At 43.5% G+C, this 70,000-nt stretch overlaps 3 protein-coding genes across 3 annotated transcripts in view; all 3 read right to left on the bottom strand.

Annotated features, from left to right (window-relative positions):
* Positions 1-10,593: 10,593 nt before the first annotated feature.
* Positions 10,594-29,669, bottom strand: LOC134435827 (opsin-5-like). The gene is made up of 4 exons (XM_063184871.1): positions 29,620-29,669; positions 13,782-14,075; positions 12,179-12,510; positions 10,594-11,062 (listed from the first exon to the last, which is right to left on the bottom strand). The coding sequence occupies exons 1-4, from the start codon at positions 29,624-29,626 to the stop codon at positions 10,754-10,756; spliced, it is 942 nt and encodes a 313-aa protein (XP_063040941.1). The 5' UTR covers positions 29,627-29,669; the 3' UTR covers positions 10,594-10,753.
* A 2,484-nt stretch (positions 29,670-32,153) lies between these two features.
* LOC134435828 (uncharacterized) lies at positions 32,154-35,206 on the bottom strand. The gene is made up of 3 exons (XM_063184872.1): positions 35,061-35,206; positions 34,897-34,960; positions 32,154-34,691 (listed from the first exon to the last, which is right to left on the bottom strand). Exons 2-3 carry the CDS (start codon positions 34,904-34,906, stop codon positions 32,935-32,937), a joined length of 1,767 nt encoding a protein of 588 aa, XP_063040942.1. The 5' UTR covers positions 34,907-34,960; positions 35,061-35,206; the 3' UTR covers positions 32,154-32,934.
* A 13,979-nt stretch (positions 35,207-49,185) lies between these two features.
* The window catches only part of slc39a4 (solute carrier family 39 member 4), a 37,113-nt gene continuing 16,298 nt past the window's right edge, over positions 49,186-70,000 (bottom strand). Inside the window, exons 6-12 of the mRNA XM_063184873.1 lie at positions 68,622-68,794; positions 64,939-65,130; positions 61,448-61,531; positions 60,430-60,469; positions 58,964-59,116; positions 55,520-55,707; positions 49,186-49,589 (exon numbers count right to left, since the gene is read on the bottom strand). Coding sequence (XP_063040943.1) covers positions 49,458-49,589; positions 55,520-55,707; positions 58,964-59,116; positions 60,430-60,469; positions 61,448-61,531; positions 64,939-65,130; positions 68,622-68,794 — 962 coding nt within the window. The 3' untranslated portion in view covers positions 49,186-49,457. The remainder of the gene's footprint in view (positions 49,590-55,519; positions 55,708-58,963; positions 59,117-60,429; positions 60,470-61,447; positions 61,532-64,938; positions 65,131-68,621; positions 68,795-70,000) is intronic.

The raw sequence follows: 70,000 nt of genomic DNA on the forward strand, positions 1-70,000 counted from the left end.
GTGTGTGTGTGTGTGTGTGTGTGTGCGTACGCGCGTGCATGTTTGAGAGAGGGGGGGTGTCGTATTATGCACTTAATCTCTGCTGCACTTTAAGTGGGATGGGGGGGCTGGGGGGGTCAAGCACTGGTGTCACTTTTACCTCGTTTTGCACTTTACTTGGAAACCTGCTACTACTAAGTATTGTACCCCAAACACAATTTCGTTGCCTTTTTGACAATGACAATAAATTCTTGAATCCTTGAATCCTTAACTGCCATGTAGTATAGCCATGCTGTAAGCCTAAGGAATACACCAGGCCCGGGACAAAGTCATCTGAGAGGGCCCCCTACCCAATACATACAATGTAATGCAGATCCAATTCTGGGTCCCCTGTCTCCCAGGGCCCGGGGCAACATACCCCTTTGTCCCCCCCTGTCGGCGGCCCTGGTGGCTCTCATCACAAAGTGACATCCCCAGGGTGTTCCAGCAAGAACAGGATGCTCCTGACACTTACCTTTAAAGGGGTATGCCACTATTTTGGGGCTTAATACAGTTAAAATCGTTGGCCAGGGTTTATAAAGGTGGTAAAGTTGTACACGCTACACAGATCCATTGACTTTCACTAGCTTAGCTACATACTTCCTCTTTTAACTTGTCTTAAAGCAAGACAACGCTTAACATGAAAAATAAGACACTTTACCACCTTTATATACCCCGGCCAATTATTTGAACTGTATTAAGCCCCAAAATAGTGGCATACCCCTTTAACTTGGCAGGAAACCTATTTTCAACCTAGCACAAATCGACTTTCAACTTGGCAGATACCTACCTTAGTGGCAGTAACCTAGCTTTAACTTGGCAAGAACCCGCCTTAAGCCTGGCAGCGATTTGCCTTCAATGGTATCAACCTACATTCTATTTGGCAGAACAGGCTGTGCCTTCAAGAAATAGAAGCTAAACATAGTGAACTTATGCTGATGACTTAATCTAGTCAACTTGTTTAACTGAGTTAATTGGACAGAACCAGGTCTATATACAGTATGCACCAGGTTGGGTTGTGGCTACTCCAAGGTCTCTGTCATGTAAGATGTACCTCTTGCTCTGACTTATCATACCCAGACAAGTAACTACACTGCATTCTCATCTGAATACCAAACACACTGGTGGAATGGTGACATAATCACTCTATCCGCAAAACACATGCTGTAACTAAATCACACACCAATAAAAGAAATGAATGTATGACACTGACAACAACAATGAATTATATGATCATAAGCCAAAGGCAAGACCACAGCAAGATTACTGCAAAATAAGAGGATCCAGCCGAGATATAGTCTGGTCCTGACCATCCCATAATACTACCATTTCATTTTGTATTCATAGTGGAGCCAATCCTTTGACGGAAGTACGTAGCATGGCACGCGAGGCTAGGCGAGACAACCTGTGCCTATGATGCAGCTATCAGTCACTTTAGGCCATGCGTCGCCAGCAAAACACCCGTCTTGAGATCCGATCATTTGAACACATTTCTGCATCTTGTTGCTTCCGCTGCAACAGTCAAGATCTCTGGTGAGGTCAGCTGCCTGGCATATAGTACAGTACACTTTAATGCCCTTGTCTGGTTTCCTCAAAATCAGGTTATATTTTATGTCACTGCCTGCTTGATGGAGTTTCTAATTATAGTTATCCATAAATGTCAACTTGGGCCAGCAAGGGAAGACAAGACAAGATGAGACGAGACACGGCAGGTCAGGGTAATATTAAGCCAAAGATTACATAACACATTTAAGATCCAACCAGATACCAAAACCAAGGCCTGCTTCTGTTTCATTGCTTCTGTGTTGCATTCTCGAGTAATAGGCTATAGTTGTAAATTCGGCATCTATCAGCTCTGTGGGTATTTTTCATGCCTTATCTTGGACATAGTGATATTATGTTGGTGGGTAAGCTGTATATTTGGTGATCATGTTGGGACACATGTGTGTGTTTAAAAGTACTATCATTATCTTGAACAAATCCATTGATGTTCGCCCAGTGTTTCCAGCTGTATGATAATAATGGTTGTGCCATAATTTTGTCCTTTTTACGATCAATGATGTGAAAAAAACGGTGATGTATGATCATTTCAGAATTTTCATTCAGTTGCCTTGGTCCGTGCACTGTAGGTGTGGGTGCCGCTAATGGGCGAAAGGTGTTACAGATTCTAAGGGCCCAAGCACTGACAGGGGCCCATAAGGGGGCCCAAAATTCCAATATTTCATGGGGCCCAACATTTCTGGTAGCGCCCCTGACTGTAGGTTGTAGGATAGTTCAATATTTTCTATCTGATAACATGCCAGGCCTGAGCCTGTACCCCAACATGTTGCTACTGTGCTAGCGGGGCAGCCGAACTGTGCAACTCTAAAATCTCCCAACTGCCCAAAACACACACGGTGGCGATCTGAACCCAAACAGTGGAGAGTGTGTTGTGTTTTGAAGGGCAAAGGGCCACGACGAGGGCCACGCAAGGGACTTGCAGAGGCTGGTGGTGAGGGGTGGTGGCAGCGGACAACACAAAGCCCGTATTGAGGTCGGCGGGCCAGCGGAGGGAGGGACGGAGGGAGCAGGAGGCCACTTTGAGCTCTGTGCCGCCCTCTCATCCCTTGTTGAGTGCCGAGCTGTTGAGGTGAAAGAGATGGTGTGTTCACTGTTCACTGTTTACTGTGAGTGCGTGTGCGTGTGCATGTACGTGTGCGTGTGTTCACTGTTGACTGTTTGCAAGTGTGTGTGTGTGTGTGTGCATGTACGTGTGCGTGTGTTCACTGTTGACTGTTTGCAAGTGTGTGTGTGTGTGTGTGTGTGTGTGTGTGTGTGTGTGTGTGTGTGTGTGTGTGTGTGTGTGTGTGTGTGTGTGTGTGTGTGTGTGTGTGTGTGTGTGTGTGTGTGTGTGTGTGTGTGTGTGTGTGTGTGTGTGTAGGCCTACGTATGTACATGTATGTAGGCTACTATTTGCGTGTCTGTTTGTGAAAGAGATGGAAAGAGAGAACAAGACAAGAAGAATGAGAGAGGAGTCCTATGGGTCCGTCCAATAGATGGTGGGGGTTTGTTGACTGTGAGGAGGGCATTGTAGTCTGTTGATGGCAATCTGACTCAGTGAACATATGAGCTTTTCTCTCTCTGAATGAGTGAGAGAGAGAGAGAGAGAGAGAGAGAGAGAGAGAGAGAGAGAGAGAGAGAGAGAGAGAGAGAGAGAGAGAGATCTTACCATCTAAACACACACACACACACACGCACACGCACACACACATGCACACGCACGCACACACACACACACACATTGCATCTTCCAGACTACTATTCTTCTAAATGACTGATCCTCAACGTTTTTTAACAAGCGCCCCCCCTGACCACATCATAAGCCTGCTCACGGTCCACCTTCACCCACCCAACAACCTCATGATAAAGAGGATGAAAACAGCAGCCTGGTGCTTTCCTGTATGCTCTGCATATGTTTTGTATATTTAGGTGTTATGTTTAGGTACACCATGAAACCTTATTCGTCTACATCTTATTTTGTATTCAAATGAATGAAGTCTATTCTAATGCAGGTGCTTTGTCATTTAGTGTTCTTCTCAATGCCCCACAATAGCTCTCTATTGCCACCTAGGGGACTGTAGAGCAATGTTGAAACCTCCGTGCAGAGGACTGTTGCAATCCTATAGTATGCTGCCCCCTGGTGGAAATGACTGAACACCACAAATACTTTGAGACATGCAAATTTGAAGCTCTGTTCATCTATCTCTATGCCCAGGTGTGTGTGTGTGTGTGTGTGTGTGTGTGTGTGTGTGTGTGTGTGTGTGTGTGTGTGTGTGTGTGTGTGTGTGTGTGAGAGAGAGAGAGAGAGAGAGAGAGAGAGAGAGAGAGAGAGAGAGAGAGAGAGAGAGAGAGAGAGAGAGAGAGAGAGAGAGAGAGAGAGAGAGAGAGAGTATAACCTAACCATATCATTCGTAGACTACCTTTGTGCTCCTGTGAAATCCACTACCCACTGAATTGCCCTAATTTACCCTTCCTTGGCAATGCCCTCGCTTGGACAGTCTTTTGACCAAAGAGGCTTGAGACAAGAGGGCTTACTCACGTCATAACAGCGTAGTACGAAATGATGGCGAGGGGAGTACGGAAATGTTATTCACTGTGTCACAGGTCATAGGACAGCGTGAATGTCTGTCAGCTGTCCTTAATTACCCCCAGCAATTACTGCTGACCAACAGCTGCCGTTAATTGGCCACAAATTATCCATCATGGTGTTGCCCCCACTGACCATGTGCAAGGGAGTACGAAAATTGTATCCATCGCACCCACTGACCAATGACCATGCGCAAGGGAGTTAATTTTCCATCCACTCCTGTCCTCAGGCAACGCCCCCGTACTACACCATGGCCAATGCATTTCCCTCCGAGAGATTGTTCTTCTGTTGAGTTTCTTTGCTTTTGACACACACCAGCCAGTCACCCTGCAGGCACTAGACCTGATAAGAGGGTTACCTGTGGTGGAACCTAAATGGAGAACACCATGTTGTACAACCAGATCCCTGTTGTACAGACAGTCAGTCAGACAGACAGACACAAACACACTCACTCTCTTTCAGAGCCACTCAGCATGGTTGTGGACACATGCTCGGTGTGTCTGAGCTGTAAGCCCTTGGCCTGAATGCGCTCTTGAATTCTGCCCTGCAAAGCTGAACCCACCGATGGTACACACAAGTGGTTCATCTGCTGGTCACTGGAACAGTAACATTTTCGTTGCAGATAGGCCCTGCCGTGGCCAAACGGTAGGGCACTCGTCTACTATGTGGCTGACCCGTGTCCCCGTCTCTCTCTCTCCCCACTCGTTTCCTGTCACCACCTTCACTGTCTTATCTTAAATAAAGTCAAAAAGACCAAAAAATAAAGTGCAAAACAAAACAAACATTTTTTGCAGATAACTGGTATTTCAAAATAATGTATCCTACCCTCTATGGCAGAATGCACCATAAAGGATATGTACTGTACCCTTTTTGGCACCAATGACCTGAAAGGAGTATTGTGTAGATGTAGAATATTATAAACCCATTGAGTGTGTATTTATTGTTCTGTGTAGGCCTACAGATTTAGTTAAAATGTAATGTCTCATGTAAATGTAAAGTCCAAAGCACTTTTCTTGTCCAAAATGTTAAAAAAGCTTTTTCTAAGCATGGCAACATGGCTATTTTTTAAGTTAACAAGTCCGACAGGCCGACAAAGATGCATCCACTTGTTGCTTATTCAGGAGTAATGGAGGAAACGAGATACCCAATTTGTCCATTGTTTCCTAGGGATGTCACCATCCAGTAGTAGAAGAAAAGCACAAATATGAAGAGAGTAACACAAAAAATGGCAGCGAAGATCGTGTTTTGGCCGATTTAAAGAATGTGTTTCGGGAGAACAGACCTATAGACGGACATACCCTCTTATAGAGATGCAAGGACGCATCTAAAAACATGAGGGCAGAGACCCACGCCTAGCGGCGCAGAGCCTTCTTTCCTGAATTCCCATGTTTAAAGGGACACTGTGCAGGAAATGGTCAAAAAAGGTACTGCAACTATGCTGCTCATTGAAACTGGGCTGCCTATTGCCAAATTTGATCTTTACATGAACATTTACTAAATATTAAACAAATATTTTCTAGTATGGTCCAAGTACAGTCATTTTTGCAGCTAAAATGGCTATTTTTGGAAATTCAAAATGACGGACCATGAAGAAGATCCCTCTTCTCATGTATGAAAAATGCAATTTTTCCAGTCATAATGAATACTTAGAATTTGATGCTGGTTGTAAGTATTCATGAAAAAGGTAACATTAGTGAATGGGCAGCATGAGTTCTGGAAATAAACAACTAAAAATCTCACACAGTGTCCCTTTAAATAAAGGCTTTTTAACATTTTTGGACATGAAGAGTGCCTTGGACTCCCCTTTTTGATGAGACGTTGTGCCCCCCCCCCACACACACACACCAAAGAGCACCTTCAAAATATTTTTTCAACAGTTCCTGAGCACTTTGAGTTTGAGTTTTTCTCCATTACCTAAAATTTAGCAGAGATGGAAAGCGTACTAAAATATTGTAGGCCTACTCAAGTACAAGTACTTTTACTCTGTTGAAAATGTACTCAAGTACGAGTAAATTTACCAGTCAAAAAATCAAGTAAAAAGTAAATAATTTAAAATGTATTTGAGTAAAAGTAAAAAGTTACTTTTTAACAATCAGCGTCTTCTGCCTCTAGATGTGCAAGGGGTGCACTGGGTTAGAGGAAGAACAGCTGTGTTGATCTCCTCTGAGTTAAGTGAATCTCCATCGTCAGCCTCGATGTCAGCCATCAGCATTTGTCTTTATAATCTTTATCATCTTTATAAACTAGGCTAGAATTCTAGTTTTTTTTAACTCAGTAACGCTTGTGCTGTAAAATGTACCGAAGTACATTACTCGAAAGAAAATGTACTCAAGTAAAAGTAAAATTACAAATTTTAAAAAGTAGTTTAAAAAGTACAAGTACACAAAAAAGCTACTCAATTACAGTAGCGCGAGTAAAGTAATTAGTTACTTTCCACCTCTAAAATTTAGTATAGACTGCAAATTGGCTTCCAAACACATTCTACATGTGTGACTACATAGGCCTAGATATACTACTTGCTCTTCCTATTGAGAAAGTGAATAGTAGGCTAGCATCTCCATTGTAATCCTCAATGGGGATTAGCATAGCCTAGGCTGTGTATGGCCGTTTTCTCATCCTGGCATAGACACACACTACTGTGTCTGAGCCCATGAGCCCTTGGCCTCAATAGTGCTCCTGAGTTCAGGCAGTGCAGACAGAGTACAGACACCTTGCCCTGCCAAAGCTGTCTATTCCTCGTCTGGCTACTGAGCGGACCTTTGTGCAGCGTCAGAGGACGTACGGTATGGGCTGGCCCTGTCTATTACTGTATGCACCATCAGGGGTGTCGCTCAGGGGGGGTAAAGGGTGACTGAGTTATCAGGTCATCATGTATATAGTGTCTGACTCATAGGTAAGTGATTCTCGAGGGGTTCCAAGCGGGCATTGAAATCATTTTCGAAAAATCTAAATTGAATTTGTTGCTGCTGTTGTTTTTGTGGATTCATTTGAGTTGTGTTATGTTGTGGTGTTTGTGTTGTGTTGTGTTGTGTTGTGTGGAAAGGTTGTCGAGCGGAGAGTGTCCTGGTAGATTGACTGACGATAGGCAACGTTCTGGGGGGCTTTGATAACTGTAAAATAATTATATGACGCTGTACCCAGAGCGAAAGGACAGAGTCAAAGCTTTATTCAACACACACACACACACACACACACACAATGTTGTTAGAGAAACTTAATATGATATTCCTTTCTTCCTCTTTTGAAAGTCACTTTGGTTATAAAGCGTCTGCCAAATGCAATGTAATGTAATGTAATGTAATGCAATGTTTATTGGCGCAGAGATGGGGAGATGGGCCCCAAACAGTTGTGAAAATGTCAAGTGGGCCACAAGTTGGGATAGGTTGGGAATCCCTGATGTAGGTATATATGTCTGGGGGGTGGTTCCATTGGAGCTGACTGTCCATAGGGCCCACACTTTGCTGCTATGCCCCTGTGCACTATGCACACTACTATCACTGAACACAAAGTACATTGTATTGCATGATGCACTATAATCCATCATGAGTATAGGACTTCTTTTCGGAGCTTGAAGGTGGTTTCATCTTTCACCCCACAACTCCACCTCCAGGGATTCATAGATGTAGTTCCAGGTTAGAGTATTTGTAGAAGGAGGTGACAATGAGCAAACAACATGTTTTATTCACATGAATGTAACATTGGTATGAAAAAGTAGGCCAAGGGGCGCTGTTGCGCAGCGCGCTAAGCCCCCCACATTTGGGCTTACATTGCCCACGGGGACCCCGGTTCGAATCTGACCGGAGTCATTTCCTGGCCCTGCCCCATCTCTCTCTCCCAATCACTTCCTGTCTATTCTCACACTGTCCTGTAATAATAAATGCCAAAAAGCCCCCAAAAAATTACTTTTTAAAAAAAGAGAAAAAGTAGGCCACAGTGCACCGTGCAAGTATGCGGTGCACATTTGGATGTCCTAGCATGATGGTGTAGTATAGGTGGCCCTCCATTTTCTTCCTACTGATACAGGATTTGAACCAGCAGCAACGTTCAGATCTCAAGATTACTTAACCCATAAGGTAGCTCTTAGAAAAAATACTAGTAGGCATGTTTTGAAAAGCTGTTGAAAAAATTACTCAACATGTCTTCTGAAATACACAGTAATACACACACAGTCCACAAAGAAACTAATTTTAGTGCACACTTAGTGTGTGACGAGTACTGCAAACCACTGACTACAACACTTATCTCTGGTTTACTAAACATTGTACACTCTGAGGAGCAGTACTGCACTAGCCTGATTATCATCGACTTTCAAATCTCTTTGAGACTTGGTCTGACCTAGAAGCATAACAATTAACGTTTCTCAAATGGCATTGTTGACCCACCTTCCTTCGTTTGTGACTGGTCAAGGCCAGAAAAGGCTGTGCCGAAGTTTAAACCAAACATTTTCTTAGTCCCAATAGAATTTCTCAGCTTAAACCATGTCACTGTTTTGAACGTGCCTCTACCCAGGGCTGTTAGAGCTGCTCAAAGTTGATTGCTTCCTGACAAAGTGGGAGTTCCCGAGTTCTCCGGAGCTCAGAAAGTACTTGCACTGCTCTTGACCTGGGCTGTGTTTAAGACTAAGTAGTACCTAAGTATGAGGTGCCACCCGCAGGCAATATCTCAGAAATACAGTAGGTGTCAAATCATCACCAGCACTCTCAAGTCTCACTCTTTGAGAGTGTGACACACGCATCTGAGCGAGTTCACAGTCTCACACTCCACACATGGTATTTCACACTCTGAAGTTTTGATAACTTATACAATCGGCGCTCATTAATTCATCCAACCTATCCACAGACTCGTTAGAAATCGTTAACAGCGTTTCTGTGTTCAGACTAGCTACCACGCTATTCAGCCAATCAGAAAATAGATTGTTCGGTTGTCGGGCAGATCAGAGCAGTGGATCAGAGTTTCATCCAATAGCGCGCGCAGCAGAGTTCAGAGAGAACTGTAAAATTTACGAATTGCAAGTAGGCGAACTGGAGACGCAGGAGCCAGGACCATCAGGTGATAACTTCATACAGGTGAAAATATGAGACTTGTATTAGTTAGGCTACTGTTTTTACTCCTTATACCAATATTTCCAGCCCATGTAGCCTTGACAGGGACGTTAAAAGAGAGCAACAATGCTAGCTAGGCTATAACCCCAGCTGATTGTTTGATGATCATCCCTCCCAAACATGATTGAACGTGGAGACAAGAGGAGTGGGAGGTGGTCAAATATTAGACAGACTGGAGAGAATGGAGGAATGCAGAGGTAGTGGTAGAAGAGAGGGCAAGTAGGCTAAAGAAGTCAGGGGCAACCAATAGGCCTAGTGCTGGAGATATCATGGTATTGAATGAAAAGGAGTATTATTTGGGCCTGATGCCTAAAAAAAGTGATTGGATTTTATTTTAATTTGGGCTGATCATGTCAATGCACAATAAAGAACATATGCCTACAGGTAGCCTATTTCAGGCTATCCCCCTCAATGAAAATGGTCAAAAATCACCTCCCTATAAAATATACATCCCTTCTTCACATTGTGTTAAAATTGCACTTTCAACAACTACATTTTCAAAATTTTCTCGGGGGAGAAACCCCCAAACCACCAATAATTAGAATCAATCTCTGACCATCCCCAGCTGCTTATAGGCTATTTTACAACTCGAGCACTGGTTAGGATTAAGCATATTGAATACATAGTGTATTTGGTCTAATCAAACTTTTTAACTAGCTGGGTTGAAGGGAAACCTAGTGTCGATAGGTCGATGGGTGATGATGGGTCGATGCCCCCCCATTTATTTATTTATTTATTTATTTATCTAAATCTCACTCCAAACAATCTTCAAAACTTGAGAGCCCTGTCATCACTAAAAGTTTAAACTAGAGATGTACAGGATCCAAGATCCGGTTCCGGATCCGGCAGGATAATAGGGTTTTTCAGGCTATCCGGATCCGGCAGGATCTTAAGCAGTGGATCCGGTATCCGGCAGTTACCTAAAAATCAGGATCTGGGGCATCTCTACTTTTTACGTAGCCTAGACTTTTCAGTCAGTCCTTCACAACCCTAATCACTGCATGGAGTGAAAGCCCTTTGGAAGCGTCCATTGAAGGCAGTGGCAGTAAGCCAATGAGTCTTAAAAATAGTTTGCGCCAAAGTAATAAAAAGGGCCTACGTGTGCGAGTTGGCTATGTGTTTCAACCACTGACGTGTATAGTATACTATACACGTCAGTGGTTTCAACCCTTTTGTAGGATCCGGTTCCGGATCCGGCAGGATCTTAAGCAGTGGATCCGGTATCCGGCAGGATCCTAAAAATCAGGATCCGGTGCATCTCTAGTTTATACATACAGTATGTGCAAGCATTTTATTTGCATGTGCGAGAAAAATACTTCATTTAGGCCTAGTACTGCACTGCGTCAAGTCACCTTTGAGTATAGCCAGGGTCATATCCCAACTCTACCCAAACTCTCTCTCCTATCTCCTAAACTCATTTCCTGTCCCGCGTCTCAGTTTTCTGTTATAATAAAGGCAAAGGTACCCAAAAGAAATGTAAGGAACACTGTACATTCATAGAAAATCATCAAGCCGATAAGGCATTTTCAGTTGACATTGTCGCCGTGAACGCCTCGTGGCCGAACTTAGGCGAGTTTTCTGGTGATGCCACGCCCCGGCAAACGTCAGCGGCCAGCTTCCTGGCATTGCTGCGGAACTGCGAACTCATGAAGTAGAGGATGATGGGATTGTAGGCGGAGGCGCTGTTGGCGAAGAGGGTGGGGAGGAGGGAGACCACGGGCGGCAGCGGAGACGTGGGGTTGAAGACCAGCCAGAAGCTGGTGGCGGCGTACGGAGTCCAGGCCATCAGGAAGCCAGCACTCATCACCACAGCCACCTGATGGGGAGGGAAAATAAGTGATGAGTGGAGGTGTAAAACGCACACCAGAAAAAGAAGTGCTGGCAACCAGTAAAACACTTGCAGGAGGAGAGAAGTGCCGCACACTATTGAGTTGTAAAAACAAGTTTTTAATGTGACAATGTTTCGGCCTGTCGGCCTGTCATGCCTTCCTCACAGTGACACAGACCTGAGGAAGGTCGACAGGCCGATACGTTGTCACATTAAAAACTTGTTTATACAACTTGAGAGTGTGTGGCACTTCCCTCCTCCTGAGAGGGAAAATAAGTTTTATCAAATATTTCATCAAAAAAATGATCATCAAAAAATATTGCATTACATTAAAAAACTACAAATGCAGTTCAAGAGTGCAGACCATATCAAAACCCACCTAGTTTTATGACTTCATCAATTTGATTTCCCGTTGCTTTTACTTAACACTACATCCAAAGCGACTTACAATCGAGGATAAAATCATAGCCAGCATCATTAGCAGATTCAAAGCACCATGGCATGAGTGGAACGCTGTTGTACAGCAAGTCAGGTGTTCCTGTGCCGTTCGCCACTCGGAGTCGGGACTGGAACCCGCCACCTCCTAATCAACGCATCAGTTTGGGCAAGGGAATCACAGCACGATACCGCTGAGCTAAAGGGCCTGTCTGATAGCTCAGCAGTACCGATAATTTATGAGGCTTCGGGAGGGAGGTTTACTAAAGTTCCACGACCACACTGTAGTTGTTGGCCTCCAACATTGAAGACTTGCTGTTATGTTACATTACACTTATCTGACACGTTTATCCAATGACTTACAGGTATTTAGGTTCAAGTACATTGTATTGGTTACAGTCCCTGGAGCAAACTGTGGTTTTGGTGCCTTGCTCAAGGACACTTAAGACATGTATAAAGGTGCTGAAAAGGGTAGGATTTGAACCTGCAACCCTCTGATTAAAACCCAGAGTTATTGAGCCATTGCTGCTCAAAGGTTTCCCCAACAACATTGCAGTGCCATATCACATTATACTACACTTAGCTGACACTTTTTTATCCAAAGAAACTTACAGCAAATTTCTAACACTTAATGGGATATGCTCCATTACTCATTCAGTCCTCACTTACCCAGACGGCTCTCTGCACCATGTGGATCTTGCGGGACAGCCTCCTGCAGTGCAGCATCTTGCGGTACTGCCAGCTGAGGCGGCAGGCGATGCAGGAGTAGCAGGTCACGATGACCAGGGCAGGCACCCCCAGCAGGACGGCAAAGACGCTGAAGATGAAGGACAGGCCCCCGCTACCCTCCCGCAGCTGCCCCCAGGCCAGCGTGCACGACAGGCCATGCGGCTCCGGGCCGTACTGCCCCCAGCCCACTAGGGGCAGTAGAGACCACAGCAGCGAGTGGAGCCAGATGAAGGTGATGATGATGAACATCAGCTTCCTGGTCAAATACTTTTCTAGAATAGAACAGAATAGAAGTAGAAATCAAAATAGAATAGAATAGAACAGAATTTAATAGAATACAATAGAATAGAATAGAATAGAACAGAATTTAATAGAATACAATAGAATAGAATAGAATATTTTTTTATTCGCTATTCACATGCACAATCACACCTGTGCAAAATGAAACTGAAAGCAACTCACTTCAGTGCAGACATTTCAGCAAAGACATTTCAGTTAGATATTTACAAGACAGTAGAAAAAAAAACAGCAAAACACAAAAGTCGGTAAAATGCAAAAGTCTTTGTCTAGGCCTACTAGCTATAATGAATACGCATACAGGCCTACCACAGAATGGCTCCATTTGCGGAAAAAGGAAAAATGAAGTAGTGTCACTAGCACACAAGTTCCATGCCTCTCTCCATCTCCTTCAATAATTTATGCAAAATCTACAGTGCCATCATGGAACTCCTCTCAGCAAACTGTTTTATTACCATGTCCAATGGGAAAGCGGATGCAATTTTAGACTGTGTGGATCACCCTCTGTGTGGGGAGTTTGAACATCTGCCATCAGGCAGAAGGTTTAGAGTTCCAACCCAAAGGACTAAACGTTACAAATGCTCCGTTATTTGCATGTCTTGATCTGCCATTTTATCACATTATTTTATCCTCTTATTCCATATTCGTTTTTATTTTTGATTTCTAAATTGTATTGGTCCTATTTGTACGTCCTTGTGCTATGTTGACCCCAGGTCCCTGTCTTTATGTTGTTTTTATTAGCCTATTTGTTGTCTGTCCTGAATGTTTTTAAATACCTGCTAAAAACCTAATTTCCTCTTGGGGGACAAAAATAAAATGATCTTGAACTGAACTTGATGGAAAACTCAATGCTATATGCTATAGGCCTATGGGACAGATGCATCCAGATAGCAGGCATGTGTTGACCCAGATACAGTACAGTACAGTACAGTTCGAGCAGCTGACAGGCGTTTGGTATTGACACAGACACATGCTGCCGATACAGCACACCACTGGTTCTCAACCTTTTTTGAACAAACGGCCCCTTGGCCTTATCACGAGCCTCACAACGCTCCCTTGACCTTATCATACGCCTGAAAACGCCCCTCTTATTACAAAAAAAAGAACTAATGCCCCCCGTAGGCAACTAAGCACCGTCACTTCTCAGCTGTATCCTTCCCAAAGCCCCCCTAAAGCTCCCCAATGCCCCCAGGGGGGCTGTGACACCCCCGTTGAGAAACACAACAGTAGACCAATCGTTACTCACTGGCCCGGTGGGTGTTGAATGCCATCATGCATCGCACTATGGCCAGTGTGGTGAAGGTGGCGATGCTGGTTCCACCGTGCAGGAACGCCATGAGGCCATAATAAGCACACGTCCTCTCCCCTCCCAGCCAGCGGTGGTGGAAAGCAGAGAGGATGAGCAGAGGCAGCATGCAGACGACTGCCACCATGTCACTCAGAGCCAGGTTCATCAGCAGGAGCTCCGGGGGCTTGAGTCTGGAAAACCTTCTCATGGAGGTGATGAGCAGCGTGGCATTCCCCAGGGCTGATACTGTGGCTTTACCACACACACACACGCACGCACGCACGCACGCACGCACGCACGCACGCACACACACACACACACACACACACAGAGGGAGAGAGAGAGAGAGAGAGAGAGAGAGAGAGAGAGAGAGAGAGAGAAAGAGAAAGAGAGAGTAAATAAAAAGTTATTTATTTACAATTAGGTTGTTGTAATACAATCACTCCATGGCGTAGCCAGGGTCAAATGATACATCCAGGCTACATTAATCAACAAATGGATTCTTATCTACAGAAGATGGCTGAAGCAGTCCATTATTCAATACAGAGCACAACACATTTTTGTAACACTCCCTTGCTTCAAAAAGTTTCTAAATCATTCAAAAACTTGTACAAACGAAAATCAACAAGGACTCCCAGAAGGAAACTGAGTCAGAGAGAGAGAGAGACAGAGAGAGAGAGAGAGAGAGAGAGAGAGAGAGAGAGAGAGAGAGAGAGAGAGAGAGAGATGCTTTGATTACCAGCAGTAAACTGGAGTAGAGCATAAAGACTGATGCCACAGTGTTACAATGTAGTGTGTCGAGGGGTCTTAAGGCGATGGCACACAGATACGGCATGAGGCAAAAATGTCTTTTTGGAGTTTTATTATTGCAAACCACAGTGCAGAAGTGAGCCAGTGACAAAATAAACCAAAATTTAACCAAAAATAAAGAGTAGAAAAATATATAAAGACTATGTACACTATTTACAAAACAGAAAAATAAACAGGCTATGATAAGCCAAAGCAAAATGCATAAACATAAACTATAACTAGCCAAAGGCTCACAATAGAAATTCACAAAGGTACAAACTCACACACCTGAGTTATACAGAGAGCATCGGAACACATGTCCTCCTCCTAGCAGGCTCTCCCGAGCAATGAAACTCGCCACATTATAAACAGTACCTGCGCACTCCCGACAGGTGGAGCATACCACTCAATGTAAACAATGAAGGGGTGTTTCAGGCATTTAAACATTACTATTAAATTCTACTCATTAAAATGGCGCCACACATACATTAATAATTACCAGGCCTTCTACATTACGATTATACATGAATCTATACACTGACAGCAGTGATCAAAAGTATAAACAGTCAATTCAGTCACAAAGGAGAATGCGCTGGCTCAAGAATGCGGCCACGCGAACGTGCCCAGCAATATAGCATTCTCAGCTCCGCCCCACACTCCTTTGACACTACGCAGAGATGCAGCGCATCAGGTAAGACATTGAAGTTTGTAAACACTCTACAAACATTTGACAGCGTTCCAAAATGTTTAAAAACCACTCGGTTTGAGTCATAACATGTATATGTTGCAACTGTAAACTGTAAACAAAGAAACAAAGGGAGTTATCAAAACGGTGCTTGTGATCAGTGTATGTGTTTGCGTATGAGGGGACAACTCAAATGCGTGAAAGTTTGTCAGCGATTCAACTATGTGTGCACCCATAAGTTAAATGCTTAACGAAACGGTAATAATGGAGGGATGTTTATGACATGGCAGAATTCATACATTAAGTAAGCACGGCTGTTGCGCGGGCAGGACAAGTTTGAATGGGGAGACAGTTTCTCGTGTCCAATGGCGGCTGACTTCAGACGCAGTGACGGTGCGCTGATAGCCACCTCGTCACACACCCCCCACCTCAAGCTTGGCCCTCCCCATCGGGGCGGGACAAGAAATCTGCAGGTACATTGACCTTGCCCGGCTTGTACCGCACAGAGAACCTGTACGGCTGGAGGGAGAGATACCACCGGGTTATGCGGGCATTGCTGTCCCGCATTCTGTTCAGCCACTGCAATGCCCGGTGGTCAGTCTCCACCACAAACTCTTTACCCATCAAATAGTACTTCAGAGTGTCAAGGGCCCACTTGATGGCCAGGCACTCTTTCTCTACAGTGGAGTACCGGGTCTCTCTGGGAAAGAGTTTCCGGCTAATGTAGATCACTGGACGTCGTTCTTCCCCCACCCCCTGCAACAACACAGCCCCCAGCCCCAATCCAGAGGCGTCCGTCTGGACGGTGAAGGGCAAGTCAAAGTCGGGGCTCTGGAGGACAGGACTGCGACAAAGGCTGCCCTTAAGGTCCCGAAAGGCCTTGTCGCACTCCTCAGACCAGACCACCTTGTTGGGGCTGGACTTCCTGGTGAGGTTGGTCAGTGGAGTGGCTCTGGTGGAGAACTCTGGGATGAATCTCCTGTACCACCCCACCAACCCCAAAAAGGAGCGGACCCCTTTCTTTGTGGTGGGTGGCGGACAACTCAGCACGGCGTCCACCTTGGAAACCTGAGGCTTGATGGTGCCACCACCCAGGACATAGCCCAGGTAGCACACCTCCGATCTGGCGAGCTGGCACTTGCTCGCATTGACGACCAGCCCCGCGTCTTGGATCCTCCGGAACACGTCGGCCAGATGTTTGAGGTGGTCCGCCCATGACGTGCTGTATATCACAACATCGTCAATATAGGCGGCGGCATACGACTCCGCCCCCATCAGCACCTGATCCATTAGGCGCTGGAAGGTGGCGGCAGCCCCATGAAGACCAAACGGCATGGTGGTGAAGTGGAAGAGACCGGTGGGCGCTCGGAAGGCAGTGAGCTCCTGGGCTTCTGGCGTCAAGGGGACCTGCCAGTAGCCCTTGCAGAGGTCAAGCGTGCTCAGGTAGACTGCCTTCCCAAGCCGCTCCACCATCTCGTCCACCCGAGGCATCGGGTAGGGATCAAACGCGGAGATGCCGTTGAGCTTGGAGAAATCCACGCAGAACCGCAGCTCCCCGTCCTTTTTAGGGACGAGAACCACGGGGCTGCACCATTGGCTGCGTGATGGCACGATCACGCCCATCTCCAGCATGGACTGTACCTCGTCCTTCAGTGCTGGAATCAGGCGTGCTGGAACCCTTAAGGAGGTCTGACGAATGGGACCAGGCGATGTCAGCTGGATGTCGTGGTTCATCACGGTCGTGCGGCCTGGCTCGTCCCGGAAGAGACCCCCGGGGATGATGTTCTGGAGATCCGCCTGGTGTCGACTGGAGAGGTGGTCGATGGAGGGAGTTCTGTCTGCCCCGCCGGCGGTGGGGAAGTACTGCTCCTGCAGCTCCTCCTCCTCAGGCACCGCACGTGCCCACATGGCGTTGCAGACGGGCTCTGGGCGCGACACCCACTCCTTCAACAGGTTAATGTGAAAAACCTGTTGGGGCTTGCGACGATCTGGCATGGCCACTTCATAGGTCACAGGACCCATCTTTCGCAGCACCTCGTAGGGACCCTGCCACTTGGCGAGCAGGCTGCTCTCAGACGACGGAAGTAGCAGAAGGACCTTCTGCCCAGGGTTGAAGCTGCGACTGCGGGCAGTCCGGTCATACCAGACCTTCTGGCTGGACTGGGCTTGCTCCTTGTTGCTGTGGGCCAGGCTGCTCAGCTCCTCTAGCTTATCCCGCATCTTCAGGACGTAGCTGATGATGTTGGTTGGCGCCGCCGGACCCTCTCCCATCCAGGCCTCTCGTAGGACGTCCAGGGGACCCCTCACCTGGCGGCCGTAGAGGAGCTCGAACGGTGAGTATCCGGTGGAAGCATGGGGGACTTCGCGGTAAGCAAAGAGGAGATACGGCAGCCACTGGTCCCAGTCAGCCCCTGTGTCGCTCACAAACTTTCTGAGCATCGCCTTCAGAGTTTGGTTGAATCGTTCAACCATTCCGTCGGTCTGCGGGTGGTAGGGAGTTGTTCTAATGCCCTTAATGCCCAGGAGAGAGTAGACCTGCTTCATGAACTTGGAGTTGAAGTTTGTTCCTTGGTCTGTCAAAATCTCTCTGGGCACTCCGACCCGGGAGAACAGTTGCAGTAGGCAGTTAGCTACCTGCCGGGACTTAGTGTTCCTTAGTGGGAAGGCCTCGGGGTAGCGCGTAGCATAGTCACTGATTACAAGGATATAGCGGTGGCCTGCCCTACTCTTATCCAGGGGGCCTACAACGTCCATGGCTATCCTTGTAAAGGGAGTGTCAATGATTGGGAGGTTGATGAGGGGAACTTTTGAGGTTCTGTGCGTGCGATTGGTGAGCTGGCAGGTTGGACAGGACTTACAATATTCTACCACCTTCTGGTACACTCCAGGCCAATAAAAACGGTGGGAGATTCTCTCTAGGGTCTTTTGCTGACCCAGGTGACCTGACCATGGGATGCTATGGGCCACTTCCAATACTTTGGGCCTAAGTGACTCAGGGACAACAAGCTGCTCTCCCTCTTCACTCACTCGCATAAGCTTCCCTTCTCTGACCACAAAACTCTCATTTCCACACAGTGCATTCCTGGCAAGTTGCTCCTCATCGGAGGTTACCTTTTCAAAACATTTAGCAAGTGTAGGGTCATCTTTTTGCATTTGGATAAAATCAGCGGTGTCTACAGCATCGCTCTCTATTGGAGGAAGAGAGACAGACTCCTGTACTGGAGTGCCAAGTACTTTGTCCTTCCTCCTCATGGACCTGGACTTCTTCTCTTTGACCGGACAGCTGCCTTCGCCAAAGGGCAACTCCTGCCATGTGCTGATGGCAGGGTTGGCCTTAGCTTGGGACCTTGTCACTACCATACCTGTAGCTGGAGGCATGTAGGACTGCAACAGGTCAACTAAAATCGGAACATCCTGTCCTAATACAACGGGGTAGGGACAGTTATCCATAACGGCAACGTTCAGCAGGTAAGTTTGGCCTTCAATCTCCACATGTACATCGGCTGTGTGATGCTCAGACTCCTCCCCATGAATGCACCTGACCTTAACTGTACCCACCCGGTCTATGCAATCTGACCCCAGACATGCACTCTGTACGAAACTCTGGCTACTGCCAGTGTCAACTAGCGCCTGCCACACTTTCCCTTTAATACTAACGGGAACCAAGACATCAGTGCAGCTAGGGGCTGGTTTACGGTCATTAGTGGGGGTGTAGCACAACATGCCTGCTCTAGAGGGGGCTAAAGGGCAATTGGGCTTAATATGGTCAGGCTGTCCACAACCATGGCAAATTATGCGGGGCTTGGGCCTAGTGGGCTGGTTGGGCTTGTGGCTGGGGTTACGTGACGGGTGAGGGCTGGGCTTATAGTGAGGGGCATTTGATGGCTTAAACTCACGGCTACCACCCGCAGACGTGGTTTGAGGTCGTTGGTTCTGGTCGCGCTGGCTGCCATGGTTACGCCGGTTGGTCTGGTCTTGGTGTCCGATGTGGTACCCACGGCGGTGGCGTCTTGCTGCGACGAAGGCCTCTACCAGATCAGCAGCTGCCTTGGAGGTCTGCGGGTTTCTCTCCATCACCCACACTTTCAGCTCAGGGTTGAGCACTCGCAGGAACTGCTCGAGCACGATGGTGTCTCCAATCTGCTCCTTCGTCTTGGCGCTTGGGCACATCCACTTGTTGTAGAGGTCCTTCAGCCTTGATTGGAGCTCTCGCGCTGTCTCACCCTCTTGCATGGCTGTGTCGCGGAACCGGTCACGATACGTCTCCGTGTCGATCTCGTACTTCGTCAGGATGGCTTGCTTCACCTTGACATAATCTTGAGCTTCAACGATGTCCATGGCGACGTAGGCGGCTCTGGCTCTCCCAGACAGCAGGGGAACCAGAAACACTGCCCAGCTGCCCATGGGCCACCCGTTCACCAGGGCGATCCTCTCGAATGAGGTGAGGTAGTTTTCGATGTCCTCATCCTCTGTGTAAGGCGCCATCTTGGGGGGCCGGTAGCCATATTGGGCTGGGGGAAGTGACACCGGCCAGGATGCCTCGGTCCTGGGACTGACTGCACGGGATGCTGACGGTGGTCTGCTCTCCAGAGCAACGCTCGCAGGCCGCTGCAGCTCCTCGTCGTCATGGCGTTCAGGTAGGGCATCCGGTTCAGGCTGGGTGTCAGGTTCAGGATGGGCGTCCGGTTCAGCTGACGATGGGCGCTGGTGTTCGGAGTCATCCGCAGGGGTCTGGCGGTGTTGGGGTTCCGGGCCAACCAGCGTCTGTATCTGCTTGAATTGGTGCTGCATGGACGTCCACCTTGTGTCTTGCTGTTGCATTGTCTTCTCCCATCTCTTCTCCCTCGCTTGTTGGGCCAGGATGAAGGACTCCAGGGTTGCTTCGAGTCTGCCCATGCGGTCATCCGGTGGTGCAGACTGTGGCCTATAGTGAAGGCCATCCCCATCAAGCTCAGCAGGGGGCGCTGCAGTAGCCCCTGCAGTAAGTCTACTTCGCACTGCTGGAGGATTTTGCTTTTCTTGTGGTTGCATAGCTCTCAATGCCTACTGTGTGCCGGCCCTCATAGACACTGGATCCCAAATCGCTGCCACCAAAATGTTACAATGTAGTGTGTCGAGGGGTCTTAAGGCGATGGCACACAGATACGGCATGAGGCAAAAATGTCTTTTTGGAGTTTTATTATTGCAAACCACAGTGCAGAAGTGAGCCAGTGACAAAATAAACCAAAATTTAACCAAAAATAAAGAGTAGAAAAATATATAAAGACTATGTACACTATTTACAAAACAGGAAAATAAACAGGCTATGATAAGCCAAAGCAAAATGCATAAACATAAACTATAACTAGCCAAAGGCTCACAATAGAAATTCACAAAGGTACAAACTCACACACCTGAGTTATACAGAGAGCATCGGAACACATGTCCTCCTCCTAGCAGGCTCTCCCGAGCAATGAAACTCGCCACATTATAAACAGTACCTGCGCACTCCCGACAGGTGGAGCATACCACTCAATGTAAACAATGAAGGGGTGTTTCAGGCATTTAAACCTTACTATTAAATTCTACTCATTAAAATGGCGCCACACATACATTAATAATTACCAGGCCTTCTACATTACGATTATACATGAATCTATACACTGACAGCAGTGATCAAAAGTATAAACAGTCAATTCAGTCACAAAGGAGAATGCGCTGGCTCAAGAATGCGGCCACGCGAACGTGCCCAGCAATATAGCATTCTCAGCTCCGCCCCACACTCCTTTGACACTACGCAGAGATGCAGCGCATCAGGTAAGACATTGAAGTTTATAAACACTCTACAAACATTTGACAGCGTTCCAAAATGTTTAAAAACCACTCGGTTTGAGTCATAACATGTATACGTTGCAACTGTAAACTGTAAACAAAGAAACAAAGGAAGTTATCAAAACCGGGCTTGTGATCAGTGTATGTGTTTGCGTATGAGAGGACAACTCAAATGCGTGAAAGTTTGTCAGCGATTCAACTATGTGTGCACCCATAAGTTAAATGCTTAACGAAACGGTAATAATGGAGGGATGTTTATGACATGGCAGAATTCATACATTAAGTAAGCACGGCTGTTGCGCGGGCAGGACAAGTTTGAATGGGGAGACAGTTTCTCGTGTCCAATGGCGGCTGACTACAGACGCCGTGACGGTGCGCTGATAGCCACCTCGTCACACACTGATACTGATACTGTCATCATTATTATTGTTGTTATTATTATTCTAACATGTATTATTGTTGTTGATTTTGTTGTTATTGCTGCTGTACTTCTTCTCCCATGCTCATCCTTCAGCGAAAATTAATTTATGGAATAGGCCTACATTCACTAACTAAGTTGAGAGATGAAATATCAGGCCCTAGAGGTAGATGCATTTTTCAGCTGCTCGGTTATGAAAAAAGGATAGTTTTCTTACCAACAATCACCAAGTATCCAGTGATTAAATAATCCACTTCATTTGGCAGTTTAGATTTGTAATGGTCTTCCATTGTCACCTAATTCGACTCAAAATCATCCTATACTTAAAACGGTCCGATGTCATGGAAATCCTAATCGATGGCGACAGCAAAATCATCGTTTATCAGCTGCAACAACGGGCTGCTGTAGTTTTCCCTGTCATCCCTAACCACGACTGTATGGTCACTGGTCAATGTGACATCTCGGCAAAATGAGCTGTCCCCACACTACTGTGGTCCGACAGCCTTATCCGCGGCGCAGCGTCAATAGTGATCGATCTACCTCTCACAACTGAACCAAGCTTTGAACAAATGGAACGGGACTCGTGGGTGGAGCTGCGCATGTTGCGCACGGTGAAATTCCACTACAAAATTGTGGCTCTTTTTGGCTAATTGTGTAGTTTAACCTACAATGATGACAACAATGCCTGTTTGTTGTGACCTAGGTCTCGCGCAGACGGTGGTCATGAAGTTGGGCCCTTAGGCCGCAGTAGTCTGCTGTTTTCCTTCATTCCCAATAACACACCGCCGCGTTGGCACGACACGCAGGTATCAACAGGGATCTAACTATTGTATAAACAACAATAGCCTAATAGCCTATTACAGAGCCTTTTGCAAAGCGGTGTAAAAAGCGGTCAGACTTCAGTCTCCAAGTGTGTGTCCAATGTCTCCGGAGCAACAACACCCATCTCTCAATCTCAACCTGTGATCTAGAAAGATTTTTTTTTAGAATAAACCACAGCATGTCTCTTAACCATCCTGTTACCCTCAGATTTTGTTTAGCCTACATCCATGATCCTTGGGGTCATTTACCCTAGCCATTTTAATGTCTACAAAATCAGTAAAGGCCAAAACTTTTGCACATATTTATGCCTCATATACAGTATTAAATGTTGCTCTGTTTGTGACATAAATAGTACATCAAATATATCCTAACTCCCCCACAGACACCTCACACACACACACACACACACGCAAAACAATCCATGACTAGGGGAAAATTTGCAAAATACCAATAAAATGTACAGTATATCACGAAAGTGAATACACCCCTCACAGGTTTTTGCAGATTTGTGAGTATATATTTTCATAGGAAAGCATTACAGAAATTTCACTTTGACACAATGATTAGTGACCTTTTAACAACATATTTAACCGCTTAAATTTCTTGTTCACTCAGAAAAAAAAACAAAATACAGCCATTAATGTTTGAACATGTACTCACAAAAGTGAGTACACCCCAGATGAAAATCCGGTAGAGAAGGGGCTGTGTTTGCTCGAATCGTCTCGAAATGAAACGAAATGAAAAGGGATGAAAAGGGAGGTCATCAGTGTGCGTTTCAACCTTTTTTTGCATTGAACTTTTACATTTTGATTCTGCATCTGGCTTAAATAGATTGGTGTGAGATTTGAATGCAATCCTATGGAGAATATCATGATCTGCTTCAGTAGTCACAGTGCATGTTGACATGCATGTTTCAAATTTGCTTTAGATGGTGTCAAGCATGTGTGGTGGTAAACAAGTGAGTTTTACAAAAAAAAGTGTATCCTCTCAATAGCCAAGCATGGTAGTGGGACTGACATGGCTTGGGGATGCATGAATGCTGTCAACATTGGCAATCTGAAGAACACCTAAAAGAAACATGCATGTCAACATGCATTGTTACTACTGAAGCAGATCATGATATTCTCCATAGGATTACATTCAAATCAAACACCAATCTATGTAAGCCAGATGCAGAATCAAAATGTAAAAGTTCAATGCAGCCGTTAAACATTGAATAGGGTCAAATGGACCCCAAGGATAACAGGAGGGTTAAGTTATGCAGATACTGTACGTGTTATAGTTCTGAGAATTGTGCTGAAAACAGAGTGATATTGTGCAGAATTGTGAAATGTATATTTGGGTATGTAATTCAGGCTATTGACAATTTTGACATTAAGAGTGGTTGCCTGTGTCTTATAATGAAAATGTTGACCGAAAATAATGTGCTACTGTACAGTAATTGGGGAACTGATAATCACATTTGGACCAAATTAAAAAATAATCTTACCACTTGATTGCCTGGTATTGCAAGTGCATCAGTAGACACTCAAAAACAATGAAAATTAAAATTTACCATGTCAGTAAATAGTGGTGTCAACAATAATCGATTCGGCAATGCATCGCAATACGGGGCATGGACAATTAAATTCAAAACGGCAAGTGCATCGATACAGCATATTTTTTCAAGTTTCAATTAGAGTAGAGTAGTAGAGTAGAGTAGAGTAACTTTATTGATCCCCAAGGGGAAATTCAGGAAAAGTCAGGAAATTTAGTTACTTCCGTGGATATTTCCGGAGCAAATTAATGTTAAATTAAATAAAAGCACTTCAAAGCATTGAAAACTGCAAGACTGATACAGAAAACAGGCAATAAAATGTGCTCAGTATCTGACTACTTGTATTGCCTCATGACTGACTGATGGAATATTTGCTTTGCTCTCATTAGAAATGTAATGCATTGCAATGCATTGTAGAATTGAATCGAAACGAATCAAATCGAATCGCTACCTCCTGAATTGTAAACGAATTGAATCGTGAGGCAGTGCCAATGCACACCACTATCAGTAAATAAATCCCATTTAGATTAATTGATGGTGTCCGCAGATTGACCTGAATGTTCTTACTGCCAGAGTACTGAGTGCTATAGGTTGCACAGTAGACTCCATTCCCATGTTCAATAGTGCAGTCAGAGTTTGAAAATTGATGTGTAGCTTGGATTTGGGTAATCTCTCTCTCTCTCTCTGTCTCTGTCTCTGTCTCTGTCTCTGTCTCTGTCTCTCTCTCTCTCTCTCTCTCTCTCTCTCTCTCTCTCTCTCTCTCTCTCTCTCTCTCTCTCTCTCACACACACACACACACACACACACAGCCACACAGCCACACACACACACACACACACACAGCCACACAGCCACACAGCCACACACACACACACACACACACACACACACACACACACACACACACACACACACACACACACACACACACACACACACACACACACACACACACGCGCACACACACACACACACACACACACACACACAGCACACACAGCACAGAGAGAGAGAGACAGACAGAGAGAGAGGGAGAGAGAGAGAGAGAGAGAGAGAGAGACAGAGAGACAGAGAGACAGAGAGAGAGAGACATTGTTGCCAGTAGAGATAGCTCTTTGGCTCTTTGACGAGATCTGGATCATAGTGACTCACTCCTTTCAAAGAGTCGTTCCAATAACTGGCTCTTTTGAACCATTTTTAAATATTTATTCGGTGTTAGTTAACCCTCAAGCGACCGGCCTGTTTTTGCGACTAATCTGACCGAGCGGGGTCATTTCTGACTCCAAGGAGTTTATATAGAAATACCATTATATAAATTATTTTTGGGGTTCATTCAAGATTATTTACATCTCGCTCATACTTGTCCCTCATCTAAAGCAAAAAAATGTGATTTTGAACATTTTATTGTTTTGCTAAAAATTAGTCAAACTTACATACGTATATGCTAAATATGATGTATGCCCTCATTTGCATATGTAAACATCAAAATACAAAAAACATCCAATACATTTTTTTCTTCTCTCATCATCAGTAATCAACTGAGAAAGTTTCATGGTGATATCTATCATTTACATTTTTTAGCCTATTCACTTACCATAATAATACAGTATATTTATGCTAATTATGGAAATTGCTCAAAGTGAAACTTTGGGAAACCAAGCTAAATTCTATCCATTAGGTCCATAGATGATATTTTTGCAATAAAACTTTAGGGTACTCAACATTTCTGGGTTCATGAAATCACAAGATCAGAGAATATGGTAATTTACATAGACAAAACCATGTCTCAAACATATAACCTTATGCACACTCAAAATTTCTCTGAAACTTTTTCTGGACATTGTAGCTGTGAAAAGGTGTCTTCCATATATATTAGAGCAAAGAAATGATTCAACTGATGCTTCAGCCTTTGTATAGCCATATAATAAGGAAAATTCTAAAAACGCCATTGATTTCTACACTGATGACTGTTTCCTCCCTCTTTGTTCATCAGGATGAATTTCATTTCATATTTGTATCATGTGTCTTGGACCACTGTGCCATGATATCAACATATATGGAAGAATAACAGAGGAAATGCTACCTGGGTGCCCTCAAAATATCCTCCGTTGTCTATCGCAAGGGTGCCCTATTGATATAAATAATATATTATATTTTAATACTATAAATGTTTATATTATGAATATTTTAGGTCTGCTGACCATGGCCTGCCCAAAGACACAAAATACAAAAAACAGAGTTTGAAAATTACAACAACAATGAACATTATAATGTTGAGTATCTCATGGATCCTCTCGGGGTCATAAATGACCCCAGAGGTGTTTTGATTATAAATCCTATATAGATGGTCCAAATCTCACAAAAATCATTCACAACATGCACAACATATGTATTGACAAACTCCTAGAAGGACAAGTTTTTCTGATGAAAATTGCAGAAATGGTGTATGAAAATATGTGCCCGGGGTCATAAATGACCCCAGTTGGTCGCTTTAGGGTTAAGAAGATAGCAATTTTGACTCCACCTCTGTCATTTTGTCCAAACAACAACTGATTGCCCTCCTCCTTCTAAAGACTGTTTCTGCCACTCTGAGGCTGGCACTTGGGTTTTTTTCCACAAATTAAAGTATACTTATGTGAAGGCCACATGCTTAAAACGAATGAAAAATGGTAGGAAATGGTAGGAAAACGGTAGCCTTCCCATTGCAAGCTGTGATCCGTATACTACATTACCATTTGTAAGCTTATCACAATCACATCGATAAACTCAACATACCCCTGGGCCTACTTGTTCTCCTGCTAACCACATATAGTCAACATACTTTAGGCTATGTTAGTAGTGGTTGGATGCTGGTGGTGGTGGCCTGGTGTGACCTACTGTACCAGTGGCAGGTCACACCAGGTCACTGATGGCTCTAATCAAGGGAAATCAGTTCAAGGGGACACATGCTGCTTTTTTGCCAATCAATAAACCTCAATGCTGAGGCCTACTTTTCCAAAATTGTGCATTGTAGCACATTGTACTTTACCAACACACATCTGAGTGCATCAGTTATGATTTGTTCGAAAATGCACTGCATTCCCACTTTGACCAAAATTCAGCTGTAATACACATACTGTAATAACTGACAAGATAGTGTATAGTCTAAAAATAATTGCACCTTGAATTTGCCTCAAGCTGTTTGGAGCCTGTAATAACCATGCAATGACCTTTGTATGGAACTATCCAAGTGACGATTTCATGTAGACTATTTATCCACCTCAATGACAATGAATATCATTTATAGGCCTGCTTGTGCAGTGTTTGAATTTTGGGAATTATCTTGGGAACTATTTGAATAGTTAGATCTTATCACAACATGTGTTTTCCAATGGATTTATGGCATTAAGTAGCCTCATATTCAGGTCTATTGCCGGATGTATTGATCAAATACGCACAGCCATGCAATATTCACAAACAAATCACTATTAAGTATGAGCACACCTCCTGGAAGACCACCTGGATGTATCTTTGTCAAAAAATGACTTGCCAACTGGATGAAAATAAGCGTACATATTCTGTTGGTTGTGGACATTGCGAAAATATGTGTTTTTGAATGCAAATGGGTTCAAGCAATGCAAAAGATAACACTGTGTATAGTCTGAATGAATTAGCCTAAAAAGGCTCAAAACTGGAGTTAAATAAATCAAAAGCATGTTTGGAATCATGCTTTAAATGGAGCACGGTACAATCATTTTTGGGCCATGCGGTTACCGCATATTGATATTGGGTTGATGTCGTCAGCCAATTGAAATATTTTCATGAAACTTGATGTATTTACTCATTCTAAGTTGTCAAAGATGTTGCAAGACAATCTAGGTCTTAAGGGTCAAAAGCCAAGGACACATAGGGGTCACATAGGTTAAAATAGCCTGCATGCAAGTGGTTCAAGTGAATTAGGTGAAATGGTTAAAGGTGGCGGTAGGCTAAAATAAGCGAAAGCATTTTTGGAAACATTCTGCAATAATAAACATTGGAAAAGCAGCTGAGCTCATTGATTTATTTTTGGCAAATATTTTGTTGAAACATTTCCCAACAAGCAAGCCACTTGTGAAGGCCTTTCCACTTAACTTGTTTTCACTGCAACAATAGCGAATTTCAATGCAATATAATCATTGATACAGTTACATACATAGTGTTCAGTGCTATTTAATTTCAACTTCATTGTTTCCCCTTTTGAATAACAATCAACAGACATTCAGACAGTAACACAGAAGTGCTAGCTTTACACACACACACACACACACACACACACACACACACACACACACACACACACACACACACACACACACACACACACACACACACACACACACACACACACACACACACACACACACACCAGGGGCACAGATAGAGGGGCACTGACAAAGCCCAATCCCCCCCCACCCCCACCCCCACCCAACCACACCTTATGTGCTGTGGAGGAGTAGGCCTATTCTTTAATGTGGCTATTACTCAGCTATGCCAAACACATTGTAATCATTAGGTTACTAACAAATAAAGAGAACAGAGCACAACAGTGACATCATGCTCCTCACGTCTCCCTTTCCTTTATCTGCTTCATCTCTTAAAGCTGCAGGCCTAATTCATTAATTCTCCCCTATCTTCTCATAGCAGATGAAGTTGAACTTCTCCAGACAGTCCTCACTGGTCACAGTCTCTGTCTCCGAGCCGACGGCTCCGCAGTGTAAGGGCTGAGCAGGACACCTGGGTAGGTGGTCATACAGGTGCAGGTCCCTTAGTCCTGTTTCAAGCTTCCTGTCCACCCACAGCCACTCGTCAGCAAGGAACCTCAAACTGGTCCAAACACGAGGACTCTGGGCACCGCCGCTCAGGTCCAAGGCCTTCAGAAGCTCTGACCTTAGCGGTAGACCAGCCAGGTCGGTGTGGTGAGAGCGGCAGTGCATCAGAGCCTCCTCCCAAGTCTTGCGCTCTCTCACCAGGATCAGCTCGTGTGTCCAGTAGAAGCAGAAGAAGGGCATTGGAAAGTAACACGGAGCATCGAACCAGCGATTGCGTACGTTGACAGCGGCACATTTTTCCAGCCCATTGCCATTGGGCTGAGAGGAATTCCAGCGTCGAAAGGGAAGTCTCTCTTGATCGATAAACCCCCAGTTCCCATCAACCAAACGTAGCCCAATCCAGTTTCGTTTTTTGACATTCTGGGTGGTTGGTATGGACAGCAGGTCTTGTTCCCACTTACTTTCGAAGGTGGACAGGTCCACATAGTAATGCTCCCTGCAATACTCTCGAGCTTTGAACCATGTCTTAGGTTCAGCTATGAATACGTGATCTTTGCGGTACAAGTGAGCAGTAGTCAGCTCACAGAGAGCAAGGACAACAAAGGTGTTCACCACCCGCATCTCTGCAATGGGATGTGCATGTGGGCATTTGATACCTTTCTCCGCTGTCTAATCCTCACTGGCTTCCTGGTGGTATTCAATGACATAACACCATGCTGTTGTGTGTCTGCAAATTCTAATCTACGCCTTTTGATATTCAAAGGTGGAGAGGGCAGAGTACACACAACCAAAGAAAGCATGCATCTGTCAGTGCTGGTTTATTCTGCAGCAGGCACACATTGCAAATGGCATTTTACTACAGGCACACATTGCAAATGGCAAATGGATTAGTTGGTGAAAAGGGGAATGATTTAGGCCCTGCCTTGGCCAACCGGTGGGGCACTCACCTGCCATGCGGTTGACCCGGATTAGATTCCCGACCCAGGTCCTTTACGACCCCTCCCCGTCTCTCTCCCAATTCGTTTCCTGTCCACCTCTCACACTGTCCTATCAAAGAAAGTCGAAAAAGACCAAAAAAAATCTTAAAGGGACACTGTGCAGGAAATGGTCAAAAAAGGTACTGCAACTATGCTGCTCATTGAAACTGGGCTGCCTATTGCCAAATTTGATCTTTACATGAAAGTTTACAAAGTAATAAACAAATATTTTCTAGTATGGTCCAAGTACAGTCATTTTAGCAGCTAACTAGAATGGGCACTCGGTAGAGCGCAAACCTTCGCCTACGCCACTTATTTTTTTCTGGCCATCTTCAAAGTGTGGGGCATAACATTGTCCAAATTTTGGTGTTAGTTTCATTTAAATCGGAGCGGAATATCGTAATATTACATTTTTGGCCCAGTCTTGACCTCTTATTCAATTCAGCATGCACACGTTCTTCTGGCATGTAGTGCTTGGCAAAGAAAAACGTTTTTGACCTTTTAGTGACCTTGACCTTGACCTTTGACCCAATCACTCCCAAAAAGTAATCGTTGTTCCTTGGGTCATGACCAATCATCCCAGTAAATGTCATAAAAATCGGCTCAATTTACGTTTTGACCTTTTCGTGACCATGACCTTGACCTTTGACCCAATCACTCCCAAAAAGTAATCGATTGTTCCTTGGGTCATGACCAATCATCCCACTACATTTCATAAAAATCGGCTCAATTTACGTTTTTGACCTTTTCGTGACCTTGACCTGGACCTTTGACCTTTGACCCAATCACTCCCAAAAAGTATTGTTCCTTGGGTCATGACCAATCATCCCACTAAATTTCATAAAAATCGTCTCAGTTCTGTCTGAGTTATACGAAGCACAAACAAACATTTTGACCTTGACCTTTGACCTTTGACCCAATCACTCCCAAAAACGAATCGATTCTTCCTTGGGTCATGACCAATCATCCCACAAAAATCCCACATAAAAATCGGCTCAGTTTTGACTGAGTTAGACGAAGTACAAACAAACAACAAACAAACAAATAGACATATTCACAAATAAATAAATACACGGCGGGCAAAACATAACCTTCTGGCGAAGGTAAAAATGGCTATTTTTGGAAATTCAAAATGGCGGACCATGGAGAAGATCCCCCTTTTCATGTATGAAAAGTGCATTTTTTCCAGTCATAATGCTTAGAATTTGATGCTGGTGGTAAGTATTTATGAAAAAGGTAACATTAGTGAATGGGCAGCATGAATTCTGGAAATAAACAACTAAAAATCTCACACAGTGTCCCTTTAAAAAAAAAAGAAAATGAATTAATTTACTAAAAAGTGTCATGTGAATGTAGGGATCATTCATTCGTTTGGTCATTAATTTGCTCATTCATTTCTGTGATGTTTCTCTTTTCTTTGCCCATATAGGAACACACAAATAAACAGTACAGCTTATCGTTATTAGGGAAGGGGACACAACCTGCAAAACCATCATCATGCTAACAAATAGATTATTACTATAATTCTCCTCTTCTTCATTGGCCTCATTGCCCTCTCATACAAATGTCATTTGCAATGTGCCTGCAGTAGAATAAACAATGTTCACAGATGCATACTTTCTCATTTCCCTTTTGAAACACATGCAAAAGCTGTAAGCAAACAATGACATAGTGATTGTGTTTACTAGTCAAATATAGGCCTAAAGACTAGTAAAAGGCAGGGCCGGCCTATCCATCTGGCATACCGGGCATTTCCTGGTGTGCCCTGCACCCTCATGGGCCCCTATTTTCTGAAATGTACTTAAAAAAATAATAATTCTGAAATACATTTCTGAAAATAGGGCCTCACAAGGGTGCGGGGCCCACCGGTGAGTCAGTCAGTCCTTTCATTCTGCTTAGTAGCAAAAATGTTTCATGAACCTCAAAAATGTCATGTAGGCTTAATATCCAAAAGGAATGCTTACTTCAACACTGTAACGTTTGCCATAGATTAGATACAATGTGTGTTTCATGCACTAGACCAGTGTTTCCCAAACTGGGGTGCATGCACCCCTGGGGGTGCATGGCCTGACATAATGGGGTGCACGACCTGAATAGAGCAGTGGATATGTGAGTTTTTCGCATTAAGTAGTTTTTAATTGTTTGGTGAATTGTATGCTGGAAGGGTTCATGTGAAGTGTAGTTTAACTCCTACTATTGGAAAAGGGGATTCCCCAACACAACTGTGCAAAATGTGCAGTGAATAGCGTGGGCATCAGCACACCAAAATATTCGCTTAGGGTGCGCAAACCACATTGAAATGTACAAGGGGGTGCGCAGGGGGAAGACAACTTGATTGCATTTGGACTTGATTAGTATTACTTATGGCAGGGGTTTCCAAACTTTTCCGAAATTTTCTGTGCACCCGGTTTCACAACTGCATAGATAAACCCATTCAAGTACTAAAAGCACAATACATGTTAACATATTTACATTGTAAAGAAGAAAATGACTCCACTGGGATTGTAATTCAATTTATTAAATTATTCAGTTTATTCTGCTGTTTTTTTCCTGCCAACTTGCAGCGCCCCCCTGGCGTCCCTGCATAGCCTTCACTTTGAAAACCACTGACCTAGGCTAATTACTCAGGACTGTTCACAGCACAGGTGGTGAAACTCTTGGCGAAGTTTACCGACATACGCTATCTTTACTGAGATGGTGCATTCAGAAAGGACCAAAATTCCCAGTTATTATTACTTTACCCCAGGTTCCCCCATTCAACTAGTGGTTGATGACAGCAAAAATACTGAATCAAACTAAGATAACGCAAAACACGCCCACTCAATGCAAAAGCGTGTGCTCAAGTTGGGTCTCCTAAGGGGGCGTTGTCCCCTACTTCTTCTTCTCTTTTTGAGGTGTTTGCGCAAGAGGTGCGCTACCGCCATCTACAGCGCTACGATGACTTCATTGATTCTCAACCTCAGGACTCCGAAGGTCTCCTAACCGAAGGTCTCCTAAAGGGGCGTTCACCCGACTTAAAGTGGATACCGGAAAAGAAACAAAATGACGCTTCTTGTTAGATCCAGCTTCTTTGATGACAGTTTGACTGATGATAGTGTTGTGGGAGCTTTTTCCAAACACTAGGGGGCAGCATAGTCTTATTATCTAATCTCAACTGGCAAACTCCCATTGTTGATGACACAGCACTCCAAAGCACACAGCACTCTCCGCACACAATGGAATTGCATTCATGCCTCAGCCATCAATAACTTGCCTCCAACACAAGAGTTGGGAGACTCACAGTCCTCAAGATGAAAAGTCTACTACAGTAAACACCAAAAAACATGTGACTGCCACTGAGCCTCCACCTACAGCCATAATGAACCCAAAATCCCCACTGATCCCCATAGTGATGAACCCCAGCCCTAGCGCCCCCATGCCAAAGGCAGCCAGCCCTAAAAACACAGCGTTCACAACAACGTTAACCCTCGCCTCCCCGAGCCCAGTGCCGCCTCCGTACCCCAGAGACGCCACTCTCTCCATATTGGGCATCGCAGAAACAGCAGCCGTCACAGACAGCAGTAGCATTTTCCTGCCTTGGGATAAAGATATGGCCCCTAGAACAGCGCCCCCTAGTGCCCCAAGTAGTGCGCCCGCGGCCCCTGCCCCGCCGTGCCTCATCTTCGCAGCGATGACGGCCGCCTCCAGAGCCAACCCAGCTGCACTGCTCACCCCGACCAGGAGCCCCGCGGTGGCACAGGGACCCAGCGCGCCCAACAAAACCCGCACCCCCTCCAGAGCCAAGATGGTGGCGGCCACCGCCCCCGCTGCCAGGTGCTCCGCCTCCCAGGTGTTCAGACCCAGCAGGAAATAGATCCCCATCACGGCTCCCAAGATGGTGGCGCACAGAGGGGCCACGTGACCGCAGGAGCACAGCAGCACGGCCGTGGCCTGTTGCCGCTTCTGTCGATAGGTGAGGAAGAACGCGGTGACACCCGTCAGAAGTCCCGCGAACGTCACCGCCGCACAGAAGGTGTAGAGCAGGAAGTGGGGGGAGTCAGGAGGAGCAGAGTTGGGGGTGGAGCTTCTGGGGGGCAGCTGACCAGTGAGCAAACTCAGTATCTTCTGAGGTAGCGTGCAGAGCCACGCCGGAAAGTCCGTCCCAAAGTACAGCATTATCAACACTAAGATGTAGGCACCAGGGTGGGCGAAGCTTACGACCATCCCCAAAAACATGACAATGAAGTGTGTGATCAGGAAGACTATCAGCTGTGTTATGAAGAGCCAATGGACCCTCATTACAATGCATAGGACTACCAGCAGCACAACACAGGGTCCTGCGATGAGCTCCTGACTTCCCCACTGCAGCACCGACTCAGCTGTTGCCCCGAGCAACGCCCAGGCTCCTGAGGCCGACTCAGCTGTTGCCCCGAGCAACGCCCCGGCTCCGGAGGCCCCCAGCACCACCAGGGGACCCGTGCAGGACATGGACACAGCCTCCAGTCCCAACATGCTTAGGAGCCGGCTATCTCTGATTGTCCTTAGGAGGTGGCTATCTCTGATTGTCCTCAGGAAGCGGCTATCTCTGATTGTCCTTAAGAGGCAGCTTTCCCTAAGTATCTTGACAACCCCTCCAACCATCCTTCCAAGGTTCCTTAATAGGTTGTTCACTCCAAGTGTCGTTACAAGTTTACTTTCTCTGAGTGTCCTTAAGATGCTGTTCTCCCTGAGCATTCTTGCTAGGCTGCTTTCTCCGAGCACCTTCACAACTCGTCCAAGCATCCCTCCAAGACCACTGGCTCCAAGTCTATTCATCAGGCCGCTGGCTGCGGTTGCCATCCCGATGCCCAGCGCGGTGCTCCACAGCGCGATGCCCATCGTGGCACAGCACAGCAGCAGTGCCAGCCCGAACGCCCCCGTGTGCTCTGCCAAGGCCAGGGCGTCTGGATAGGCGGCACTCATGACGAGCCACTGCGCCTCAGCTATGGCCTGGGCAGCGGTGCCCGTCACTGCATACCCTCCCCCCGCCGCCCGCAGCACCGCCCACAACGCTGATTGGCTGCCTGCAAAACAGGAAGAGGAAGTGGAAATGGGTGAATGTGAAAAGGCAGGAAGTGTCTAAAAAGAAAAACATTATGGCCAAATGAATGTGCAGTTGAGGGTGATAGTATATGGTTGAGAAAACACTGGGCCATCCTTTAACATGCTGAGGTAGATGAAGCCAAGTGTAAACCATCTAACACATTTGTGTAAGATTAACCAGCTTACTTATTCCCATTTTGTGTTGTGGTGGTGGTGGTATCTAGTCCAATGACGATCCAATCGATATGTGCTGTGTTTAGAAACAAGAGATTATTTCCATTGCAGATCATGACAACACCCAAAGGCAACTGTCCCCATTCATTGCCACCAAACAAAAAGTGCATTCTTACTTTCATTTTGGACAGCCACTGCCACCCTCTTGTCACAGGAGCAGGTTTACAGACCAGTTGAGCAGGTTACAGTCTGCAGAGTGGAAGTGGTTCAAGACACCCACCCCATTTGTGTACGCTCAAAGCCATATTGCAGTGAGGGAGGGAGCACGGCTGCTGTTCAGTACTGTCAGAAATTGTCTAAGCTATGAGATAGGCGTCTCTCATTGGCTCCCATTATAGCCCCGTTGGCGAACGCAGCCAAGTTAAAGATGAATGGGAGCCTATTGGGCTAAATGGCTCAGCAGGGATTTGTGACGGTTCTGTTCTCTGGTTTGTAAAGATGTGTGCACATTCTGTACCTTATCATGAACGTTGTATTAGAAGTGAAGTTAAAGGTTCCTGACATGGCTTTGTTCTCCCAAAGACGTGTTAGTTTTGTCCTGCAACACGCTAGCATTCGGCTAATACCTGCTGGCTGAGGAATCTTTGCGACTATTCACGACCAGAGCTGAGAGACGTACTCTGACTGATCCTAGCAGAGACATCTACGGTCACACACCTCAAAACCCCCCACCACCGTCCAACATGTTAATTGAAGGTGCCCAAATTCTTAAGGATGAGCGCAGTCATTTCCTTTACCCTATGTACACATGCCGCTTTTCCACCACCTTAAATGCAATAAATAACAGGTGTCCGCAACAATCCTAACATAACTTTAAACACATCGACATCTGAAGTCAGACTTAAAACTACAAAACAAATGGCGTAGTGCCGTAAAGTCGATTGTCACGTGTTATGTCATTGCTATAGTTGAAATAAGGGTCATTTTCACGAATGTAACACTTGACAAGATGCAAACGTGTCGGCAAATGCTTTCACTTACTCATATCTATCGAACGCGACTCCATTGTTTCCAGGGAAAAAATCACACGGGCAGATAGTTCTATGAGAAGGGTACAGCCCCGTTGGCACCCATTCATTATTTACTTGGCTGTGATAACATAGCTGCAGTGCCACTCCTGGCCACACCAGCTAGTTGTGGTTCTTGTACAAGATTCCATTTTCTTTGGTACTGTCATCATGGTTGCAGTTTTTCCCATCTGGTATTCGGTGCTCTAGGGACAGAGGTTTCAAAGTAAAAGTAAATGTGTGGTGTACAACACCAGCACATGATATAGCTGCTAAACCACTTAGTCCAACGTAAGGAGATACCTGTAGACTGTGTTGTTACTGAAAAATACTAAAAACCTAACAAGGACCCGCCACAAACTTGATACAATCAGTGTAGAGTCAGCTGATTGTAAGACAACTACACAGGTCTACTGGCTACTCAGATACGTTTCCTGTGTTGGAAGGAAATTGTTTTCTTTTTTTTTTACTTTTACTTTTGAAACCTCTGTCTCAGGAACCATGTGATCCCCAGCCTTGGCCCGCCCGGCCAGCCACACTTCCTGTCAACTTTGTTGTTGCAACAGCCAGCGTCTATTGGCCAATCTATCCCAGTAAACTAAACAGATAAGATAGTAAACCAGTGCAATACATACCACATAAGTCATATTCAGTATGGTTGAGGCAACAACTCAGTCCAGTTAAGCAGCACCATTTCCCATCTCTGCTGTAAGACTGCTGTTTTGGTTTCAGTTTTGGCTGTCTCTCAGAGTGGGACTTTCCATTAGACTTTTACAGCTGCCATTAGAGCACACAGTGCTGATCAGTGAGAGCATGAGTGGTGTGTTTGTCAGCTGCTAGTGGTGGTGGTGACAGCTGGCGATGGCTGGCTTTACTAAGGGTGATGGCTGTCTGTTGTAACGTGTGCTGTAAATTATCTAAACCATGTAGATGATAGGTCTCCCTGCTGGGGCACACCCATACTGTAGGCTACTTCCTGTAAGCTGTTTTAGTGGCACTACCTTGGGCCAATTGATAACAAACTATAAATAAAACTAAACTGCTATTCCGCAGAGAAAATGATATTATGCTTGCAGCTCATGGACACACACATGCGCACACGCGCAGAGAGAGAGAGAGAGAGAGAGAGAGAGAGAGAGAGAGAGAGAGAGAGAGAGAGAGAGAGAGAGAGAGAGAGAGAGAGGGAAAGAGGGAGAGAAAGAGGTGTGCTAAAACAGTTATTTCAAATTTCCTTACATCAGTGGTCTCAAATTATTTTTCTCCAAGGGCCAAATTAGGTAGAGCAAGTCAGGCTGCGGTGGACCAAACCAACGCCCCAACCCAATGAGAAACAAGTTATATGTCTCGACATAGCACAGATTATCGCTTTTCTGTTTTCCCTTCTTGTCAAACTCTGTGATGAGACTCTTACCATAAGATCTATGTCTCTGTGAATGCTTTGGAGAGATATGACCCACTGAAGTTTTAGTGATAGAAAATCGCACACTTTAATGTTTTCATTTGTTCTGGCCAAATGCTTGCCATGCCTGGGCTGGATTTGGCCAAAAATATCCATAGTATCGCTTTAAAGAAAAACTTTTTGTCACACCAGTCGCGATAAGCACAAAAAAGTAGGCCTGAGCTTAATTGGTCACTTATGTAAAGTAATCACAGATCTATACCGTATGAGACAAAACACCCTCATTCCTTCCAATGGTGACCCTTATTTTGTGTACATGTTTAAAGAAAAACTTTTGAGGGCCCCATGTTTATATTTCGCCAGGGGCCCCTAGATCCTCGCACACACACACACACACACACACACACACACACACACACACACACACACACACACACACACACACACACACACACACACACACACACACACACACACACACACACACACACACACTCGGTGGCACCAGCCAATTCACAATTAGTACAGTAAAAGGGATATGGCAAGACCAGGCTATTGTTTATTTGAAGTTACGGGCAACTTCACTAGTGTGTTTGAAACATCATTTGAAGCTTACTGTTCTGGCATAAGACTGGGTCTGCTATGTTAGATGGTGTTCTCTTTTTGTGTTCAGTGTTGGGGATGCCTCTCCCATCCTATACTGTTTGTATTTTTGAACAGTTTGAAGGTTTGTGAAAGCAAATTTCCTTTAGAGAAAAAAATAAAAGCTTCTGTCTGGGTGTCATACTATCCAGGTGTCTATCTGGGTGTTCTTTAGATTCTCTGGTAGTTGGCTGCACAGTGACAAGCATGTTTCCTTCTAATGCAGTTTTTACCACTACTTTAATACATCATCTTTAACTCTGGTTTTCAGCTGGCGCTTGACAGGTTCTTGATATTATACATTCACTTTCTGACATAAGTGACAATTTTCCCATCTCTATCTCATGCCTCAGTTCAGGGTGCTGTTGATGACTCAAATCTTCTCCCTCGTGTCGGTTTGCCCTGAGTTCACAGAGCTGAATATCTAGGGCAGCCTTGGCACATTTTAAACATCACTTTCAGCACTTACCTTGATAGCCTTGACAGAGACCCTGTTGTGATGTACTGTAGACCAGGGTTCCCAAACTTCACCATGGAAGGCCTCGCATATACCGGCAAATTTCAGCCAAGGCCCCCTTTACATAGGTCGAGCCACACTATTTTTCTGCCCATCCCCTTTCACAATAGTCTAGGTCTGTTCATCAGTGCCCCACTTGGATATATTAAACAAACTACGTTTGTAAAAACTAATAAACAAATAAAACTTAATAATAGTGGCAATGTAAAGAGATACAATAGATGATAATAATGTAGTTCTTAACTGATGGGAATATTGCTAAGCTTAACTTTGTTATTGGAAGATTTATTTTGTTTGCTATGCTTTTCTTGCCAACTTGTCGCGGCACCCCTACCTACCCCTCGCGGATCCCCAGGGGTCCCCAGTCCCCACTTTGAAAACAACCGCTGTATAGGTAGAAAGTTGGGTTTCGATTACAGCCTAACATCATCTGGTGACGTGAGAAGTGGTGTCCGGGGCCTCCATTGAGTTTAGGTCTTAAGGACCAGAGGCTGATAGGTTAAAATCCCAACTTAACCAGTAAGAAGGCAGGGTTTCACCCAGCACTTTATTGCTATGGCGGCCACCTTGACAAGAAACACCTACCTGTACCACCTTGACTAGGTCCCATAGGCCTATGTATGAAACATATTTCATGTTGTGAATGTAATTTCTAAAGTTGCTCAGCCAAAAAAATATATAGGCTACTTTTAACGCCCCACCTTGACTAACAAAACTTCTGGGGGAAAGACTGGAAGGTAATGGTGCTATTGAGCAAGAAATAACCACATGCTGTTTTGGATAAAGCGTCTCAGTGTAATGTAGTCTATTGTGTAATTTGCTGCAGACACCCAGACAGGGTGACACATGCAGCTGCAGAGGCGTCTCTAGGCTCAGCTGGGGCCCCAAGCAAAATGTCAAAAGAGTGAACATTTGAAAGAAATTTGCCACTACTTTAGCACAGTGTAAATTCTCCATCCAGGGGCCCCCAGCAGCTGTCTGGCTAGCCTGGTGACAAGATGCGCAGCTGTCAAGATGCCACCTCAACGACAGCCCAATAACCCTTACCTCAGCAGCTGTGTCTGATTGATTGGTAGAGAACCAGGCACATCTTCAACTAATTTGCAGAAAGGGAGACACAATCATTTATGCTTGTTTTGCCCTAGATGTACTAGATAGAACTTGTGGAAATGACCTGGGTATTTTTTTTAAAATGTATTTCACTGATTCTTGAGAACGTGTCTAAAACAGGTTGTAATCTTGAAAGAAAAAAACAAAGTGAATTACAAAATAATATGGTATATCCTCGTAAACAAAGGTCTTGACTTTTCAGAAATGCACAAGGCCAATCTCCCCATTTTGAATTTTTTTCAGAAATCAGGTTTTTCTCCGATCATACCTTGTTTTTTGTCAACACCGTCAGACACAATTAAAAGCAATAAAAAGTGTATTGATTTGGTTGCATATGTATCTGGAGTTTTTAAGTGATTGTGTGTGTTTTTTGGTTCACACATACGCCTTTAAATGTTGAAAATTCACTTACATTCTATTTTAATACTGCTTCATGAGTTCTAATTTAAAAATATGTGCTGTCAGACAATGCTTACTTAATGCCTAAATAGATCAAACGTTTTTTTGTCATTTCACAAATATTCGTGTAGGCTTAAATTTGTTATTACTTTGATAATTCAACAACTCCAAAGGAAAATGTTGTAAGCACATTCATTTAAAATGTCCAAAACTCCTTCTTATGGTGGTGACTTAAGAACTGACGGTGGTGACAGTAATCTGAAGGTGGTGAAAGTGACCTAATTATTACCTACATTTAGCAAAATAAATAGCCCTCTCAAGTCAATGACATCTAGCATAAACACTTTATTTTTGTGTGTGCACAGTATGCTTGTGCATGTGTTTTTTCTTCATTTGTTAGATACTCTAGGAAGTAGGCCTAGATTACTGAAAATGTGGCATAAACAGGTTTTAAATTGTTCAAATCCAAAATATAGAGGTGTATTATCATAGATTAAGGTATTGGCTGTGCAGTGAATGTATTGGCCAAGCTCCCCATGTTTTACATTTTTCAGAAAATGAGCTCTTTCTTGGTTTTGTCACTAGCGTCAGACAGAATTAGAAGTAAAAAAAACATGTTTACTGTATTTAAGTGAATTACTTTTACAATTCAACATAATTGTAGATACTTATTGGAAGCATATTCTTAAAACTAGTCAAAAACATGTAAAACGAATGCTTTTTTGTGAACTACATCAGATGTCACCACCGTCAGGTTTTGTGACAAAAAACCCTCCAAATGCACCTCAGTGGAGGCTAGAGGATAAGTTTGGCTCACAATTATTACTAACATGTCTGGTAATGTTTCATTAACCAGTACAATTTAGTCAAATATGGAACAAGATGATGAGCGGAACAAAATCTGACGGCGGTGACATCTGACGGTGTGAGACAAAAAAACACTCTTTTACATATTGTGCATTTTTTGCTCACATTAGCCACTTCGTTTTCGCTGTGTTTCTTAGGGGCTTCATGCAGCTTCTGAAAAAGTATATATAATTAACATTAATGTAACATAATACTATTAAAACCCCCGACGGTGTTGACAGTTTATGGTTGGGACAGTACCAGTGTCCAAACAAATTAACAAATTGAGGAGAAATTAGTAAACTTACAGGAGCTTCAGTGATGGTGAAGTATTCAGTAGAGCTGAAGGTTTGAAAAGGGGTCCTAAGTAATGACAATGACCTTGTCCATCCCTGATTTTATTGTCTTTTAAAAAAAATCTGACGGTGGTGACCAATATGCTGGACACACTTTGAGCAATCAGAAAATAATAGTAAATATTGTTTTACATGCACTATGTGCATATCTGCAGAACCACTTCAATATGGACTTTCACATCATGGTGATACTATTCAATAATATTAGTGATTGTTACATTTTAAGTCAATTGAAATGATGATATCTGTCCTTGGGACAGCTGTTTTTACAGGGTGTGGGCAGCTTTATAGCCATGAAAAGTAATACAATAACACTTAAATATTTCAAACGACTGTACATTTGTGTAACAGACCCCTGGGTCTTTACCTGGATTCATTTTGTTCATGAAAATGTAGTTTATTTTCAACAGAATTGGCAGTTTATTCTGCCCTACAAAGGCAAAGTGCAGTAACTACACCAACATTGAAACTGAGACAAATGCCTTCAAAGCCTTGGAAGTAGGTTGGATATTGTATTAATGCAAATTTGACATATCAGTATCACTAAAACGGGATGCATTTGGACCATAAGGCTTTGTCACAAGATAAAGGAGGTGTATTAAAGACTATTTTAAGTCTAAACTCATTTTTGAGAAAATATATAGTTACTGCACTTTGCCTTTGTAGGGCAGTATTGCAGAGACATGTTTTAGCCGCTTTCTCAAGAATCAGTGATTTGTTTGTTGGTTTATTGCTATACAGTAGGCTATATAGTAAGAGCATATCCTTAGGCATACAATACATAAACCTAACCCATACCCTGCCCCTGAGGTAGGGCTACAGTGTAAATACATAGACTGCGTATACAACTATGTTAATGTGTGCCAAATTAATGGCCCAGCTCAGGGAGAGTAAAAAAAAATATGGCCTTGGAATGTGTACATAGCAAAGGTCACAAGCTCAAAACGGACGATAGAAACGGAAAACAGTGAGTGTGATTCAGTTTCCATCGTTCATGTCCAGGAGCTGTTGAAAAGAATCGATTCATTCACGAACAACACAACAATCTCTGGAGGGATCCTCCTATTATTAGGTCAACCCCTCTTAGGCTAGAGAAACATCCAGCTGCCCACAAATAATCTATTTTGACATTAAAGAGATGCTTTGTGCAGTCACAATTTTACACTATACTGTAGTTAACTGGCAAAAAGAGTACCACACATTTTTATTATTAGGCTATTGTGATGGTGGTAGTCCTACTTGCATTTCAGGGTAATCCAAAATTGGTACTTGCACAGTTTTGTCAGAAGAGTGCAGTGTTGACCAGTGTTTTTTGCTTCTCACAATTTCTAGAAAGCGTCACAGAAGGCAGCACATCAGCATTTCAGGGGAATGTTACTTTGTTTAGGGTAGTAAGTAAGCGTATTGTCATGTATAGCACATAAGTATTATTAAGAATCATCATAACGGTCAAATCACAGTAAATGTTAATTTGTATTTTTAACATTATTTTACTTTATTGTATCCGCTATTCTTTTTTCCTCCCTTATTCCCAATCACATTGTAAAGCACTCTTTGAATGTCTTGTCCTGTGAAGAGCACTGTAAAAATAAACGTACTTATTTACTTACTAGTCCTGGAGTTTAATGCAGGCCTAAATGAAGCATTCTCACCATCAGAAAAAAATGTTGCCTGCTGTGGATCAAGGATCAAATATGATCTGGGTCTTTTCCCAATCCTCTGTCTCCCTGTCTTCACTGTTTTATCAATAACCCCCTCCTTGAAAAATAAAAATCAACTTCAGACCATGTAGTTGTGCTGACTTAATTTTTCATGAGGGTCACATGAATCAAGTGATCATTCAGCAGATCGTTCAGTAAGAGGAAGTTGTGGACTGAAGTTCTGGATTTCATTTCAGGCAAAAACAAAATGTCCAAAATTTTATTGAGTGCAATGGCTACTGCGGAGGTGTGTCTGGATTTGTGTAAACTACACATTACATTGTCTCGGTCTAGCTGTCTGCTAGTATTGGTATGTCCTCGGGTGGTCAGGTGTTGTAAACAAAAAAACAAGCTGGGAGATATGCATCATGCCAACCAAGTGGTGGTTGTGCAAAAAAGTTAATTTTGGTCTGATCTGAAAATGTCACGCTGTGCAGTCATCAAACCTACTACGAAACACGAATTTCTTCCTTTGCAAACAATATGTCTAACGATTTAAATATTGGGATGTTATATATATATTTTTTTTTTGCACCACAGTCTCAATTAAAAGGTGCCAAGCATAAACAAAAAAATGAAAGAAAAATGTCTGGATATTTAGATACTGTTTGTGTTCTTTTTCCAATTGTTTGGTTTTCAAATCTAGATTGAGAAAACATTTTTGTTGATTCATTTTCCTATCAGTTTTATTTCCCCTATTATTGTATTTCATTATTTTTATTATCATTCTATTATTATTTTGTTTTTGTTCAATATAAAATAAAATAATATTAATAATAATAATAATAATAACAATAACAACAACAACAGCAACAATAATAATAATTACTATTATAATTATTATTATTGTGAAATGACTTCATGCTGGAGTCGAGCCGTTTCCAGCCACGGCCAAGGCCTCGACCCCATGGCTTTAACTGAAAATATAACCCATCAAAAGAAAACAACATTCAACATGGAAAGTGGACTTACGACATAATAATTTTTCAAAGTAATAAATTCAACAAATGAATTCAATTTCAATTAAAATACAGAAGTCATTATATTACTATAGTTCTCAGTCCTAAGACTTTTTTTTTCTTTTTTGCATTTGTTAATCTTGTGAAGCACATTGAGTTGCACCTGTGTATGAAATGTGCTATACAAATAAACTTGCCTTGCCTTGCCTTTAGACATTTTTTTGTGTGCAAATAATTACTTTGTTGAATAAGTGTCTTGATTGGTCAAGGACGGTCACCACATTTATGAGGTCAAATTGACACGTACTACAGTATTTACTTTGGCAAACCAATCCAATGCACACCCATCCTACGCAAAGGAGAAATGCTTTGCCCAAAGGGAGCTTTGCGAAAGGTACACAAGTCAACTTTTATGAGTGAAGATAAAAGTATATTGTCTCCGTCATCATGTGCGAACTTTGGCAGCCAACAGGTCTTTGCTGTGTGGGTTGGGTTAGCACAGCCCACCTTTGGCACTTTGCTATAACTAGGGCCACATGATGACTGTAGCAGTAGTACGTAGACATAACCGATGGGATTCCATGAACAAACTGATTGCTTGGACCATTCTTAAAAAAAAAGATTTCAGTCTTCTACCAACAATAATTAGACCTTCCAGTTTTACGGCAGAGACAACAGTACATCCCTAACTATCAATCAAATGTCAATGTTCAGGTGGTATCATAGCCTAACTTGTCAAAGCCTATGCCAAATGTCTATTCCAAATGCCACATCGATGCCAAATGCAAGGTCTCTATAGCCTAACAAATTCTGTCAGATCCTCTGATCCACAAGTTGACTTGGGCTGAGCTGCAGAGTCAAGGATGTGGACTAACACAATGTTTTATCAGAACTATATGACCACATCATGTGACCTCAGGCATAGTTGTGGTGGGGAAACCACATAACATCACCATGGTGATCAGGTCAGGTTGCTGAAAGGTCTGTTGCAAAACACTTAAACAGAAGACAGGCATGCCATAGTCTATATGGGTTAGTGGCACAGTTTCTACAGGAAGTCATAGGGGAGCGTACCTATGTTCCCCGGGTCCTATGTTCCCCTGTCTTTGTACGTGAACGGGGAACATAGGACCCCTTTTTCTAAAAAAGGGTTCTATGTTCCCCGCATTGTATGTTTCCGAGTTTTCAAATTGTGCCCTGACCAAAACTATCCCTAAACCTAACCTGTCACAGTTGCAACAACAACCTGCGCTTTGCCATGCGGCAGCAGTCTACTTGGAAACTACTTTTTTTGAAAAAAGGGTCCTATGTTCCCCGGTAGAGGGGAACATAGGACCTGGGGAACATAGGACCCGGGGAACATAGGGATGACCCCAGTCATAGCGTTATTCTTACACATGGTCTTTTCTTCAGACCAAAACCTCATTAGAGCATTCTTTCTACATGTGATGGATTGATTGACTGATTAACTGACTAAGATTTGATTATAAAGGATGAACAAGTGCCCCGTGTTGACAGCATTCTTGTTATGCAACTTGGTACAGTAACATTGCCCTAATCAGATTTGGCCTCCTTCTCTGGCACTCAACAACATCATCGTATTATGACTATGACCTTCCAGTGGCATTATTGATAGCTACATAATATTTATATTGGCTTGAGCATTTATTATCACCAAATGCTGTCAATGCAGGGAACTTGTTAGCTTATATGATAGCTCTAAAATAGCTTATATTTCTCTGTACCCATAGGGCAAATATGTAAAGTATATATATCTTACATAGATATCTTATGCCCTATATAGGCAAAAAGCAAGGAGTGGGCCATATCTATAGTATGAGCCATAAGAGCAAGCACTAAGATGAATTCCATGTATATGTAAGGTTTACATGTTTGCAGTACATGGAATGTGTCTTATTACAGTTTTTGTCAATTGGTTTTGTACATTTCTCGAATCTCTCTCGCAATTTGCAAAACACAATATTCATTCTCAAAACAGCTTTAACAAACGGCAAACACCCTGGATGACCTGCAAAACCACGTCTCTTGCTCAAAACCCCTAGTTTGTCTTTCAAAACCAAGTCTTTGTGTCAATGAACGCGTCAGTGCCAACAGAATGGTTAGTCATTGTGTCATAGTGTATGGACAAGCTAGTCAAATCGATTTGCCATGTTGTCAATAACATGAGGCATAGAGTAATGTAATGCAGTACAGTGCCTATTGTTATATTGCATGCCTGTTTTCTCTTTGAAATATTATTCCCTTTGACTGCCTTTGATTAGAGAGAGTCAATATTTACCTGCAAGCAATTTACCAATTCAGATCCTATTCATAGAGAAAAATCCAATGGAAATTATACAGTGCCTATCACATTATGACAGCTTGGTAAATCATTTTGCATGTCAAGACTTAAACTATGACCTACGGCCTAAATGTTTTGAGGGGTGAGATAGTTTTGTGCATTCAGTGACAAAGCTTTTTGAGTGATATGACAAAAGCAACTGATAACGTACGAAAAAACTGAGAATTGTGCACAACCATTGCATTGTGGACGAAAGCATTTGCTATATGCTGAAAACAATGAGAAACTGATTTTATCGTGTGCACAGGTAACGGCAGGAAGTGACAATTGAACAAAAACTTTCAAGAATTATTATTATGTTGTGTGAAATGTACAAAACCAATTGAGAAAAACTGTAATACTGTATAGGAGGAAAGTGAGGAATGGCCACTTTTATATTATGTCATCTAAAAATGTATATTCCAACTGACCTATGAATCATTTTGTAAGCTTTATTTTGTAAGGTAAGGGTATAACATTAGGAAGTTGGCAACAGCAGTATTAGTATTTAACAATATTTAATGTTTAAGATTGTGATAAAAGAAATTCAAAATATTTTTTAGACTTACATTACATACATTTAATAATAACTACACACACACACAAACACAAACACACACACACACACACACACACACACACACACACACACACACACACACACACACACACACACACACACACACACACACACACACACACACACACACACACACACACACACACAAACACACACACACACACACACGCACGCACTCGCACAGATGGAATTCTCTGAAAAAAATCTGTACCAGATATTGGAATGACTTCAAAAAAGACTGTCCATTTCTGTAGAGATTTTTCAGACATGAATGATTAAAAAAAACATGTGCATACATCACACCATACAGCCATACATCCATAAGTACGTTTACATGTACACCTCATTGTCATTGAATTTCCTGACTATATAAAAACAACAATAACAACAAAAACAACACAAAAAAACAACTGCACCAATGGCCTGTTATAATGATACTACAATGATATATCTTGTGAAAAAAAAGAACTTGATAAAAACATTTTTTGCACACATTTTTATGTCAGAGACGACTTCTCCGGGGATAATTAATGAATCTGCAAGATTGCACTCTGCTGTAGCTCCTGCTATGAAAAGGTGTTTCCTGTTAAACCAACTTTCGCATGTTTTCCTGTCAAACCAACTTGCGCGTATTTCAGCATTTACTACACAATCATGGCAGAGATGGGACCAAGTCACTAATTTGCAAGTCACAAGTAAGTCTCAAGTCCTCCCAATCAAGTCCGAGTCAAGTCTCAAGTTAAGACACATTTGACCAAGTCAAGTCCAAGTTGTACCCAAGCCAAGTCAAGTCAAGTCCAAGTCTCATTTTTCTTGGTCAAGTCAAGTCCAAGTCTCATTTTTCCCAAATGCATAAATGTATTATACCTCTCCACACTGCTATGTATGCCCCCCTTTGCCAGTTGCATTCTTGATAAAAAAAACAAAAAAACAGTAGGCCTATTTGAACTGGTTAAGGGCAAATAATTCACTTTCAGTAACTGTTTCAGGTCTCATACGTACATTAGACCTCAGTTAGAGAATAAAGTGGTGACAAAACATTAAACTGATGTGTGTGACTGTGAATTATATTGCACTTAGAACATCACACACATTTTAAAAACACACACCTACTTGACGATGATTGAACGTGTGTATCCCTTTTGGGGGACACCCTGTATGTACGTATGTACTGTATGTGGGTGATTCCGCCAAAAGAGTGCCATTTGTGTCCCCAGCAAATAAAATGTATAAAATCAATGAATAAAGTAAAATAAATTACATTCCATTATTAAGCAAACTTTTCTACACATGATCCATTGAAAAGTTTGTAAATATATTGTTTTTAAATATGATAAAAATGTATCCAAAACCCTATTTTATACTCTTTCTCATGTGTCCCCAGAGTGAAGTGCAACACTTTACCACAAAATATTGATAAAGAAATCCTTCCGAAACCTGTTTTTTTTTTTGCTTTATATGTGACTATATAATCCATCTATACTTTTAATTGTATTTTTCTATATTGGTTAAAAATCACATTTTAGTCGTGTCCCCAGGTTTTGACTCAGTGCTGTTACCAATGTATATCCCGCCCCATAAAAATTTGGGACCCTCCCACTAGTGACATTTTCACCCCGAAGTGACATCATTTAGATCTCCTGAATCCAATGGGAAGATCAAAAGTATGTTCTCTCGTGTATTTTTCTTCATATTTGATGATATTGCAGTTGAGTCAGGGGGGGGCAATCTAAAACTCTGTCATGTTACCTTAATTATCTTTAGATAGTGTTTGATGACAACAAAAGTAAAATGTTCACTTAAATGTGAAGAATGTGCTCTGTGCAACAAAAGTATTAGCATGGATGCCATGTGGTCAGATTTCATACAATCGCTAATTTCTTGCTAATTCCTCATTGCTGTTACTCAAAATAACAATGTGTTATGGTAAAAACTGTTATAAATTAAATTAATTATCCTGAGATTGCCCAGTGCTCTTTTTGAATGCTTAAATGTGTACATTAACAAATTCTATGTTGAAATTGAATGAAATTTGAAGTTTATTTTTAAGGTTTTTCAACCAGCAAATGGCACTCTTTTGGCGGAATCACCCATGTATGTATGTATGGATGTATGTATGTATGTATGTATGTACGTACGTACGTACGTACGTATGTATGTACGTACGTACGTACGTACGTATGTACGTATGTACTGTATGTATGCATGCATCTCAAACAACTCCAGTCGCAGCACCAGCATAGCCAGAGCTGAAATGGAGGTGCCCAACAACAATCCAACAGGTATGAAAAGAACAGAAACATTTCAAGACAATACAATATCTCCCCAGAGTGGCATCTGGAGAAGAGAATGCCATCTTGGCACAAGTACAGTACTGTATATAGGATGATGAGGGCGACCCCCCCATGAAAGCCTAATCACCACCACCCCCCAACATCAAAACAAAAAAAGAAAAGAAAAGAAAAACAAGACGTCCCAAGAGTTCATTCCTGTAGATACATGTACGTAGTATGTCCAAGCAGGTCTTCAGCAGGTGCATTCCAGAATCAAATTAGGAAATAAACACGTTTGAAAAAAAGAAGAGTAAACTGTATAAATATCCGCTTAATATAAAACAACCAAGAACAAAGAATAAAGGCAGGCCTCCTCCGCTGTGTCTAGAAGACGCCGATCTGGTCCTCATATAAGGACAGGACTATAAGGATACCCCAGCCGGTCAGCAGTCCCAGGTTCTGCAGCAGGAACATCAGCCAGGGATGCTTACTGTTCACATGCACCATGGTAGGAAGCTGCAGGGAAGAAGCAATACATCAATGACATTTCCAATGAAGTTTATTTACACATTATGGTATGCAGTCTGAAAGTTATGAGACATCCCCCCTTGCGTGATGAGACATCCCCCAGAGGATTGTACAGCCAGTACCCTAATGCCTCTTTTCCACTGCTGATTTTCAGATAGGCCTACAGCTCGACACAGCGCGACTCTGCCACCACTTTTTGCTTTATGATTGAGCTGTGTCGTGCCTATTTGAAAAGCAAAAAGTGGCGGTCGAGTCACGCTTTATCGAGCTATAGGCCAATCAGAAAACTGTCAGTGGAGAAGAGGCATAAATTTACAAGCTCTCAGTTTCAGAAGTCTTACACCTTAGTCCAGTTCAAATGGAAACAAACTAGGGTTTAAACAGTTAGGTCAGATCAATACAATTCTTATGGTATGGCACATCATCCCACATAAAGTATTGTGGCATACAGTTCACCCATTTGTGAAAGGGAGTGAAAGGGCAGCAGGGAAATGGTGCTTTTTAGGGTATTGCTGCCTTAATAGTCAGGGTCAGTTTTCCAAAAAGTTGACACCTGAAGGCAAATCATGTTAATTTTCGGCATACAACTGATTTAGGGGTATTCAAGGGTGCTGAATCCAAATCTGCCGTACGCAAAAATGTACCGTAATACCTCGGCATTTCGGGCAAAATCCAATATGGCCGCTGCCACCATGTTAAAATCCTGCAATCACTTTTATTTTGGACTAAACAAGGTATAAATTAGAAAAGAGCTCTCATTTTTATGTTTTCAGATATGGCAAATCCCATCATGGCTTCAGATTTAAGAGCAGATTGGAAGAAAATGCTTATGTCATTGGCTGGCAGCCATTTTAAAAGCAGAGAGCCTATCAAGAGAATAGGTGGCAATTTCAGTGTCACTAGCCAATTTGGCAGGTAGCTTATTCTATGGTTTATCAGAGTAGCATATATTCTGCACTTTGCCCCTTGTGTATCAATTACTTTTGTACATCTTCTTGCTTTAAGTGCCTCATCTTCTCAGTTTAGATGTACAGCGATATATATATATATATATATATATATATATATATATATATATATATATATATATATATTTATTTATTTTTTTAATCAAATTTGTGGCTAGTAGAATAGCTGGATGGCTAGTGACTCGGGAAAACCATTAGCCACAGTGGCCGGCAAGCCAAAAGGTTAATGTCAAGCCCTGACACACACACACACACACACACACACACACACACACACACACACACACACACACACACACACACACACACACACACACACACACACACACACACACACACACACACACACACACACACACACACACACAATGCCACTCCCTCATCTGTTCACTCTATTCTATTCTAATCTGTTCTTCACATCAGTCTGCCACTTGATCCTCCTTTATAGGCCAAGATATAATCTGAGCACAGCACCAGCAAACATTAAGTAATTACCATTGTACAAAGGTTATATAAATATTATATCTAGGGACATTCAGACTCGTGTGTATTTTTTTTTATGGGTGAAGAGGTGTGGATACATTGTGATGTGGTTTGAGGTGGAAACATTTCATTATTCATATTGTTGCATATCAAACATGAACACTATCAAAGAGACTGTGTTCTTAAAGCAAAAATATGGGTAGAGAGAAGTGTAGTATTTGGGGGTCAAAAATCTGTGCTTTTTTGTGGTGTCATCCTATGTTCTACTGCCCATAATTAAAGAATGGAAAAAGGTAGACACAAACTTCTTTTTTCAGGTGAAAGTAGACAGTTCAGTGCAGTTTTCTGTAGTATTTGTATTCAGAGACATAGAGCATTATATTCTGTGGATCTTGAGAGATTATTAATTACTAATTAGTAAAACTGTTAAAAATCGCTGACAATATGAGGCTCTCTGCTTTTAAAATGGCTGCCAGCCAATTACATAAGCACTTTCTTCCAATCTGCTCTTAAATCTGATGCCATGATGGGATTCCCCATATCTGAAAACGTAAAATAAGTGCTCTTTTCTAATTTATACCTTGTTTAGGCCAAAAGAAAAGTGATTGCATGGTGGTGGCGGCCATATTGGATTTTGCCCGTTTGAGGCATTTCGGTACATTTTTGTATCCGGCATACGTCAGATTTGGATTCAGCACCCTTTCATACCCCTAAATCAGTTGTATGCCGAAAATTAACATGATTTGCCTTCAGAACCTTAAATAAGCACCTTTTAAGAAATCCTACCTAGACTATAAATGGAAAGAAAAGAAAAGAATGGTTCAATAACGTCTTGAACCGCTTCACCCCTGAACATGAAGGCATGCTTTCACAACATGACTCAGACACATACTAAGCTTTCAGCAGTGATAAGAAATATTACACAATGTCGGGGATTTAGCGTGTTTTTGTTTGTTTTGTTTTTTTCTGTTTCACGCAATCCACTCATTGCATTATAGAGTGGTTCAAAACATATATTACAGGAAGGCAGTTTTTTGTCACCATCGGAGAACACGTCTCCAACAAGTATGATGTGCCTTTTGGAGTTGCTCAGGGTAGTTGCTTGGGCCCTCTCCTCTTCTCTCTCTATATGTTGCCCCTGGGCTCCATCATCAGAGAGCACAATGTTGATTTTCATAGCTATGCCGATGACACTCAACTATATATCTCTGTCGAGCCTAGCCAAACCACTGCCATTCATGCCTTGACTAAATGCATGTCTGCCATCACAGATTGGATGAACAGTAACTTCCTAAAATTAAATGAGGATAAAACTGAAGTGTTGCTCATTGGGCCTAAGGAAAAACGTGCAAAACTCCACTCAAGCCTAGGTGACCTAAGCATACACATTAAAGATAAGGTTACTAGCCTAGGTGTGGTCATAGACTCGGATTTGAGCTTTGAGCCTCACATCAACAAGATAACAAAATCTGCTTTTTTCCATCTTAGAAATGTTAACAAAGTGCGCGGCTTGGCCCCCCAACAAGACGCTGAGAAACTTATTCATGCCTTTGTCACCAGTAGGATAGACTACTGCAATGCTCTCTTCTCTGGTCTCCCAAAAAAATTAATTGACAAATTGCAACTCATTCAAAATTCTGCGGCAAGAATCCTAACAAGAACCAGAATGAGAGAGCACATCTCTCCTGTCTTGGCAGACCTGCACTGGTTACCTGTCTCATACAGAATCGACTTTAAGATTCTGCTCACAGTATTTAAAGCATTAAATGGACTTGCCCCTAGCTATATCTCAGACATGCTCTCTTTTTATGCCCCTGCTCGAGCTCTCAGGTCCACTGATGCCAAGCTGCTAAGGACCCCCACCCCCCCGCAGAAGAAGATCGGCGACGCCGCGTTTGCCTACTATGCGCCCAAGAGATGGAACGCCCTCCCCATCGAGATCCGATCAGCCACCTCCGTCGACTCCTTTAAGAAGCAGCTGAAGACCCACCTCTTCATCCTTGCCAACTCCTAGCTGCCAAGGCGTCATAGTGTCCCAGCTGCCGCAGCGCCCTTACTACTCGCAACCAGCCCTAGCAGGGGGCTCCCCTAGGTGGCCGCTGGTCTCTGCCTGAGGTTTCTTCCTGACTATAGGGGGTCTTTTTTTTTTTTTTTTTCTCAGACTTCACTGAGCTTTTTTTTTCCCCCTTACAAACTATGAATCAAGCGAAAGGGAGTTTTTCCTCACCCCTGATGCCACCAGGGGCCGCACCTGAGCGCCCAATCTCTGTGTGACTATCTATGACTTATGATAGGCCCAGCCACTATGGACCTTACACATCTAAGAATCCTGGTCCTATCCTACGTTGACCTTATGACTCTACATTCTCTGTCTAACTCTTCTTCCTCTGCCTTCCTGCTTTTTCTGCCTCTCCTCTATACCTCTCCTTTTAAATCTATCTCTAAAAATGTTTTTTTTTTTTTTTCATTTGTTAAGCACTTTGAGTTACATGCCTTGTATGACACAGTGCTATACAAATACAATTATTATTATATTAAAATTATTATTATCAAGAAAAACCTTATGCTAGAAGTGAGATCTGCTGCTCATGCACACAAATGAATCAGCTAAATTACCACCATATCCCAATGACAATTTGTTACTGATGCTAAACATCATCATCAGCTGCAGTCTTGCAAAGGGATGCTGAACGTTTTGTACTTGACGTCACATTGGTTAGGCCAGTGTTTCTCAAAGTGGGACGGAAGCCCCCCTAGGGGGCCGCGGAGGTATTGGAGGGGGGGTGCATGAAGTTAGAAGGTTTTTCTTTTATTAATACTTTTCTGCTTTGCTATTATGTCAACACATTCACTTTACAATCCCAATATATTCATTAATTTATTCATTCATTATTATTTCATTCAACATCATAGGCCCTATACGTGTATATTAGGCTCTAATAAACTTTACGAAGGCCTATTTATTTGTATTTTCGTAACCATTTTGCTCGAGGGGGGCGCAGACAGACTCCCTTCATCTGAAGGGGGGGAATGGCACGACAAGTTTGAGAAGCACTGCGTTAGACTGATACGGTTGTGGAATTTTGTGCAGCGTCAGAGATAGAGTAGCTGGTAGAGAGTAGAGGCTAACCATCCAACACATTGATCCAAGACAGACCACTACACAGTAAAAAAAACCCAGTGTTAATTCAACACTTACAGAGTACAGTGGGAGAAAATACACACTAGAATGTGTTAAATTGACTCTTTGAGTGTTGAATTAACACTGCATTTCTTACTGTGTAGTTGAAAGGTTTCATGTTTAAACATGTTGATACATTTTTTCCAACCTTTCATTTTTCTCTATTAGTCTGACTTTACTCAGTACTTATGGCAGATTCAAATGCAGGTAAGTAAAATACTACATGGGTCATGTACTCGAGTAAAGTACCCATTTTGAAAACTACTTACAAAACAACAAATTAGTCATACAAAGTACTTAATTGCAGTTATTTTACTAAATGTAATAAGTTACTTTCCACCCCTCTCAGTTACACACATAAACGCTTTACAGGCAGGAGCTTCACTATTGAAAAAAGGCTTGCCCTCATAAAAACAGTAAAGAAAATTCATTGGAGGGGAAAATAAAAAGAAAGGTTCAATAAAATCCTGCACCTCCTGAAGCTGAAGGAATGTTTTCACAACCAGACTCACACAAGCACCAAGCACCAGCAGTGATGAGAACTATTGTGCAAATGCCAATTATTGCATTATCAAGGTCAACCTTACTCTTTGAAGCTAGAGGCGAAATCCGCAGTTCATGCACGCAAACTAAATCAGCTAAATCGCTACCATTTCACAATGCTGCAAACAATATTCACTATTACATGTTGTATTGTGCCTCACTGTCAGTTAATATCAGTAAAAATGTTAACTATTTCATAGGGTTTAGTTAAGATTTCTTTTTTCTTTTTAATTCTTTTTAATATATATATTTTTAGGGGCTTTTAAGTCTTTATTTGACAGGACAGTCGAAGATGGTGGCAGGAAGTGAATGGGGCAGAGAGACAGGGCCTTAATGTGGGGGACTTAGCGCGCTGCGCCACAGCGCCCCCCTAGTTAAGATTTCTTAAAGGGAAAACCATTGCCAACTTCCTCAATGAGGTAAGTATTGGGGGGAAGGGGTCGGTGGAACACCCTCATTTCCCAACCCTACCCCATCTCTCTCCCCCACCACGTTCCTATCACATCTTCAGTATCCAATCAAAATGAAGGCACTGGCCCTACCATGGCATAACGGTAGAGCACTCAGCTACTACGTGGCCGACCCGGGTTCGATTCCAGCCTAGGTCCTTTGCCGACTCTGCCCCGTCTCTCATTCTCAAACTATCCTGTCAGTAATAAAGTCTAAAAGACCAAAAAAACATCTAAAAAAATTAAATTCAGGCACTAAAAAGCCCAAACAATATGTTAAAAAGAGGTGCGTACCATGTCTGCCAGGCCGACGTAGAGGAACAGGCCTGCCGTGACGGCCGCTATCCACTCTTGGGCGGCCGTATCCGTGGAAACGGAGAGGGCGATGTAGAGGCCTATGAAGGAGGTGAGGGCGCTGCCCATGTTTAGCAGTAGGGCCTTCTTCACAGACAGCCCGCAGTGCAGCAGAATGGCAAAGTCACCTGCGGGAAATGAAATAGAATAGAATTACAACATGTGGTGTCATTTCAACACTTAGAGTCAATTTCACATCTTCTAGATTGTATTTGGTCCCAGGTGTTGAATTATTACTTTTTTATTATGTGCACCCACACTAGCTGCTGGATCACAGCTGGAGAGAAAAAAGGAAGTGTGACACCTGTCCCCTCCACTTTTATTTATTATTATTATTTTTTTTAAATCTTTTACAACTTTATTTGATAGGACAGTGTGTGAGGTGGACAGGAAGCGAATTGGGAGAGAGACGGGGAGGGGTCGGGAAAGGACCCAGGCCGGGAATCGAACCCGGGTCAGCCGCATGGCAGGCGAGTGCCCTACCGGTTGGCCACGGCAGGGCCCCGTCCACTTTAAAGTATTTAATATGTCATTTCTTTTTCAAAGGGTATGCATTATCAGAGTGCTTGACGCTGGTGAAGGATGCATGCCAAAAGCAAGCATGCTGCCCATAAAGGACGACGGTAATTCTAAACAGAATGCCTTTGTCACGGACCAGCCGCCATTGAGGAGCACGACAAAGTCACCTGTAGAACAAGCAGTGACACTGACAGGAAATAGAAAAGAAAAAACTAAAGATCAGGAGCTGATAGGGCTTTGTGAGCCTGCGTTGGCTTGCACAAACTGCTGCGTGGCAGATTTTTATGACGATCTGATGTCAAAGTGACCTGATCCTGACAGACAGAGAGAGAGAGAGAGAGAGAGAGAGAGAGAGAGAGAGAGAGAGAGAGAGAGAGAGAGAGAGAGAGTCAGAGAGAGAGTCAGAGAGAGAGAGACAGACTGACCGGGAGTGAAGGACAGAGAACATTTTGAGAAAGAACATTTTGTAGAGCTACGTATTTTACAGGTTTTGTGCCAGTTGTTGATGTCTATCTATCTCACATGTCTGATAACAGAGTCACCTTCAGCACACCACTAGGAGAAGGGAGGCAACCTTTGAAGCAGTTCGCCATAAAAGTAGAATATTCTGGAATAGAATAGAATAGAATATCCCTGATAGCTTGTAGGTAGATTGTCATATTTCTGTAGTAGTAGTAGTATCAGTAGGTAATTAAGTTCAAATCTTGACAACAGACAGATCGTGTATCATTCTAAACCAGGGATGGGCAACTGGAAGCCCATCTCATCACTCAGTGTGCCCCCAAGATAAAACATAATTAAAGAATAATTTTTCAAAACACTACTGAATAAGTCTGTTGTAATTATACTGCTGCCTGATAGAGATCACTCCCACTCCTTCCAAACTATAGGAGAATCATTGTCAAACGCCATTGTCTACACTTTTCACTGCCCGTCCGAAATTGGGTGGCAAAAAGCAGTCCATTTTACATGTAGCTTGATCGTTTTTGCACATGTGCAGGAGGATTTAGCGGTTCACCGTGTTATCGGTTTTAAACTCTTTGGTCATGTGTTCCTCCGATGGTGGAGATGAAAAATGTGGCCCTCCTTATCATGATAGTTGCCCATGCCTGTTCTAAACATCCAATGTCTCAAACGGGTATCACTGTATTATTGTGAGTCATAGTCTAGCCATACACCCCAATGGGGTTAACTGAGCCCCAGTTGAAATTGGGCAGGATTTATTACCTTCTGGTAGTTTAGAGTATTTAGTTTGTTGAGCTGGAAATGATCAATAATCGTAAATCTGGCAACTTTAGCAGTGGGGTAGCTGGGCAAGAGGACAGGTAGAGCAGTGGTTCTTAACCTGGGGTGCGGGCACCCCCTGGGGGTGCGCCAGAGATTTCAGGGGGTGCACGGAATTTTGTTTGTGTTGAGGTTGTGACCAAAATTCTGCAAGCGAACATTATAATTAGGCCAAATCAAAAGCAAATTAAAACATGCTTTGGTCCCCATGTAAAGGCATAAGGTATTGATTAATGTCTCAAGCAAGAATCATTGCAATTAATCACTAAAATGTTTTTTTAGATTGTATATACACGTGTAGACGATTGAGTTGGGGGTGCGCGACTTGTCTTGGGCACAGGTAAGGGGGTGCGTTAAGAAAAAAAGGTTAAGAACCACTGAGGTAGAGGATGGGTAGGGATGTACTAAAACGCATATGCCCCCTTACCAATACTGTGGGGCAGTTTGTAGGCAACCAGTTTCTTGGGCAAAGGAAATCGAGAATAAGCAGACTAGCCAGATTGTCTTAACCCCTTAGCGCAGCACCTATGTTATAACCTTACTGTCACCAAAATTGTAATGTCTATGTCTTAATCTGTTACTTACAGTAAGGCTCTCGGCACTGTCATAGCAATGTTGTTATGATGTAGTTGAGTATTTTCAGCAAATAGTGAATAGGCCCATCGGCGACCCCTGCTGCAGTAAGAGGCTACAGTGTAATTCTGGGGGCGACATATCATGCCCGGGTTCGAGTCCCGAGGTCATTTCCCATCTGTCTCTCCTGCTCGTTTCCTGTCACTCTCTCACTGTTATGTCCAAAGAAAGGCCCTAAAAGCCATAAAAGTATCTTTAAAAAATTGTTATTTTGTGCGGCATCATGACCAAGTCTATAGCTTTTTTTTTGCCAGTGCATAGGTAGCGTAGGTAGTGGCTTACCCAGTTCATGGGGTAGCATGCTGGCCTAAGCTTGTTCTTTGGCTGCCAGTGCACATGTAGGTACAGTACAGTAAAGGCCAGTGCATAGGTACTGTATATGGATGTCAATAATTGATCAATTAATCGAATTGAGTTGATTAAAATGTCAATCGATCAAAAAAATAATAATTGCAATTAATCGCCAACGCGACTGGCGAGAGACCCAGATGTAATGGGCATGACGAAGTCTGTGTGAGAAGAGGAGTGTGAAGGTGGGAACATTTCAATCACCTTTGGATTGTTATAGAAATTAATTTAAATTTAGCATTTAATTTCATTTTTTATTTAATTTTCATGTATTGTATAGGGAAAAACACTGCTTATCAATTAATCGTAAGTTAATCGATGAGGTTAATCAACTGACAATTGATAAATTAATCAATAATTTGCATCCATAGTACTGGGGTAGTTCATGTCATAGGCTAGCTCTTCGCTTGCCAGTGCATAGCTACATTCGTAGTGGTAGGAGTCGGACTAGTAGTAGGTACTGTGTGGCTTACCCAGCTCGTGAGGCATCTCATGTCATAGGCTAGCTAGTAGTAGTAGTAGGTACTGTGTGGCTTACCCAGCTCATGGGGCATCTCATGTCATAGGCTAGTTAGTAGTAGTGGGTACTGTGTGTCTTACCCAGCTCGTGGGGCAGCTCGTGGCAGAGGACAGCCAGGGACGTGGCCAGGCCAGACTTCCAAGACATGGAGAAGGCCGCCCCGATAGCCAGGCCGTCTGCGAAGTTGTGGATCCCATCGCCTATGGTGATCATGTAGGGAAGCAGTCTCTGTTCTACAGGTAAAAAAGAGAGAAGAAAGAGACGAAATACAGTAAATGTCAAAATATGGTACAGTGATCAGATGCCAGGATTTTCTGCATTGTCTATGGGTTTTGTAAAACGTAATCCTTTGACAATAGTTTTGGTAAATGGGAATTTCCCTGTTTTTGTCTCCATGTGTCTCCATTTCAAAATCTTGGAGATCTGGTCACCTAATGTCATTCACGGGTCAAGCCTTTGAGTAATGTGAATTGTATTTTACAGGAAATTTCTGTTCTAGAGATCAAAAAAGAAAGAATGAGATGAGTAAAGTAATGCCTCTTTTCCACTGACGGTTTTCTGGTAGGCCTACAGCTTGACACAGTGTGACTTGGACGCCTTTTTTTGCTTTTCGAATAGGCAGGACACAGCTCAATAGTAATGCAATAAGTGGTGGCCGAGTCGTGCTGTGTCGAGCTGTAGTCCTACCAGAAAACCGTCAGTGGAAAAGAGGCTTAAGAGTCAATTTCAGTTTACTACTGTATGATGATTAGATTTAGTTTCTAAATAGTTTCCCATTAGTTTCTGAGTACAGTCTGTATTTATGGTAGTTGGTCCTTATAAAACACATGAAACCTCACCTTGTCCATTGGCATAATAGTTAAAAGTTCATCTTTATTTTTTTAAAATTATTTATTAAATAAACGGTTGAATATTTATTTATTTATTTTTTGGAAATAATCTTGGAATCGCACAATTTTGAAATATTGGTCGCCCAAATTCAAGAATCAAACCACCACACCACTCAGTAAAGTTTGTCCTTGAGTGCTTGGTGTACATACAATATGCATGTTTGGAATGCTAGCTGGCCTCGGTCCTGGGAAGCTTTAAACGGAGCTCATGAGGGCTCCCCCTAAGTGTAGTATAGAGGAAGTGTAGCAGGGTGTTCTAGTGAAATGGAGTATGGGGAGGTGGTGGGACAATTCGGAAAGCCTTCACGCATGAGAGGTGAAAGAGGGAAGGAGGGATTTAAATAAGCGCGAAGACGGGAGCAAGTAATGACGGCCGTCAATCACTCGCAGACTTCGTCCAGAACTACATTTATATACTGTATAAACAGCATTTATTGTACAGGAAACTACTATAACTTCATAGTAGTAGATGTACTCTTCCCCACATGTGTTTCATCCTTACTCCAAGGTCATGACAATGTGCAGAAGTAGAATTATGATATGATTACTATTGCATGTGCCACGTGTCTATATGGATGGTTTTATTGTATTTTTATTGGGCCATTGCAGTTATGGTAAAGTGCTTTACAGCATGTTATGAACTCAAGGGTGCTTACCTCGAGTACGAGGCACAGGCTGAGGATCCTCCACTTGTACCTACATGAGAAGAGGAGAAGAAGAAGAAGAAGAAGAAGAAGAAGAAGAAGAAGAAGAAGAAGAAGAGAGGGAGAAAGTTTGAATTAATTATCTGCTGCAGTGAGACAAAAGAAGTGTGAGTCAGGTGTGTGGTCCCACGGCCCATTCCCACACAGCGAAATTCCGCTTGATGGCGGAGCGAATTTGCCAAGGGACACGACTTGATATTGGCAAAACCCCAGATTGGGTCTGCATCGAGTTTTAACCGCAATGCGAAATTCGCCTGGCAGTTAGCTGTGTGGGGATTCGGTGTCGAAAGAAAATTCGTCTGGGGGTGTGGTCGCCAATAGTTCCAAGAGATACATAGCTATTTATTTTCATCCGAATACATCACTGTGGGTCAACCTTTAGTGCCAGGCAGACTTCAAATTCCCACCAGACCCAGCGAGATAGCATACAGCTAACGGCTGTTTGCACACATTACCCACTCAATATCACAACACTATTGTGATGTTTTTGTCTTAGATACATTGTAAGTGCTATGATATTGTTCTTCATGTAGAACAAGTAGTTTAATATAATATTGTGGCTGTTGGATTCTATTAAAATGCTAACCGTGAGCTTAAAAAATTGAATGATCAAATGTTAATGTGGACTAACCTATTTGTGTCAGATAAGTTTGTGGTGCGTTTTCACATCAATCCATGGTAGCCATGACAATTGCCCTCTGCAAATTCACCCTGCCTCCGCCCTATGAGGCGAATTTTCACCTCCTTTCAAAGTCATTGAGGGCGAAGCGAAAATTCTTTGTGTGGGGACTTGGACATGAGAGCTGCTGGATGATTGGTGATGGATGTGGTTGTGTGTGTGTGTGTGTGTGTGTGTGTGTGTGTGTGTGTGTGTGTGTGTGTGTGTGTGTGTGTGTGTGTGTGTGTGTGTGTGTGTGTGTGTGTGTGTGTGTGTGTGTGTGTGTGTGTGTGTGTGTGTGTGTGTCCTCACCAGATCTGCCTGAGAGCTGCTGGATGACTGGTGGTACATCTGTAGCACTCTGCCATGGTCACAGTGATGTGGCTCAGAACCGTCCTGCAATGAAGTCAACACAGACAACACTCTTCTAATTAGAATTCGACAGTTACGTAGACTTAGACTTGCAGTTAGTCAGCACTAGTAAGTCAGCACTCATCTAATAAGTTCAACATTTACACAATTACACATTGTAGACGACCTAACACACTTCTAGTTAGACTTTAACACTTAGGCCAGGGACAAGCTTGTTGTGTAACTTAAAATACACATGCAAACATATGCAGCCGAGTGCACGTAGATGCAAAAGAGCTATAAGAGCAATATGCATGATACTGAAGGTATCATGTAGGGGGCAGTAGTTTTGGGTAGGGTGCGCACATCCAAAAACACTTGTCGCAGGTGCCAGACAAAAAAATCAGATAGGTCAAAAAGGTAGGTCTGCACACTGCCGATGAGCTCCAAAAATAAACTTTATTATTTAAAATGCAACGTTTCGATCACACTGGATCTTCATCAGGCATATGGGTAACAGGAAGAAGCTGTGACTTATATCACATGATCATTCATACACCCGCCCAGGCAAGGCACCCAAGGGTGTCAATCAAATGGATTGACAGGCATCTTGGCCTGTGTCCATCATGCATCAGGCAAAACCAAAAACATTTGCAAGTTTCAAGAAACAAGAAATTAAAAATGTGAATAAAGTACATGAGCATATAAAGTACATTTCACATGTTTTAAAAACAAACAAATCGGAGACAGTTACAGAAAAGGTTTTAAATCAAAGTACATATTCATCCCTTTAGGTGACATAGTATTTAAAGTGTATATATAAAAGGCTTCACGTCTAAGCAGTAAATTGTCAACGTCACCCCCACGTCTAGGGATCGCAACATGTTCGATACCAATGTATTGGAGGGCTGCAAGATTGTGCTTGGCCATGTTGAAGTGAACTGCAACGGGGTTCTTCTCATCACGCAGCCTTATATTACTTCTGTGTTCTGCTATGCGCGTTTTTAGGCACCTCGTTGTTTTACCTATATAGGCTAGACCACAGGGACATTTTATCATATAAATGACATTTTTTGTGTTGCACGTAATGACTCCCTTGATTTTAAAAGACTTCCCAGTGTGCGGGTGGTTGAAAGAGTTGCACTTGCAGCCCTCCAATACATTGGTATCGAACATGTTGCGATCCCTAGACGTGGGGGTGACGTTGACAATTTACTGCTTAGACGTGAAGCCTTTTATATATACACTTTAAATACTATGTCACCTAAAGGGATGAATATGTACTTTGATTTAAAACCTTTTCTGTAACTGTCTCCGATTTGTTTGTTTTTAAAACATGTGAAATGTACTTTATATGCTCATGTACTTTATTCACATTTTTAATTTCTTGTTTCTTGAAACTTGCAAATGTTTTTGGTTTTGCCTGATGCATGATGGACACAGGCCAAGATGCCTGTCAATCCATTTGATTGACACCCTTGGGTGCCTTGCCTGGGCGGGTGTATGAATGATCATGTGATATAAGTCACAGCTTCTTCCTGTTACCCATATGCCTGATGAAGATCCAGTGTGATCGAAACGTTGCATTTTAAATAATAAAGTTTATTTTTGGAGCTCATCGGCAGTGTGCAGACCTACCTTTTTGACCTATCATGTAGGGGGCAGACAGCCAATGGACCTTTCATTAATATTTTCCATCATTGTTTTAGACTACCATGACCTCAACACGCAAGTTCAGAAGATCACACCTCGTGGCTCTGTATTGCTAGTCAGGCTACGCCCCCCCTAGTGACGCAACACCTGTGGCATTGCTAGTAGTCAGGTCAAGAGCAATGCAAATACTTTCTGAGCTCCGGAGAACTCTGAAACTCCACCCATTTTGTCGGGAAGCAATCAGCTTTGAGCAGCTCCAACGGCCCTGGGTAGAGACGTGTTCAAGGCAGTGACGTGGTAAAGCAGAGACGTTCTATTTCGGGACTAAGAAAATGTTTGGTTTAAACTTCGGCAAAGCCTTTTCTGGCCTCGGCCAGTAGCAAACCGAGGGAGGCAGGTTAATCAGGCCATTTGTAAACGTTATTCGTAATCTTCTTGGTCAGACCAGAATCTCTGTGTACGAGATTTAAAAATCGATCACTATTGCACCTCGCACACACATCTGCCTGCCTCGTGTCTGGTTCTCTACTGTGTGCAAAACTGGCATAAAATATCCACGTTAACGTGCGCACACACGTGTATCTGGTTAGTATTTAATTAAAACTGCAAAATGTTCTATGGCACTGTCTATGAAGACTGCCATCTGTCTAGGTCATGGAGGCCGATGAACTTCTGATGAACGAAAGATAAAGATGATGATGCAACATCTTTTGTCTTTTAAAACTTGTTGGAACGAAGCCACATTCGAAAGAAATGGGTTTCTTTGTGCCAAAGAGGTGCCTTTGAGATCACAAAAACAGCATTGTTGGTGGCACGAAAAAGCAACCTTTCAGGTTTACGGCTGCCTGGCAAATGCTATATAATGTTTCAGCATACTGTCATGTGATATCCACCACAACATTCCTTAACTGGCAAATCAATGGAAGTCAGTGTGACATTTATTTTCCATGAATGTGCAGACCATTTCACTGTCCTGTAGTCTGGCACCACCGTTTTGATCATAGCCTGTAATGTGAAGCTATACTATTACCCTTGTTTAGGTGACTGACCCCGCTGTGGTGGTTGTGGTTCTTGTTCTTGCTGGTGAATTTGAAGGATTTTTAAAATCTTAATAATACCCTCTTTAATATTTTGAATAGCCTTAGCTTATGAATAGAAGTAGTGATGCGAATGGTTGTGGGGTCTAACTAGGTTAACTGACCCCATGGTTGTGATGTTTAGTGATTTTATTTCACTGATCCCCATGGTGGTGGTGGCTGTGGTTGTAGTTGTAGTTGTGAAGTTTAACTAAGTTAAATTACCCCTTGGTGATGGTTGTGATTGTAATGTATTAGTTTTTTAACTGACCCTGTGGTGGTGGTTGTGGTGTTTAACTCTGGGGTTTCCCACTCTTACATGGCTCACGTCACACTGTTTTTTCTTTGCACCCCCTTTCACCCCATAGTCTGTAAGCCAGTGGCCCATAAAAAAAATGGTATACATTAATTATTCATTTCATTCAAAAAAAAAAAATCTACTTTTTATACTTTTCCTGACACCAGCTGTGGCCCCCCTAGCACGCCCTCGCGGCCACCCAGGGGTCCTCGGCCCCCACTTTGAGAACAGCAGGGTTAACTCAGTCAGGTCAAGAGCAATGCAAGTACTTTCTGAGTTACCGCAAACACGGGAACTCCTTTCACTTTGTCGAGGGAGGCGGGTCAACCATGCCGTTTGGGGAAATGTTAATTGTTATGCTCTTGGTCAGACCAAGTCTTGAAGAGATTTGACGGTCGACGATAATCAGGTTAGGGTTAACTGACCCCGTGGTGGTGGTTGTGGTTGTGGTTCTTGTCCTTGTCCTTGCTGGTGATGATGGAGAAGATGGCCTCCATCAGGTAGAAGTAGTAGATCCCTCCCAGCACCACCAGCATCTTGTAGAGGTACTCAGGAGGCTCCTCGCCATGCTTATGGCCATCACTCTCCCCAGCACCGTGGCTGTGGAGACCCAGGAACTACACACACACACACGCGCGTGCACACACACAGACACGCACACACACGCGCGCACACACACACACACACACACACACACACACACACACACACACACACACACACACACACACACACACACACACACACACACACACACACACACACACGCAGGCACGCACACATGCAAGCACACATATACAGACACACAAACATGCACACAACACACAGACATGCACACAACACACAGACACGAGCACACAAGACACACACGCACACACACACACACACACACACACACACACACACACACACACACACACACACACACACACACACACACACACACACACACACACACACAAAGAGAAAGAGAAAGAGAAAAAGCGAGAATAAGTTCAACGGAAAAAAATATAATAACTGCACTCCAGCTCGACAATGCAATTAGTCCCCAAAAGGAAGAAGAGGAAAACAACAGTAGTTACCCCTGCTCCTTGTGCTCGGCAGATTCCCCTTGTGGCAAAGTAACAGCCTTTTTCTCTTTCGGCTCAATTAGAGCCACCCGTTGTTGTCTGGTAATTGTGTTAGCTCCTACTCGCTGTGATGACAACTTACGCCGCTCTGCTAGTGCTGTTCTTCTTCTTTTTCTTTCTTTCTTTCTTTTTTTTTTACAATTGTATTATTTTTTTCTCACGCCTGCAGGCACTGACATGTATCTAAACGGATTGAGCCACAGAGAGAGAGAGATGGTGGGAGAGAGAGAGAGAGAGAGAGAGAGAGAGAGAGAGAGAGAGAGAGAGAGAGAGAGAGAGAGAGAGAGAGAGAGAGAGAGAGATGCTGCGTGGGAGAGAGAGTGGGGCCATTTGGAGCAAGGGAAGGGGGGAACATACACGCAAACAAAGTGAAAAAAAGAAAGAGGGAGGTTTAAAAAAATGAGTTCCCTCACCCTGGGGGAAATAAAGGGGTTGCCAGAGTCTGACCCAAACTGTGACGGATTCTTTTGTGGGGCCAGGGTGTGTTATCCATAACGCTTTGATGAAACACAGCAAGAGAGGAAGAGAAGGAGGGAGGAGGAGGGGCAAGGGAGAGAGAGATACTGACAGAAAGAGAGAACGACAAAAAGAAAGGCTGGACTGAAGGAAATTGAAAAGGAGGGCGAGAGAGAAAGAGCTTGATAAGGGGACAGGGGAAAGGGAGAGAGGTAGGGAGAGAGAGGAGGGGAGAGAGAGAGAGAGAGAGAGAGACAGAGAGAGACAGAGAGAGAGAGAGAGAGAGACAGAGAGAGACAGAGAGAGAGAGAGAGAGAGAGAGAGAGAGAGAGAGAGAGAGAGAGAGAGAGAGAGAGAGACCCAGCGGCAGTAGGGTCACTTCACATGACCTTGTGTCGACAGGTGAGCAACGGTACGCCACCATATTACCTGCGCCACTTGCTACAACAATAACAACACTACCACTAGAACAACAACAGCACAGCACTGCAGCTGCAACACAAAGTGCTGAGGCGGACAGACTGTGATCCTATGACTCATGACTGCTGATGACAAGGTTAGCTCTCTGCAGACAGTTTGACACAACAGTGAAAGGGGTAATGGTAGGATGGAGAGAGAGAGAGAGAGAGAGAGAGAGAGAGAGAGAGAGAGAGAGAGAGAGAGAGAGAGAGAGAGAGAGAGAGAGAGATTTAAAAATGCCTTTATTTTAACAACGTTTAGCCATCGTACATTTCACAATACATCCCGATATCCTAGAGAGAGATAGAGAGAGAGAGAGAGAGAGAGAGAGAGAGAGAGAGAGAGAGAGAGAGAGAGAGAGAGAGAGAGAATACATAACACGGTCGTAAAGTAATGATAGGAGGGTGTGAAAATGATAGGAGAGAGAGAGAGAGGGAGAGAGAGAGAAAGGGGGTTGGCGAGATGGAGGGTTGAGTGGTTGGGTTTTGCAAGGTTGCAAATGTCAAGCAGACCCAGTTGCAGGCAGGTATCATTAAAACTGGGTGTCACCCATAATGCTTTATGCTTATGGCTCGCCTGTGATACTACATCATGGATTTAAGATGCTGCGTGATGATTACACTGTGTTGTATAATACAGTACCAAAGTACAGCATTAGAATGACACAACATTTTAGCAAGATAGCATATTGGTCTGAGAGACACAGCTGAAAATGATATCACTGTATCCTCCTACCCAGTGTTTACTGTAAAAACAGCTCTACATAATAACAACTTTGCTATGACATTAACGAAAGTCTTAACTAACAGATTAAGACTTGCTCATTACCATTCTGGTAAGAGCATGTTTATAATGGAGGCTCTGTATGAAGGGGGGTTATTAACCCTGCCTCTTGCTGACAAATTACGGAACAGTGCTTGCCCTGGATGAATTCTCCGAAACACTTAAAGGACTAACTGCAGGAAAAAAATAACAGAAAGAGCTGGCAGAATGACAGAGGAAGGAGCGTAAAGAGTGTATGACGTTTGGTTGGTAGTAGCAAAAGTAAAGAGGCCGTCATAACATCAGCCAGTAGACAGTAAGACAGAGGGGGGCATACAGTGGATGGAGAGACAGGGCTGGACTGGTCATCTGGCATGCTGGGAATGTTCCCACTGTGCCGACAGTCCAGGGATACCTTTTTTTGTTGTTTGTTTCCCTGTTTGTTTTTGCTATGAGATTGGCCGTCAGTGTAGATGGGGTGGACCCTTGGGCTATCGTTAAAGATCGTGGACTGAACTATACATAACAAAACAGGGGGCTGCGTGAGGGGATGGTCTGCGGCAAAAATACCCAGGCTGTTTTATGATCCCAGTCCATCCCTGTGGAGAGACGGCCAAAACCAAAGTACTGTCATCAATCAAAACCCATCCAGCAGTGGAGAGAATGGGACAGGTCTTAAACAGACAGACAGACATACAGACAGACAGACAGACCAGCCGGAACAGAAAAGTATGATCCATAGAACAGTCGTGGTCATACAACACTAGAAGCAGCAAAATCAGGACTAGGTCTTGGCTGGCAGTCAGAAGAGAGAGTAGAGAGACAGACAGGACGGCAGGCACACAGACAGACAGACAGACAGACAGACAGACAGATAGACAGACAGACAGACAAAAAGATGGGCAGAAACACCAGGGCCCTGTGGTACAGCTGGAGGTAGATGACGAGGGTAAAGGAGAAGAGGGAGAGGAAGAGGAAGAAAAGGACATGAAGGGGGGATAGATAAAGGAGGAGGAAGAGGAGGAGGAGAAGAGAATGGAGTAAAGGATGAGAGGGAGAGGAAGAGGAAGATGGAGAGAAAGAAATGAAGGGAGGATACAGTATATCAGTGAGGAGAAGGAGGAGGAGGAGAAGGAGAAGGAGAAGGAGTAGTAGTAGTAGGAGGAGGAGAAGGAGAAGGAGAAGGAGGAGGATGAGTAGTAGTAGGAGGAGGGGGAGGAGAAGGAGAAGGAGAAGGAGAAGGAGAAGGAGGAGGAGTAGTAGTAGTAGTAGTAGCAGGAGGAGGAGGAGGTGTTCCTCACCTGGGGGAGGAGGTGCAGGAGCGCGTCCCCAGTGAGTGAGCCCACAGCCAGGGCGATGCAGAACTGGATGCTGAGCTGGAAGATGGTGCTGCAGCGGGTGCAGAGCAGCACCGCGATGCCAAACAGCGCCGTCAGGGTGATGAACACGTTGGCTATGGTGGCATAGATGTACCCTGGAGAGGGGCAGAGAGGGACAGGGATGCACACGCACGCACCCACGCACGCACGCACGCACGCACACACACAGATTAGACGATAGTCAATTGTCATAAAAACACTAAAAGTTATTCTGTGTTGTATTAATGGGTCCTGAACACACACACACTCACATACATATTATGTAAGTTACTTGATTCCACATTACAAGCTAATATCATTAGGAACCAAATCTGCTGAGTAATCTTCCTACTGAACACACACACACATTCACAGTCACACACACACTCTCTCTCTCTCTCTCTCTCTCCCACACACACACACGCACGCACGCACGCACGCACGCACGCACGCACGCACGCACGCACGCACGCAAACACGCACGCACACACACACACACACACACACACACACACACACACACACACACACACACACACACACACACACACACACACACACACACACACACACACACACACACACACACACACACACAGAGGCACAGTGGACAATGTACATATTTCATAGTCACTTATTCCAGTGGTGGGGAGAATATAAATTATATATTTTTAGTATAGGGAGAAGATAGGCCTGGAGCCAAAAGATTCTATGATGCACTTTAGGTTACTTTGATACTCTGTACTGGCTGGCATTGCTAAATTGCTTCTGTGGGGAGAGAGTAATACATTTTAATATCTGGAGTTCATATCTGATTTGTGGTGCCACGGGGACAACCAGATCATTCATTTTCTTGTCCGTGTGCACAGCAGAGAAAACCCGCAAGACGCAAAGCCATGAAAAAAAAATTAAACATGAAATTCAGAGTCCGCCCTGTGGTTGATACAATTTATCATATTTGTCATCGGCACGGTTGACAGGGAAATCTAATTTGATGAACGCCTCATGGGATACGAAGTAGCCCAACATGTGATCCGCTAATCTAATCAATGACACTACGGCTCCTCTCCTCTCATCTCCCATCCCCGCACCCCCTCTCCCTGTGTGCAGTTAGCGTGTTAGCGAAATAGCCTGTTAGCGGTTAGCATGCCACATCTGCTTGCGCTTCAGGAGTAGACATGGGGTATTTCTCAAAACCTAGTGCGCACACTTCCAAGTGTGCTCAGCCCAATTAGTCACGCCCAGTGTTTGGATACTCTTTGGTGAACTCTATGGAGTATCCAATCACTGGGCGTGACTAATTAGAATGAGCACACTTGGAA

The sequence above is a fragment of the Engraulis encrasicolus genome, chromosome 20 (genome assembly GCF_034702125.1).
Source record: "Engraulis encrasicolus isolate BLACKSEA-1 chromosome 20, IST_EnEncr_1.0, whole genome shotgun sequence".
Classification (NCBI taxonomy): domain Eukaryota; kingdom Metazoa; phylum Chordata; class Actinopteri; order Clupeiformes; family Engraulidae; genus Engraulis; species Engraulis encrasicolus.

Excerpts from the sequence above, each read along its gene's own strand:
- LOC134435827 (XM_063184871.1), bottom strand. Across the intron at positions 12,511-13,781 it reads ATTCAACACCCACCGGGCCA|AAAAGTATTTGACCAGGAAG; the intron begins GTGAGTAACGAT and ends GTTCTATTCTAG. Across the intron at positions 11,063-12,178 it reads TGGTGCAGAGAGCCGTCTGG|GTGGCTGTGGTGATGAGTGC; the intron begins GTAAGTGAGGAC and ends CCTCCCCATCAG.